This window comes from Nothoprocta perdicaria, unplaced genomic scaffold (assembly GCF_003342845.1).
Source record: "Nothoprocta perdicaria isolate Ctin4 unplaced genomic scaffold, notPer1 scaffold_2, whole genome shotgun sequence".
Classification (NCBI taxonomy): domain Eukaryota; kingdom Metazoa; phylum Chordata; class Aves; order Tinamiformes; family Tinamidae; genus Nothoprocta; species Nothoprocta perdicaria.
In genome coordinates, this window is record NW_020455204.1 from 4,656,957 (window position 1) to 4,728,545 (window position 71,589).

Here is a 71,589-nt window from a genome sequence, read left to right on the forward strand (position 1 = left end):
GTATGTCAACTTGAAAATATGCATTCTTCATGTGATGACTGGAGATAGTTTATCACTTTATGAGTGACACTTCCATTTATAAATATTTATTCTCTTCAGTGGTACTGATAAATCTTTTGAGCCTATAAGCCCATTGATACATACACAGTAATATCATTTGTCTTTCCAATGCATTTTATTTATTATTGACTAATTGCCTGCCAGATTGTAAATATGATAGGGGTGGCATTGTGCTTTGATTAACTGTATGTTAAAGTACCCAGAGGAATTTAGATCTAGCTCTGAGCAAAGACATCCAAGGCAATAAATTGTGTATTTTGAAATCAGCTATGCAGTATGGAGCTGCAGCGCTAGTTAAACAAGCTGAGCAGAGGCATTTTCCAGAGCAGTTTATTTTGATTAATGGGTTCCCAAAAGCCTCTTGCTGCTGTTTACAATGCATTTGCTGTAATATTTACAATAAACTGGGGTTAGTCGAGAGAGTTTTGATGTACTTCAACAGGTTACTTGCACTTTACAAACCAGGGGCAAGAGTGGGGGGTAGCATCAGGCCAGTAAATGTTTTGTCCTGCCTCGGAGGGTTTTTTGACATGCACGTCTCTCTAGTCTTTCTTGGTCTCCCCTCTCAGGCATTTTCTTAAGCAAATGTTTAGAACTGGCTTAACACATCTTGAACCATCTATTGATGGCTGGAGATAATTTATCACATTAGAGCTGACAGACCATTTATAAATATTTATTCTCCTCGGTGGCACTGACAAATTGGCGGAGCGCACGGGGCGGCTGGCGGAGGCCGGCGCGACGCTCCGGCTGCCCCGGCCTCCCGGCGCACGCCTGATCCCGCCGGCGCCCAGGCAGCTGCCGGCGCCTTCAGAGCACCCGTGGCTGTTGATTAACTCTATCAAAACACTCCAAATTAGGACGTGCAAGACCTTGTTAACCGTCTCTTCTGGAGCAGCGTGAGCAAGGTGAGTCCGTGTTTTCTATGGCATGAGAGCTGGAGGAGCAGGAGACTTGCAAGTTGTGCAGGGCTCGGCAGCCACCATGAATACAACCTTGCACAAGTCTCATTTTCATGTCTGAAGAGGCCAGATATTGTTGTCCTGCCATGGGTTTGCTCCTGRAGCTTCTTGGTAGTGCACCAAGTGTTGGTGGCTCCTGCTCCAACTGCTCTAACCCACCTAAGAGGGAGAGGGATTGGGCGAGTGTCCTTGCAGAGCCCGTGGAGAGCAGCCCCTTCCTCTCCTGCTCCGGTGCCCTTCGTGGAGGGGAGCATCTGCCCACTGCCCTCCCCCAGCAGCTCACGTAGCAGCCGGCCCCTGCGCACCCCTCTGTTTCTGAAAARTTGACCCAATTTTGTCAGGCTCTATTTATGCCAAGTGCAATTGGACAGGAATGCTATTGTAATTAGCACCCGCTAATCACTGTACGCAGTGTTATTTAGCTAATTGTRTCTTAGGCATTAAAAAATAAAGCAAAACCAAACCTAATACTTGCTCTTAGGGAAACAGATGAAATAGCATTTTCTCCAGAGAGATTTGACTCGGGAGATGTCCCAGGTTGGTGCCCTCCTCCTCTGAGACATGCCCAAATACCTCCCTTGGGGGATCTTCTGCACCTCTTCTACAGGTCTCATAACCTGAACTCATGGGATGGTGTTGGATGAAGGTGGCAGTCCCTTTGTAAGAAGCAGGAGGAGAAACTTTGTAGAAGGACTGGTGCAAAAACACCCTTTGACTGGAGAGTTCGGGACAAAACTGGATGTAGGTAAATATTGCCCCACAGAATGGGCCAAGTCAAGGAAGCACGCTGCATTTCTGCTTGGATGTTGCTTTTTTTCTCTTTATTTTTTTTTCTCTCTGAACACTGATTTATTTACACTAAAAAGAAATGACTTTCCATCCTTCAGAGTAGTTGTAACAGCTTTTCCTTCATGGATGCAGAACGATCTAGCTCTCTTTGATTTCCATTAGGCTTTCCAGTGGATCTGAGATGTAATTAATTAATTGATTTTTGCTGCCAGTACCCTAATTAACACTAAATAAAAATTCATGCCAGGGTTAATAGCTTTAAAGGTTGGAGGCAAGAGCTTCTGCTGTTGAGATCYGTTGTCCGTTCTGCAGTTGGGTACAGCACAGTTGGGTTATATTCCCTGTCATGCTTTTTCTAAGCATGATTGATTGATTCCTAATCAATTGAAAGTTAATTTCATTCTTAGCTGAAAGGGGGCCAGAAACTAGTTACTGTTATGAAACTGTTCTTATTTGGGGACTTTTACTTAAAGGTCTTTTCATAGCAAAGTTTACAACATCACTGGGGCAAACCGATATGGAATAACAGGGACACAAATCTCTTGTCACAGGATCTCCCCAAACAAGGAGATTTGTTCTGTGGATGGGCCCGTGACTGCCTGGGCTTGCTGCAAGTGCCCTGCTCTTTGCTCTTTATTACACCTGACAGTTACCATGCGGACCTGTTACTTGGTATTTGTACGATGCTTCGAGGATGTGAAGTGCTAAGTACTATTATGTGTAGCCTAGTGGAAGTTTACTAACAGATCGGGTCATTTTTATCCATTGTCTCTTCCTAGACGATAAAATTCTATCAGACCAGACAGAATTATTGAAAATATTGCTTTATGTGTTGGTAAAATGAATTATCTGAACAATCTCACTGCCTTATGAGAGCATGAATGTTAAAATGCCCCTGAGACCTAGTCCGAGGCTCGCTGGAGACAGCCAGCCCACACAGTGCTAATTAGGCTTCCTGGCTTTGGGGAGGCTATTAAGCCCTTGAAAATGCCCCTGTGAAATTGATCTGAAAAATTAAAAACATTCTCTAGTTGTCTTAAAATAAAAAGGAAGAAAAGATAAGGAAGTATAAAAGAGATTCTCTTTCATTTTTTTCTGACTGCTGCTTTCACTTCTATGTCCTGGTGACTTTGAGGCTCTACAATTTTCCTTTCCCTGGCTATAACGTGGGGGAATCACTGAAGGCTCTTTCTAAAACATCTCAAGACTCTATTCAGAACTAACAACATAAACAGTGGAATGTGGCTGTATTTGATAAAAGGAGATTTGATCAAGTTGTCTGCCTATGTGACAGTCTATGCATCATTTTGAACTGTGAGGAATTTGGTTTGTAAGGTGGGAAGTGCGGGATCGAAGTAGTTTGAATTTTAGTGAGTGTCTCCAAGGCAAAGATCCTGTAATTCAAACCAAAGTTCACTGTGGTTTGGCCAAAGACRTGGAAATTCAAGTCTGAAGGGATTTTGCATTTTCCTAGTTGTTGTTAAGAGATATTCTTTCTGAAATGTGGATGCCTTAATCACCATAGATTTGTCCATTTGCCACTGTCTGCTTTGCATTCTCGTTTGCACTTGTACCACAACAGTGTTAGCAGCTCTGCTTGCAGCGCGGYGCATCCTCGGAGCCGGGCTCTGATCTTTGGCACGTTGCTGAGCAATGGGCAAGTCGAATGAATCTCTGTGCCTGGCTCCTCTTGCTTTCGGTGCCTGGGCATTTGTGTCTAGGCACTCAGCAATCTGGAGAGAGACAGGGGGGAAAAAATACTTGCAGATAAATGAGTAAAATATATTTTGTCCATGTTAAAAAAAAAAACCAAAAACTCTTGGGGTTTTTTAAGCTGCTGGGTGCTATGAGCTGCAAGGTGTTTGGTTTCTGCTTCTGTACCCCTCAAGGGTCTAGCATACCCTCAGTTGGGATCTTTATAGCTAATCCCCAAATGATCAACTCTATTTATTTTTACCAACTTTAGTCTGTGTTTCAATTGGGTTGTCAGTTCCGTGCTCTTACTTTAATGTTTTGCAGCTTGTTTGCTTCCCTGGGCAAATATTGTGCTCGGGATGCTGCCAGCCTTTAGCCTTGACCATACTAATACATAATGCAGATGATAAAAGCCAGTGTAACAGAAAAGAGGTCCCAGGGAGAATACAAACCATGACAAAATAAGAAGGAAGCAGATGGTTAGGTATTAAACTGCAGTAATAAAATAACATCTGGCAGAATATCACACACACGCACTGATGCCCATCTGAAGAGTGCACTGATTTAAGTAATATGCTTCTCATTTTGGTGCAATTAACACCAAAATTTGCATAGCAAACAGTGGCAGAGCACACAGAAGCTTCTTYTGCAAAATGCAATCCAAATATAAGTCTTTTCTACGAGGAGATTGGCTGTAGCTGACACTGATGGCTTTCTATACTGTGGTGTAAAGCAATTAATGAGTCATACCTTCCTGCTGGCCAGAGAACCCATTATTCTATTTACATACAGCCTGGCAGCTGTACTTGTTTGCAGGGCTGGAAATTAAAAGATAAAAGGGGGATAGCGCCTGGTCAGGCGGAACGTCGCTGCCCCCCGTGCCCTGGAGAAGGGGGCAGTGCGGATCAGGGTGTCTGTGAGAAGGGGGCAGTGCGGATCAGGGTGTTTGTGGGAGCCCCGCAGGCAGAGCCACTGCCTCCCAGCCAGCTGCCTTAAACCGCACTCGAGGGAAGGCGAGGGAAGAGGAGCCTTGGGACAAGGCTTTGCAAAGGGAGCTGGAGGGAAGATGACACCCTCGCCTAGCCTAACAAGCCGTGGCCTAGCACCCACCAGCCTGCACTAGGTAGGTCGTGTTTTTGCTGAGCCCTTATGTGCCCCTAAACCAAGCCCCAGGCCTAACCTGCGCCTAAATCCACCTTGCTGGAGGTGCGGAGGGCTGCGCTGGGGCAGGTGCCCTGCACAGGGATCTGCGGAGGCTCCCATGGGAGCTCCATTTCTTGGCACTACTCCACAGTGCCACCTTTGGGGAAAGCCTCCAGCTGTCCTCCAAGTGCATCCCTCCTTCCTGAGCAGCGCTGCAGCTGGGGTAGRAGCCGGAGCATGCCCGGGTCTCCTGGATAGCGGGATGCTGCTCCCTCCGCAGGGAGGCTGCCGCCCCTTCACTCCTGCACGGCTCCCRCAGCAGCCTCTATTACTCGTCTGGGCGAAGCAAGGAGCTGATAAAGCACACAGTGATTCAGTCATCAGGAGCCCATAAAAATAATAGCAGGTGGCAGGTATAAGATTACCAATGTGATGTCCTTTGTGAAACAGAAGATGCCCCCGCGCTCGGCTGGAATGACAGGGCCATATTTCGAGCTGCCGAGGGCCAGCCTGCCCTGGAGACGGGCGRTTCTGCTTCAAGATAAATGTCGTTTCCGTTCAGGGACTGCAGTTCCATTCTCACTTGGAATAAAAGCAATTTTGTTTTGAAACTCCCTGGGAAATGGAGTTTAAAAGAAAAAAGAAAAAGAAAAAGAAAAAACAAGCCTGGAAAGGGCTGTTGCTCCACATACCTGCTTATCCCTAAGAATGCAGGAGAGGCAAATYGGAAACATGTGTCCCAAGCTCTGCTTTTGCAGGAGGGGAGGATGCTCAGTGGTGCAGGGGGAAGAGCAGGAGCACCAGCAGGATGGGTAAGGGCTCCGTCAATAAACCAGGGAAGTGCTGTTTGCCGCAGTGGGATGGGATGCGTGGAGAGCCAGCCGTGCTATTTTGTGACCGCTGAATTTTCTTAGTGCAATTGRTCTTTGTGGTGGGGTCCTAATGTGAGGCAGATGGGAAGTGTTTTGCTTGCCTTGTGCAGAGTGGTTAGGCAGGAAAGCAGCGTGCAGTGCTCAGGGAGAGCAAAGTGTGTTCCTTTCTGTTTTGCTGTGTTCTGTGAAAGGCCTCATCTTGCTGCCTTTGAAAATTATGACAATAGTCCCATTGATTTCTTTAGAAGAAAGGAGTGGGAACACGGCTAAAGTTCCTTTTCTCTTTCAGCACACCTTTATTCTCTCTCCTTRCACTTTTTGTAGAGGGGCTATCTGCTGGAAGTCTCCACAGCACCATGCACAGAGAGATCCAGCTTTTGACGGGAGCCCCTGAATGCCGTCGTGTTTCGAGTGAGCCCCTAGCACTTCCATCAGGGAAGGCTTAAAAGCCAGGTGGTATCTGCTTTCCTGTGACAATCTTGACAGGTGGGAATAATAAGGATGTTTTTCTTCTATGTGTTTTACTTAGATCGGTAGCAGATTTAGGACATTAGCAGATCTGGGGATGTATGAAAAGTAGAAGAGTATTTACGTGTTGAAAGAGTCTTATTATTTGTATTTACAGAAATGCTCACTAGTGCGTATCTCCAGCAAATAATAACAGGTAGAGTTTTGCAGCGCTGGGGACTGTGATGCAAACAACAATCTCTTTGCAATAGTTAATTGTCTTGAACTTCAATTTCAAGAGGTAGCAGCCTTAATTTGGTTTGTTCTTTGCTTGGGATCCGCTGGGATTACGGACGGCAGTCTCCAATAAATCAGGAAAGCAACATGCGTTTTGGGCTGAGTCTCAGGCATGCTGAGAATCTCTCTGTTCCCTTCTGTGGGCTTTGGATGAAACCTCTGGCTGTAAAGTGGATATTATTTGAGTAGCCATAATTCTGATTTCTGTAGATCAAGATGGACTTGCATTTAAGGCAGTACAGCTGCCAAAAGCTCAGCTGTACCCAGCGCCGGTCCTGCAGCCTGCGGCCGCTGCCCGCAGGTCACCTCCTCCCGCTGCCGAGCCGCAGTCCCCGGGGTTTGACAACTCCAGCCTCTGTGGACTGACTCGCATGGTTGAGGGTAGCGCGGTCCAGCGGATCCCCGTGGCTGCACAATCCCAGCCATTGGAGTAAAGTGAGACCCTTCCTAATCCATACGAGCGTATCGCTGACCCGGTGAGCGCTTCTGGCTGCAAAACTGCACGCTGAACGTTTAACCTTTGCCTTTGCTGGATTTCTGCCAGGTTTAAACACTCCATTTCAATGCAAAATGCAGCTCTGACTGTAACTGAGGAAAGGATGATGGGATGAGTGTGGAAACCTTTGAAGAAAAAAAATTCAGCTAGCAATACTTTGGTTTTATGTTTCCCTGAGTTAGTTTCTGAAGATGGCTTAATTTCCTATAGGCTGCTGGTATTTTGCTTATATTTCTCCTCCTCAATCTCCCTCAATGATATCCTAGTGCTTGCCTTYCCAGTAGTAATAATAATAGCTGCAATATATTTAATCGCTACCCACCGCCAGCCTCTCTCAGCCTTCTCAAAGGATTCCCTAAGGTACTGGATGCATAATGCATTTCCCAGCTAGAAATCAGACCTTGCTAGGATCTTCTGTCTTGAAAAAGCTCCTTTTTGGCAGCCTCCTGGGTCTGTGTGAATTTGTGGAGTGTGCAGAGACACCAAGAAATGTGGTTTCCTTCCTCTTTGTGGGTGTGAAGCAGAAGGCTTGAAGCTAGATCAGCTGCTACAAACAAACAAAACAGCCTTTGCTGCCCCAAAGCAGCACCAAAATTGCCTGTCTTGTCTGCAGAGACACTGGGTGGGTGTTTTGTCGTGTACCTAACCATCCAAGCCCATGAGGAGCTGGTGCACAGAGRTGGAGCTGGATGGTACAAGGGAGGTTTTTGATGTGAGAGGCTGGAACGCACAGAAACCCAAGCAGTGAGAACCTGTCCAAAGGAAATCTCCTGCTAACTCTTACGGTGGATTTAACCCAACTAATCCAGGCTGACTGAAGTACTTCTCTCTGTGTGGCTAGCCTGACCTTTAAAAGGTCCCACTCTGACCAGTGTCCCAAGCTACCTATGGACATGAGGGACATGGAACTTCCCTGATGAACAGGAGAATGAATAGGAGAAAGAGGCAGGAAATGGATGCAATGAATAGGAGAAGGAGGCAGGAGAAAATACGTGCATCCGAAGTGGGGAAAGAGCGGTTGATTGGAAAGATGCTAGGGCCAGGAATAAGGGAAAAGCAGTTCTCATGTGTGGTGTGAACAGCAAATGACTTTAAGATGCTTTTCAGCACATAGCAGCATCTCCTAGCATTGAGTGCAGGAAGGGGTGGCCACCAGGGGCCATCGCCAGCACAGCCGCTCTGCTGAGGTCTGCAGGAAGCTCCTGCCTCTCCAAGATCAGAAGTCCTCCAAAGGCTTCCCGGAGCTCCCATCTGCCGGGAGAAGGCAGGCATGGATATGTTAGCATCGCTCAGCAAAACGCTCTAGGCTCTGCTGCCAGATGCCTTGGGACTGCACAGAAATGAGTCTTCTGGCAAAAGAACTCTGTGGTTTTGAATATTGTTCTGCAATTTGGCTGTTCTTGTTCAAGCTGAGCAAGCTGAGAGTGAGTAATTCATTTGTTGATGACCTAAGTTAACTATTGTGAGAAGATTCCCTAAATGGCACAGTTTAACCTGAGATTATAATCGCTTTAGGAAGAAGTAACTCATTTCATTATTCATTTATTTGGCTTTATATGCAAAGAAAGAAAGATTTAAAGCAACTTGCTTATATGAATTTCTGCAGCTTCTGGCATCCAGAAAGATAGGATAGTTTTGCAGATGAGAAACTCATCCAATGACTCGTTAAAGGTTTAATATGAAATAAAGAAGAAAAAGTCTGTGGTAAAGTTGGGAAATGAACCCAGGAATGTTGACTTTGAACTACATGAAACCAGTTGCACTACAGCAGCGTGCTTAGTGCTTTTGCTTGCTTTTCAGCCACAGCTTTAAAGTTCAGCCAAGAGAGTTAAGAAGGCAGGAGGGGGGGCAATTTTTATTCTTCTGATGAGGAGATGGAGAAATCTAAAAGCMCAGTGCTCACAGTAACTTATTATTGCTCTTCATTTGATGGAGTGACTCATATAGCACATGGCTTCAGGAGCAGGTTTGGGGAAACTATAGCTGAAAACACAGCTAGCTGTAAAAAGCTAGCCATTTCCTACACAGTATCTACTTCAAAAGAATAAAATAGATGTCTCCTTTGTTTTTTCTAGGCGAAAAGTCACTGCAGAAGCAGCTTTCTGTTGTTATCTCCCTATAAACGTGTCGCTCTAATAGTGGAATTTACTGCTGGGGGTGTGTGTGTTTCTCATGACTGCTTCCCTTTGCAAAGAACCTAATCCATCTTCTGGGAGAAGGCGAGCGGTGCACYGGTTCCCGAATCCGCAGTGAGGCCGGCTCCAGGTGAACGTGCCGCTCTGTGGGAGCAAAGGGAGCTCAAGGGCACAAGGCTGAAGAAAACGTGGGGCTTGCAGAGGCCCTGCCTGGGCAAACCGCCGTGGTGGCTCCGTCACGTCGGCACATCGCTCCGTGCCAGCGGCCGCTCCATGCCAGCGGCTCTGGCGTCTCTGTGCCATCGGCTGCAGCCTCTCCAGGACATCGGCTGTGTCTACTCCGTGCCATCGTCCACTCCATGCCATCAGCTGCTCTGCACTATTGACTGCGGTCTCTCCATGCCGTCATCTGCTCCGTGCCATCGGCACGCTGGCTGAGGCAGGGCCGGAGGAGCCAGGCATGCGGCAGGTTGGGACGATGATGAGCGTTGGCGCGGCCAAGCATGGAAAGTTTGTGGAGCGCCGCCTGAACTAGTTTAACTTCCAGCGTATGAGGGTCCTTGACATTCATTAAGGCTAAATTCATTCTCACATTTTTAATCAATGAAATGGAAAAACAAAACAGGAATGCACTTTTTTTTTTTAATTTTATTATTAGTCTATAACAAGTTTGGGATAACAACTTGTCTGCGTGCCGGATTTGCCCAGGCAATTATCACAAATGCAAATTGAATAATTATGCATGCAAAGAGCAGTCTGCTACCTGCCACACGCAATGACTCAATTTGGGTGCAGGTGCATGTGTTTGCATTCCACCTAACACACAACACACAGTGAGCTCACCCCCAAAAGGGACTGCGAGAGCTCGGTAACCAGGACCTGTYCCACCACGAGGGGGTTGCAGAGGGGTGGTCATGGCCATGGCTCTGAGCTGCTGGTTGCCTTCAGTGTCGCACATGGGACGGTGATGGATCCATCACCTCGGTGCTGGTCGGGAGATGCCRGGCTGTGCACAAGAACCGCCTGCTACCCCAGGCAGTCTCCAGGTTGGAATTCCCTGCCACGAGCGCTCCCGCTCCCTTCCTTCCCTGTCTGGAAGGAGCTTTGCAGATTCTCTGACTCTTCTCACCAGCCTCTGCTGCTCCCTGCTTTCCGCTGAGCAAATTTAAGCAAGGCAGCATCTGAAACAGGCTGAAATCCCATGCTGCACTTTTCTCTATTATGTGCCTCTTTGCAGTATTCCTTTCTGAAGGAATTAAACCCACACTAAGCATCATCTCTTTCCTCTCAATAGCTCCTTGCAGCCCCATGGCTCTGTTGGCTGGCACGCTGTCTTTTACTTAGTACCAGCACAGTATGACTTGGGTTATATATTACGCTCTCAGTGCAATACAAGAAAATAAAAATGAGTAACAACTTGTTTCCCAGCCCTGGATGGAGCAAAAATTTTGATGAATGGACAGACCAGTTACATGAAAAAAGAGCATGAATAATTTTCAATGAATAATACTCAAGTGTTTCCTTTTTTTTTTTTTCCACTCATAAATTGCTGGCAAACTTTTGTTCCCCCCGAGCTGTTAGTCACAAGAGCACACACAAAGCAGCTTCTCAGGAGCATTTGTTTTCTGATCCTCTGAGCTGTGCTTAGACAAGCTGGTCACTCAGATTGATGGAGAAACTCGTGCTAGCAAGTTTCTTTGCTCGACACCTCCAGGCTCCTGGCGCTTTGCATATATTTCATTCAGAAGCCATGGCAGGTTCTGAAGAGTTGGTTGGTCTGCTACTGTTCATAATTTGTAAGTTATTGCTTCTACAAGCCTCAACCAACACTGGAGCTTGACAGAGACCCAGGTTAAAAAATGAAATATTTTATGAAAAAGGCACATAGGTCTTTATACAGTTAGTGAATTGCAGTTTACTATTTCTCTCCTGTTTCTCTGGAATTTTACTCTTTAAGAAGACACGGTGATCTCTGTGGAAAGGCTGGGTCCTCRCTTTCACTGATGGCATCGAGATTCTAGGTGGCCTGAATCAAGGGGTGGTTGTGCATTGTGTGTAACCCGGCTCTACCTTTACCCAGCTTTCCTGGGAGAGCAGAAGCCCCAAGGGGATGGGAGATGTACCAGTGGTCACCACACACAGGCTTATGGAGTCGGCAGGTTCTCCCGCTCTGTATCCTGGGCACTGGCTCCAAGAGAGATTTCTCCTATTTTTTTTTTGTTTTTTTTTTGTTTTTTATATTTTTTTTTGTCCATTGACCTGTCTAATTTGCCAAGATACATTCTCTTTTGCTTTTTTTGCTTGAAGTCAAAGCTGTATGAAGGAATAACCGCTCTTTCTCATACTCATGAGTGCATTTTAAACTTCAATCACTTCCATACCGTTTCCTCAGAGGTGCTCTGCTCAGCTGAAGCTCTGTCCATTGCACTCACATTTAGGGAGCAGCTAGAATACGATGGGAAAGTACAGTCTCCATGTCACATTTTCTTCTGCATGAGAGAGAGATGCTTCAAATTGAAGYTGTTCTGCTTCCTAAAATGAACATATGTGAGGTTGAGGTTCATCTCATGCAGCATTTATTGGCATTGTACAACTGTAAAGAAATTTGTTTTACTTATGAAAAATTGACTGTAGTGTAGCTAATGCTAATCAAGAGATCTTAATAACATGCAGTGATTTCTTAAGAGATGCTAATAAAATAGGGTTAAGGGGGAGAAAGTGAAACACACCYACAGAACTCGCCTTTGCTCTGTCCCAATCCCTCTTCTGAAGTGCAGAGGAATGTTTGATTTCTGGGTGTGTGTATCTTCAGGGTTGGCAACAGAAACCAAAGCAATCAAGACTAGAACAACTTTGCTTATCCTAAACTGAATACGTTTTTTTTGGAATGTTACAAGTTTAATGACTTATTTCCTCTTGGCATAACTTTGAACAACTATGGCCTCTCTCACAGTGATGGGAGGCAGCTTGGAAATGCAARGAATAGTCTGGGAAAAGTGATTTGTTACCATAGATCCCGGAAAGGAGAGGTTAAAACCCCTATTACTTCCTGATGGTGAGATATGTGAATTATTAGCTCTTGGGTGGATAGCTCTGTTACCAACTTTGATGTTATGAACTTTGATGTGACAGTAGCTGTTCAAAAGAAGGGAAAGTGTATGTAAAGGCTTGAAAAAAAAAAAGTGTATGTAAAGGCTTGAAAAGTCTGAGCAATCAGAAAGAATAAGGGCTTTTAGCTCAGAGTCTGCCTTCCTCTGTCTTGGTGGAGGTGTCTCTTCCCTGAGGCAATTAAATAGATCTAGAGTGGGGAAGAGGTGAAGTTCTTTGGATCTCTTGCTGGAATAACCTAAATTGAAAAGTTAAGAAAGAGATTTGAAGTGCAAGGGATAAGCTTTGAATGCTGTTTTTGAACAGTCTTTGGAGCTGGGAGGAAGCAAGAAAACATCTCACCAAAACATAACAAGTCACTGCATAAAGCAATTGCCCTTTTCCACAGTTTGTTTTTATTCATACTAACAATGTTGTGGTGAAAACTCATCTGTAACTGGAARACTCTGTGTTGGATGATCCTTGCCATACTGAACCTGTGTTTCCTAGATTCACAGTCCAGCTCCTGAGTTTTGGCCCATCTTGGATAGTGTCAGGAAGGCCTGGCCTGGCAATTCCATGTGGAATAACCCCTCCATTCTAGCTGATTTAGACCAGCCCCACTGGGAACGAAGCCTGCTGTGATCCCAGCTGGGCCAGTGGGAGACCTTCTGCCAAAGGAGCAGGATAATGATGCTCGGCAGGTGGGGATGCCTGAGGACTTCRTATCCGTCCGAGGCATTGTAGTGATCACAGGCTCTCAGCAGCTTCCTCTGTTTTCCAGCCAGGCTGGGAGGAGTCTGAAGGGCTTTGCACTTGGCTGTTGAGCAGAAGGCGAGAGCTGAGGTTGGAATCCAGCTTGTGGTGGATAAAATCCTGGCAAGGTGGGCTGGTCCCCACAAAAMCCTCCAGACCACCTCTAAGCAGCAGCTGGCTTCGTTTACAGCCCCAGATGAGATGAATGTCGTTCCAGCGTTAACCAGCAGCCCACCACCACTTCTCCTTTACAACTCCTGTCTAATTGCACCAAGTGGTTTAGTCTCCTGTGTTTGCTTTTTGGTGCAACTCCAGCAGCCAAGGCGCGTTGCAGCAGGGAAAGGAGGATGTTCTCAGCAGCTGGAGCCAAACCTTCCATCCTGAAAGTGCTGCCGAGGGGTAGCGGCAGCAAACGGTCCCTCTGTGACCTCTCCTGCCTCCTCTGTGAGATTTTGGATGGAATATTAATGAATACAAAATTCATTCCCGCCCACGAGGGAGGATGCCGTGGTAGCACCGAGCATACATCTGCAGCTCAAAAGGAGCTGGTTATATAAAATTCAAAGAGATGATATGTGTGAGACAGATTTCAAATGAGAACTGAGAAATATGCCTGGTTGGTTGGATTCCTGAAAATTATTTTGTTTACYGTAAGCTTTCAACACCGATTTTCTGTAATTTTAAAATACCTTTACTCTAGCTATCAAAATATATCACAGTAGTTATATCTCTTTAGGATTTAAATGAGGTGACATTTCTCTGGCATGTCACAGACTGGGTCAGCCCTGCAGATGGGACAGAGCTTGCAGAAATATTCGCATGTCTTCCCCTTTGGGATGCTCATGTTTAGCCCAGGTGGGTCTTTATTGTGTGTGTGTTTTTAAGTAAGAACAGGCATTTAGAAGAAAACATCTGCCCTGAATTAGCCCAAATGGGCCAGTGTTAGTCAATCTCTAGGCTAAATTATTCTCAAAGCCCTGATCCCTCAGGCCAGTCTGCTTTGCACCCAGACCTTTTCTGATGGACATCTGTCTTTCAGGATACTAAACGGCACCTAGATTGGAGAATTCCTTTACCTGCCACGGCTATCTTCCTGTCAATCCTCCAGGTACAGACTAAAAAACAACTGCAGAGGCAGCTTTAACCTAACTAGCTCATGTTCTGGACACCCTAAGCCCTTCTATTCCCTCTCTGAAGTTCCAGGACAATCTTTTGGTAAGAGATAGATGATTGTGTATGCCTAGTTTCTCCACATGCTACTTTTAAATATCTAATATGTTTTTTCTTCCTTTGCAGATTGGAAGATGGAAGAGCTGAGTCATCCCTTGAGAAGGAATTTCTCACCCCAGATGACATTGTGCAATCCAGCTCTCTTTTATGGTTGCTGCTGAAGGAACTACTGTGTCACTGAAAGACCTGCATGAAGATGACATTGTCCCATTTCTTTCGTTACTAAAGCAAAGCTAAACTCCTTGCTTATTGCTCACTGCAGAACAAGTAAGTATCAGTAAATACTTACATACTTTCTATTTGGAAGCATCTCTGTCTGTATTGATACTTTCCCTTTGAGGAAATATCTTGCTACATATTGCAGTTATTTTTTTTACATATGCTATTTGGAAGTTTCTTTTTTTCCTCTCTCTCTCTCTCTCTCTCTCTCTCTCTCTCTCTCTCTCTCTCTCTCTCTCTGCCTCTGCAGGAAGGTCACCCTGGCACTGTGAGTAGAAGTAAGATATCTATATAATAGAAGTAGTGAGTGAATCTTTAAGAAATGTGAATTCAGTTCCTGTTTCTGTTCTATATTCCCTGTAATTTAAATCAAGTCACCTAATTGACTTGTTCCTCATATGTAATATATTACTGCATTTTTCMTTGCCATTGTCTGTCTACTTTTTAGAGATCATGTGCTGGTCCAGGCAAGGGCTGTCTTTGATGCAGGTGTCTCAGCAGATTGTTTTAAGCCAATACAGTACTTGGAGTGGTTGATTTTTGGATTTGAAACTGCCAGTATTTGTTTTCTGCAGTTCTCTGCTAACCAAGATAAACTCAGGAAAGTTTACCTACTGTGTTTAAATCATAGTATCTTGAAGTAACTGATGATACAAGAACTGTATCTTCTAGATTTTGTTTGGATTTTCATTTTGTCTTTTAAAGTATATCACCAGCACCYGTACAAAATGATCTTGAAAGCATTCAGAGCCAGAAGGTGACTCCTTGTGCCCAGATGGCTGGACTATATTACTGCTTCAAACATACAGATCTTTATGTCAGTCTTATGGCTTCCACCATGCTCAGGTCATCACGTCTTGTGCTGAGGGTTGGAACCAGACAGAACTAGTGCTGGAACCAGGAGAAAGTTACTTTTGAAATGTATGTGCCCATATGACACAGTGCAGAGGCAAAACAGCAATCAGCTGATTMGCCAGCAAAAGCTGAGGCCCATCAAATGCCCTGGAGAATGTACAGAGGGTAGACGTTCTGCATTGAGCCTCAAGTGACTCAGGGCTCATATGTCCTTGAGACTAACACTACTGCTCTAAAAAAGTGTGTCCTATGTTTCTTTTTTTTTTGTTATTGTTGTCTTTGTCTACTAATTTGTTTACTTGATGACACAATGCCTATATTGGGTGCTAACAAGTGGCATCTGGAAAAGCAATATATATATTTAACAAGAGTATTCTAGAGTCTGAATAAATTAAGTCTCTGCTTTCAGGTTTCCCTTTGAAACAGCTGTAGGAGTTAAAGTAATGTTTATATGCTGTCCTATATTAAAGGAGCTACATTCATATCTTTCATTCTCAGCCTCTGCCTCCTCCTATTCAATTTACAGTCTAGACTGTTTAAAAATATCTTGTTACTACCTTTTTGTTTGGGGAAAGGGCACTTGTGAGACAATGTGCTCAACTGGAGATTACAGATTTGCTGCATGTTGGTGTGYGATAGCATGACAGATTCCACCAAAAGCTCCAATATATAATAAACTGTGAAGGCATAAATTGCATATGATTAAACCTTTGATGGTGGGCTGCTAGGAATTCCCAGCACAGTATGCCAYGCCACCTTTTACATTAAACCTAATAATGGCAGCGCCAGACTCATTGGCTCCAAGGGGTTAATTATACATTATGGCTGAAAACAACATGCGYATGTTTGTTCATACCCAAATCATGGCATGGTAACCCTGGGTGACTCCCTTGCTGCTGCTGCCAATTTGCAACGCTCACCTGGGGCAAGATAGGAAAAGGCTTGTCGTTCCTCTCCCCCGCTTGCTTCAGTCCCCCTTGCCTGTTTGCAACGTCAATTTGCGTGTACAGGTGGATGACAGGTGAAAAGCCTACCTGATTATTGTAATTGTAAGGTCAAAAGAAATTTAATCCATCTGCTGTGGAAGCAATTCCCAGGGAATGCTATTCCAGGGCATGCACACATCAGGGAAAGGTGAAGCCCAGAAGCTCCTGTAAGTCTCTGCATATGAGATCAAGCAGAGGATGTTAAAAAGGGGCAGTTGGGTGGGCAAGAGAGCTGGAGCTTGTGCTAGCCCCTGGGCTAGTGCTGTGGCTTGGTTGTGAAGTAAGGAGCTTGGAGCCTTGGACCTCAGKGTCTGGTTCAGTCCCAGCCTCGCCTGGAAGAGCTCTTTGTTTAGTCCCTGAGGAGACAGAGCGCTGCATATTCATCACTGGGTTGATGATGTGCCAACCCTGGGTAAAAGAAGAGCATTCCTCTACGTTTTCCTTGGAAGCCCCTCTGTGCTCGGGGCAGGGATGGGAGATGGGAGATAGGCCAGAGCCCAGGCAAGACTGGAGTGAAGCTGGTGCATTTGAGCTGCATTGCTYGAGGAGGCCGGGAGCGGGAGTCACCTGCCTTGCCGTGATCCTCCAGGGCCCCACAGCGCTCATCAGGGCAAGGCCTCGAGGGGAAGATGGATGATGTCCCCTGATGTGGTGACGAGGAGCTGGCATTGTTCCCTACCTCACACCCCCTGCGCTTCTGGAGCCCAAGAGAGAAGTCTCAAATGCAAAGGTGAGCTGAGGAAGCGTGTCTGAGTGCTTAAAAACTGAATGGAGGTGTCTCCTCACAGGGAGAATGTGTGTAACTTCTCTAAATGSTCTTTGGCAAAAGAATATATTTACCATCTATAAACCTAGGATGAAATTGTGGACTCTGTACTTCATTCTCCTATAAATATAGGAGTCAAATAGTGGGGCTTTAATGCAAAAAAGCTCTAATGCATGGAGCAAACAAAGATAGCAACTGTTGCACTTAAGGAAGAGAGCAAGAATAAAAMCTTTAGAAATCTCCTGATAACACAGAAATCTCATGGTGTCTCATGCAAGCCCATGGGTACAGCCAATCTCCGTGGATATAAATTTCATAATAACCCCATTAAACACAAGGGTCTCCTGCTTCCCGATGCTACTGAAGTGAAGGAGTAAAGCAGAAGGTGAACTGCTCAGCCTGACCAGCTGATGTTCGTGTGCTGCTTCAGGGAGAGTGAGCCGGGGCCYGGGAAGCACAAYGCTGCTCTGGGAGCTGGGATGGCTYGTTGGGAAGCAGAGCTCTTGTGGCTAATTAAGCTTGACGTGCTCCTAGTGTGTGTCCTATGTCCGTGTCCCCRTGTAGCACCTACCCTCTGCGCGGGTGTGGGCCGAGGCTTTCCTGCAGTCCCCTTGCAGACCTGGGGAAGGCCTAATGGTTTAGCGGGGACCCTGAAGGAAAAACAAGCTCATAGTAAATAAGGCTCTGACCTTATCTGAGAAAGGACTGTGTGCTGAACCTAGCCAAGGACTCCTGAATAAAACAAACTTGAAGTTTCTAGGCCACGTAGCTTTTGAGATATGGCTCTACAAGATATTGTTAGAGGAATATCTCAAAGCCTGAATTGTACCTCATTTTTCAAAATCCCTTATCTTGTGAACACCTTATCTGATCTGCCACAAATTTCTGTCAATAAATTATCCCCCTGGCTACTGATCACATACGCAAAGTTTTCAGCAGCAACAACAAAATCCTTGCGCAAACCTTCATCCTTCCCTTGCCTCCGGGTGCAGGAGGAGAGGGGGAAAGGTGAGAGGGTCTGAAGCACAAACAAGARCTGAGGTTGAGAAGGCCAAGCAGGGAATCCCTGTTCCTCTTTGCCAGCATCTGTAGTTATTAAGAGGAATAATTAATCCCAAGGCRCTGTGGCTCTCTGGCAAATAGATTCCTAGAAGAGCTTGATTAAATCATGTTTTGRAGATGTGGATAATCACACTTTTCCCCACCAGCTGTGTGTCTCTGCACTTGGAAAGTCCCCTCTCCAGTTTCTGCATTCGAGTTCATGGAAGAGTTATTAATGGAATGGTAATGCTCTCCAGGAACAACAGGACAAGGACCAGCTCCTCCTGGTAACTGGAAGTTACCTCCTGGTAAGTGAAATAATCATTTAGTAATAGACTAAGGGAATGATTTTGCATTGCATGTTGATATACATCTTTTTTATATTATATTTATATTTATATATATATATACACACATGTTGCAAAAGTATTTCAAAGTCAACATTCCTAAAGAGCAGGACTATAACTGACCTAGGGAAGTGTTTTCATCTGCTTTCAATTATGTCAACAGTCAGGTTAACTCATGAATTGAAATCCTATCCATCCTCATTACACAGATATAATCAATAACAGTGATTTAGAAAGTGGGGAATATCTTTATTTGTATCCGCRGTTCAGGGTGGTTTTAAATGTCTTTGGTTTAGTAAGCAATTATTATTTTGTTGTAGTATGGGACTTAAAAGTCATTTTTCCAAACTCTGATATGCCTTGCTCACCAATACCAAGCTAATAATCAGCTAAGAAATCGCTAAATAAACAGTTGCTACTTAAAATGCTTTTTTTCAGCAGTTGCTCCTTTTCTTCAAGCTGCTGCCTAATAGCAGCACTTCTGAGCAGCACCGTTGCTCTGCATTTATTAAAATGTGGCTGTTCTCAGTGTGTTTCCACCRGGCTAGTGGTCTCATCTTAGTGCTGTTGAGCTTCGTGGCCAGGCAGTGCTCCAGGTGTGAGCTGGGACCCACTGGTGGCAAATGGCCCTGGTTGGAGTGCAGCAGTTGGAGCAGATCCAGGACACCAAGCTGGGAGAAATGGCCCTACAGGCTGGCTATACRTGAGAGCTAGAGCAGAGACCTTGCTGTTGGCAGGGCAAATGGGAAATTGCCTTATACGGTCTATATGATTCAGGAAAAGCCCTTAATGCAGCGAGCACGCGGTTGTTCGGCAAAGCTCTGAGTGACAGGGATGCCGCTGGCAGCCTGTCCAAGGCGATCATGGCTCTTATCTCAGGAATATATGGAGGACTCCACGTTTGAAAGGCTCCAGGTGCCTCTCCACACTCTGCTGTGTGTGTCGGAGCAGCTTGGCTCAGGCCTGGTGTCTGGGCTTGCTGGTGGCATGTGAAATGGTATCTTTCAGGAAACTTCAGAAATACTTTATGAAGTGTGGCAATAAAAATCCATGTGGTGTGGCCTGTACAATATAACACATTTGGTCAGGAAAGTCTTGCAGATGGGTTCCATCTCCTTGGAATCAGATATCCATTGCACAACCCCACATAATTTTTCGAGAACTGTTGGAACTGTTGTAGCAGTAGCTCCCTGTGACAGACATTTTCTGCTTGGGTCACGGTCTGGCTCTGCCAAGTTGGATCTCTGTGTCCTGGTCTGGTTCAAGCGCAGACCCCAGCAGGCATGTAAAACCAGTGGCCTCATCCCTTGGTAAGTAAACCCAGTAAGGGCTGGTGCTCCAGATGGGAAGTGCAGGGTTAAGGATGTGGGGCACTGCTTGGGGATGGCGGGAGCCATCCAGGAAAGCTTTGGATTTCTGGGATGCCTCTGCCGCAGGAAGGATATGGCCATCTTTGAAGAGCAAAGAAGTGTTAGAATAATATTAACACATATATTAATGCATAGATCTCAGATATGTATTTTGCATTGTAGCTCCTGCTGTTTCGCTCTGAAAGGCATTTGCTACCTGCTTGTTAAGGTACTTGCAGCCACAGGAGGGTTCTTGCTTTTCAACCGGTGTTTCAAAGTTTGTGGATATTTAAGGTTTGACAGAACACGAGCAAGGCTAGTATGCCCAAAGGACAAACCAGGCAATTCTTCAGGGTTGGCATTCCTAGATCTGATGAGGGACCACATGCAAATAACCCCTAATGAATGTTAATTACTGGGAGAGTCTTTTGCTTGATTCCTTTCTGGCAACTTGTGCAACTGTGTTTCTGTGTGACTGGAACTTGAAACTTTTGATTTTAGAAGAGGGGAAAAAAAAAAAAAAAGCCAAAAACCACTTTTGTAATTACAGTTGCCTTATCTTGCCTTATTAAAGGTTGCAGGGCTTGTATGATCTCTTATGAATTCCTCTATCTAGAGAATGATCTCCTGGCTCTTTCCCCAAAAGAACAGCACAGGGTTTGCTCACCAGTTATGCATGTTTATTTGCCAGCCTTTCCCAGCTTGGATCCTGTGATTTCTAGTAAATGGAAAAGATAAGGACTATATATTTTGCCTAAGATGTCTGTGGGTGGAAACCCAACTGCCAGCTCAGCTTAGTCCTGATGATGGACTTTGAAGGGAGCTTTGTGCTGTACAGCTCAACTTCCCAGGATTTTGGTTAACAATCAGCTTGGACATCAAAACTCAAATGGAGTCCTGGCCACAGCGTGCCCTTAGGGGTAGACACAGTAAGGCCTCAGGGCCAGGTGCTCTGAGCMTGAGCACCAGGGAGGGCTCTGAGCCTGAGCTCTGCCTGGACCCTGTGCTCCTCACCCTGCTTCCATAGGCTTTGTGTGGAGGTCTAGACCATGGTTCTGCTAAAAGACCCCATATAACTCTGAAACTTGCTGCTTCGGACAAGAAGTTCTGTGATTAAAAAGTGCTTTAGTACCCAGCCTCAAGAGGACTGGAAAGCTCAATGTAACATTGAGGTACCATTTGGGGACTGTTGTTTTATATCCCCATCTTAACCCTTGCAGGTGGCTGCAAGGAGAGCAGCTGTGCACTAGAAAGCGACAGCCTGRGATTAGTGTCAGAGCCAGGGCCAGGTCATCCTGCTGCCCAGCCTSTCAGTGAGACCATGTAGAAAAAACTGCCCCCAAGGTCTCTCCTCTGTGTGACGTGTGCTCTTCTCGACGCTTTGGGGTTTAGTTGCGTGACCTTCAAGAAACCCAGCTGTGCTTGCTGGCTGTGGCTTGCTCCTGTGGTTTCTTTGAGCACTTGCATTTCTTTTTCGTAACTCACTGGAGGAAGTTCTTGCTTGCCCAGGTTCTTCATGGCAAGCGTGTCTAGAGCAGCCCTGCAGCAGGACACACGCACCACGCTGGGCAGCGCTGGTGGTGATGAACACCCGTAGAAACAGTTCAGAGCCCTGCACCCCTTCCCGGTGAAGTTACAAGTACTGGCTCAGTGACAGAAGTTTCCTGCCCTGACTCACAGTTGCTGAGTCATTTTTAATTTTATCTCCCTTTGAAAGGAAATGGTATTTAGTCTTGGTTTTCTTTTGTTATTATTTTTAACGTAACACAATGTTTAATAAGTTTTGGTTCACACTTGTTATTTTTGTTATTAGCACACTCGCAGTTTCAGGCTGACTGCTGCAAAGGTTTAATTGTATGTTAGACTCTGAGTTGGAATAACTATGGGAGTGATTCAGTTCTGCAATTCCCATCCTTCTTTCCCTGTTTCTGGCCAATGATATATGATCTGGGGGGAGATGTAAAACCCACACGATGGACTCATCCAAAATGTGCACTCTTGGGAAGTTTATTCCCAAAGGAGGAGGTTATATATCCTTTATACACTCATGCTTGTTACTCACTCTGCTGATTTGGGGATTTTAGCAGCGTTCAAACCTTACATAACTCTGGTCTTAAATGCGTTATGCAGCTCACACACGTGCTCTTCTGTGTGCTTTGATTTGCAATACTAATGATGAATACGCTTTTGTGTTGATAAGTAGGTGGGAGAAGGCAGTAAAAGCCTATTCAGATGAGCCCTGCGTGGTGATTTGGGACACTGAATTTCCATGACGTTGTGCTGCTGCCAGAGGATATGGTGCCAGGGCTCAGTGAAGTGAGTGGAAAGACTTTCTTGGTTCAGTGAACTTTGCATCAGAGGCATAAAGTTAAGCCACTTCTGGAAGACACTGTAGAATGTTCCTCTGTAGCTCAACAARGTTTATTTTTCAAATCACAGATTTTTTTTCTTTTTTGGTAGCATTTCAGGCACAAGGTACAGAAATCCAACTCCCGTTAGGCTTGTAGCTAAGATAGGGGGTATGTTTCACTGTTGCTCTCAGACAGTAGGTAAACCACTTGAGATGTGTAAATTGCGTATATGCTATTTGGGAGTGAATTGCTCTGAGCCCAAGGGAAGGTGCTCAGGAAATGGAATAATTCACAGTGTCTCAGCCAGGGGCTGAACTCTGCCCCAGCTTTAAAGTATTGCTGTCCAGGGGAAAATGGCAAAGAATGGTACAAAAAGCGAGTGGGAGTGAAGTGAGACAGTGTCGGCCAAAAAGAGGGCACTTGGAGATGAAGAGCAGAACCTGGCTCAAGCTCAAGGGACTTAGGTGCCTCCCAGGCYGTGCTAATTTGCTAAAAGCCTGCCTTTGCTGCCAGCTTAGACCAGTCCTAACTCCGGAGCGGGTGGCATGCGCCAGAGCCCGAGCGCTGCAAGGGGGAGCAGGATGGGACCCTCTCCTCTGCGCCACGTCTCCTGCTGCTGGTGGCTAATGAAAGCCCAGCACCCTCCCCATGAGCCGCGATTTTAATGGCTTTGGAAGAGCCGTTTCCGTGGCCTGTATAGCGCAGCACAGTTGCACCGTGAGTAATGCTCGCCGCGCTGCGCTGATATGGAAATACTCAGACAGCGCCTGGCTACCTGCCAAGAGCAGCAGCAGCAGCAGCTTTTCTTTCCTGGCTAATCGCTGATAAAACAGGAAGACCTTGATCATCCCTTTTGACATGAATAACGATGTTATCTCCTGTGATGTATGACCCAGAGCCAGATAATGTCCTCTGGCAGGCCTTTTTTCTCATGAGATGTAAAATACAATGATTATGTTACAAGGGGGAGATAAAGTGGCACAATCTTCACTAGTTCAAATAACTAATTGAAGCAGGAACTAGTGGAAATGGCTTCCTTTGTTCCCTARCCATTGTTGATATAACAGTGCTTATAATGAAAGCCGAAACTGTTGCCCTCTTTCTTTTCTTTTTATTTTTTTTCCCCTGTCTATTTTTTTTTTTCCTTTTTAAGCACAAGTGGCTTCGCTTCTGCTCCCCATCCCTATTTCCCTGGGGGAGCTGAGGACAGTACAAGCGGGCCTGCTTTCCAGCAAGTCTTGTGTGTGATCATCACAAGGATGAAATCAATAAGTAGCTCTCATTCCTTGTTTCCCCAGAGGACTTTTGAGAATGGAAAATTTGAGACTAGTGCTCTCCAAACCATAATTACGCATTTATTTTATTTTATTTTATTTATTTTTTTCTTTTTGGGTGTGTGTGAAAGCAACTAACCTAATTACCTGGCAGGAATGGTCACCAGGGGTATATTGATATTTCAGTGAGTGTGTGGTTCTTTTCACAGTTGAGATGAAATATTTAAAAAGTAAAAAGGAAAAAAAAAAAAGTGGGAGGGGAAGCTGAATAGCTGAAATAGGCTGGTGGAGGATGCAGGAGAGGTAACAGCACAGCTTTACCCAAGGAGTGATGCTGCAAAAGGGTTTGCCCATCACATTAGAGATTCCTCATAGCCTGTTCTTGTCATTAGGAAGGATGCTGTGATGCTGCCGCCTTCCTCCCACGTGGAACAAATGAGTCTTTTTGGGCCAAGACTGGCTTCAAATATGAAACAAGGATTCCTTCCTTTAAAAGACTTTGTTTAGTAATGCCTTAGCATGTGTACACTTATATAATGACTGGACTGCCCTAAAAGAGGAGATTCTTGTTACAGACTCTCTGCTATATAATTTATCATTGTGCTAGGTGTTGTACTGCAGAGGAACAGGCTGCTCTCTGATGACTTGATATCTTGGACAGCTAAAGCGGATAGAGACGTRTTCTATTGTATGGCTGAGATGCAAGAAGAATTTAAGAGACTTGTTCATAATCATCTAGGAATATAATAACAGCATAATGAGATTAAACTTCAGGTCTCATGTTCCCAGGCTGTTGATGCTGTGCTATCTGATGTCTATCAGACTCGCAAAACTTTAATCTTATCTGGATTAATTTTATGGTGCTTCAGAGAGAGAGAGAGAGAGAGAGAGGAAGAATAAAGTCTGACTTGAGTAATGTGGAGGTGTAGATTTGTAGATCTACCTAGTCTTTTGTCAAGGAAATATTTGTAGCCTCTGCAAAGCCAGGAGTCTGCAGTTGGTTCTCCCTTCTTTCCTAGGGCAAAGTCCTGTAAAACTCAACCTTCATCAACTCCAAGGAAATATTGCCTTGGACTCCAATAAATGAAGAAATGCTGACCCTCAGCTAGCCCAAACTCTTTATCTGAGTCCCAGGCTTTCACCAGACACTTAAATGACCCAAGTTCATATTTATTGAGGAACAATAGCAATGTAAAAGGCTTTCAGATTAATAATATGCCCTGGAGCTTTTGCTTTGAAATGACAAGCAGGTTAGTGGCCTCTTTGGGAAGAGATTTTGCCAAAGTTGAGCAGGATGCTTACGATCCTAGGTGCCTCCTCACCTCCTTTGCCTTCAGAAACTCCTCTTCCCTGCACCTTTCTCCAACTTCTGCAGCTGGGATCTAGTGGGGACTCTTCCTAGTGAGCAGCAGCCACCAACGAGCGGCACTGATGAGGAGTGGGTGAAACAGATGCAGGACCGATCAGGCCAGACACTGAGTGGGTTCAAAATCTCTTTGAAGATGAAGTCAGGTTTCCAGCACACCATCAAAGCAGTGTGAGAAAGCTTAGAGTTTGGCTAGAGCGGGACATTTGGGTGCTATTTATGAGTCTGCTACTGTGTGACCTTGACCAGCTCACTTCACCTCTGAGTCATAGCTCTGCTTCCCTCCCTGGGAAATGAGTGTTGCAGCAACACCTACTTCATTCACAAGGGCATCATGTGGTGCAGTTTTGTAATTAATTGAATGTAGGAAAATRTTTTCTGTGGTGTAAAAAGTGCAATGCAATGGTCTGAGCCTACTCTTGCCTGCAGTTTGGGATTGTGACTGACTTGGAGGCTTCCAGAGCCTCCTGTTTGTTTTGTTCCCTGTAAGCACAAGCAGAAGTATTTGCAGAACTGGGACCCCATTACAAAGTTTTATGAGTTACCACATGGCCACTGTGCAAATCAATTACTGTAGTAGATCTGTAATGAGAAATGACTTGCAAAGCAGTTACTGATTCTACAGCAACTTGAGCATATGCCAAAAAATGTGGCCAATAATTAGTGACTGCCTTATGGATCTAGGGTTTCGCAGTGGCATTTCCTCAGCGCAGGGTTCACAATGCAGTTGTTTCTGGAGAGGGTCCCACTAGTGAGGTCCGATTAGCTGGGGTTTTATTTATTTTATTATTATTTTATTTTTTATTTTTATATTTATTTCATGTCAGTCTCTGTTAGAATCCCAGTTTAAAACCTTTCAGGTGTAAGTATAAAGCTTAAAAGCTTTTCCACAGCTCCACCCTTAAGAATGGGTTTAATCCTTTTAACAAAGCTCTGATCTGACAGTTTATTTCGCTCTAGGCTTTAGCTTCAGTGGTTGCAGCCAAAACCTGACAAGTTCTTCTTGTTAATTCTGAATGTATTATCCAGTGACAAATGTATCTCCCACTTATATGTGACACTGAGAATGAAATGCATATGATCAAATTTCTTATAGCTGGAGTGGGGCTGGTTGTTAAGAACATCTCCATATCTTTGCAGTATGACAGTCAATCCAAACCCATTCTTTTTCAGGAGCTTATCTCAGCCTAGTTTGGGACACTCATGATGGGTTGCAATCTGCTGCCGTACTCTGCAAAGATTAAAGAAAGGCTAAAAATAAACCTGTCACTTTCCCTGGACATTTTCTTGTGAAATGCAGAGAGATACGTCACTGGAATGCAAAATAAATTCATATGGATTTTTTTTTGTCTTTTTTATGGACAGATGGAGTCACTGTCATTTCTAGTTTCTCATTTTTAAATGCAGTGGTGTTATGTACAGCCTTCCACCTGAAAGCTTGTCTTAGAAGCCAAAGGAAAAAAAATGTCAATTTTTACATTAAAGCCAAAAAAGTTCTTAATTTTTACAAGTTTGCCAATGTACAGGAAGCAGATAATGTATTTGATGAACTCAGCCCCTCTCTCTGCTCATAAAATATTGCTGTGCCTATGAAATTTATTTCCTGGAATATATTTTGTGTCATGAGGTTGAGTTGTTCCATTTTTATTTTCTCTTTTTATGTTTTTAAATTTTTGTGGGATCAATTGCTGGTGATAGAGTAGCAACTTGAGGAGACCAAGGCCCTGATTGAACGCAACGGATAGAGAGCCAGGATTTCTTTGCCACAGCCCTCAGTGTGACCCTGTTACTCACCTGATCCCTCTGAAGCTGATCCCTTCTTGCTGTCTCGGTAGCGTCTGCYGTGGCTGCCAACTCGCCGGCCCTCAGGTGAGCACCAGGCCATGAATTACCTCCCCCCTCATCATTCCTGTGCTTTTGGCTGCCCACGTCATGCTCTCTGAAAGCCTGTGATAAAAGGAGGCACAACAGGTTAGCCCCTGTGGGGAACCTYTGTCCTTCGGATTTGGTTCGGAGGCCTTTCAAGTGCTCATACCCCTCCCAGAGGAGATGCACGTGGTGCCGGCCGCCCTGCTTTGCTCAGGAGGTGGTTAGCACACCTCTGTGCAGAGAGGCTTTTCAGTTCGGAGTTCACAAGCCAYGGTAGCCTTCTCCTCAAAGCAGCGGCATCTCTGTCGTGGCCRTTCGCAGACCTTCTCCCTTTGCCCRTTCCCCAACYGGCTCAAGGAAGCGCAGGGCTCCTGCAGATACATGAGGAGAAATGTTAACGCRTCCACAGGATGTCTCTTGCCRGCCTGGCCTGTGTCACTGGAGTCAGAGACAAGAAGGTGATGGAGAAAGTCAATTTCCTGTTAAATTAGCCTGKCTGTTTTTCTGTGGAAGGTGGAATTTTAATGAAAGTGCTTATTAATGGAGGAGCCCAGAGGGAAGTGGATTTGTGGTGAGGCCAGGACTTTATAAGGAAAGCTTTACCTCATAAAAGGCCGCAAAAGATGCTTACAGGACTAAACTCAGTCTATTGAGGAATCAGCGTCTTCTGCAGAGGGACAGTCTTCCTTTTCTCATAAAACGTGCATTAAGGGTGTCTAATAAGTTGATTCTTTTTTATATCAGTCACAAAAACAGTGGGAGGTTTAGTTCCTGTCAGGCTTTACGGGCCATTTACAAGGAGGCCTTCCCCAAAGTTTTTCACTGGCCAAATAAAAATAAATGTCACTAAAAAATTTTATGACGCAATGCCCAAAGTGTGGTGGTGGTGGTGGGAAAACGTGCTGKAGACCTTTCCTCCCTCCCCACCGCGGAAGAACTGAGGTGGGATTTTAGCTGCTATAACTTTCACAGGGTTTTCTGTCTTCAAGGATTAATGTGATCTCGCTAGTACCTCGGRAGGGAGGAAGATCCTGTGAAACTTTTGTATTGGGATGCAGCTCTGCATCTCATGGTCACGGCTACATGGAGTTGGGAAGAGGTAGGTTTATGTGCAGGCAGAGGAGTCAGCTGAAGCATTTTTGGTAGCCATAACTTTATGCCGTGCTGAACTCGGGCTRTCTGTTTGGTCCTCTCGTTATTTTGAAGCAGATCTTGACATTGGGAGTCTGACAGCTGAGTTCTTGAGCCTTTCTAGGTCTGAGTTATGCAGTGAAAACAAACTCGGAGTGCCTGGGTCTCTGCTGTGCACCAGGAGGCAAACGMGCGAGAAGCCTCCTTGCTCTCTGCTCTGCCTGCAAGTGTTTCAGAGCAAGAAAGGATATTTATTTTGCTGTGTGTCTGRTAGTGCCTAGTGGGCTGGGCTGAGCTCTCAGGACATTCTTGTAGGATATTTTGTTGGTGTTGACAAAGATTGGAGAAAAGGCAAGGTGCTTGTCACCGCCAGAAACCCTAATGCACCTCTGAGGATCTGTCCTTTAAGAGGAGAAATTCTGGATTGTGCTGGGATTTCAACAGGGTCAAGAAGGTGGCCGTGATGGACGGAGAGATGCAGATATGTGCGTGCACCTGCAATTTGAATGTGTAAATCTCGCTTCTGTAGAAACTCCCAGAAACTTGGGTGCTCTGAGGTTGGGCTTAAGCGCATCTGACCATGAAGCTGTTGAAAGGCACTGGCTGCTTTTCACTTCACAACTTAACATTAGAAGAGGGTGGKTTTTGAAGTGTTTTTGAGGGAAATTACTTCATTTTTTTTTCATTCAGAATGGGAGGACAAAAGGAAGGACCCAATATCAACCATCACTAGGACAAGATGAAACACTGTGAGAGGAACTGAGTGGTTCAACTTACAGTAAGAAGTCTTTTAACAGGAATAGCTACATTTCCCTCCTTAGAAGTTTCATCCTTTGCTCTGAGCTGTGGGGAAGAAAACACTTCTGTGTCACAAGAAAAGCAGTAACTAAATAAATGCTTGGAGAGGGAGCAGCACTTGTGCATATTTTTAATAGCAATGGATTGAGCAGTCGCTTCTGCAGCAGAGCTGTCTCTGCTGACGGGTGCACTTCACAGCTCCCTCCGTGAACTGTTGCACTGTTGAACTCTCCGTATCTTGGTGCTGGATTTACCATACCAACAGCTTTGTCGGAGGAGTGAAACAACAGCTTGCTTCTGCGAGAAGGGAGAGGAACAACCTACCCCCCAGCAACCAAATGGACAACAAGCAAAGATGTTCTCCAAGTAGTTTCTTGCCCTCTCATATATATGCTCTTGGGGACCCTGCTCAGCAGAGGTCAAGGAATTCGAACAGTTCTGTAAGTTACACCATCACTTCTCCCTGTTGCACATTTGATAAAAATTAACGATGAATTTCTTTCCTAACCTAAGATTAGAATTGCTACTATATTATTAATTTTTCCCCATGAGAGTGATTGAATGTTGGAAGCAGCAGGTTCGGGAGTATTTTGATCTTCGCCCTTGGAGCTCTCCAAAATTCACCTGCACTCAGTTTGAAACAGCCTGATAAAATCAGCTTGCTCCAAGTGGGGTTTGCACAAGTGACTTCCAGCACCTCCCTCTCAGCTTGTGCCATGTTCTGGTTCTGTAAAGGAGACTATTCCCTGCTACAGGAAATTGCTAAGACGAGATTTGCAGCATCTTGGATGACTTTGGTCATGCAATCTTGCTGTCAGAGGAGGTGTCCCAGCAAGGGCAGATTGCATCTCTCTGCCCCAGTGAAGACGCTGGCTCTTCCTGCGAGGCACGTGCTACCCTCCATGGCCAGCAACAAGATCTGAGATTAGATGGACKTGGGGATCTGATTTAATCTGACAGTAAATACGTTCCTCTGACTTAGGGCAAGTCGGTAAGGTCTGGCTGCAGGCACTAATCTCTTGATGAAGAGAGTCTTGAAATGGATCAAGTCCATAAAGTTGTTTTTTTTTCTAAGCATAAAATGAGATTAAAAGAATTGTCTTAGGATGCAGTTGCTTTGTAACTGTGACAGTGAAGTGCTAAGGCAATGCAGGCAGGTGGGGTAATACCAGGAACATCTCCAAAGACAAGAAAAAAAATTCTGTATACAAAGGAAAAAAAAGAACGTCAAGCAAACAAAGGCAAGCAGGGTTTGTTTGTTTGCTTTTGACTTATTTTCATATCCTCTCTCCTTTCTATGTTTTTCAGCACTTTGCATCCGTGAGATCTTCTAAAAAWTGTTAATTTTTAAAGCACCTATTAATCTGGCGTTCTGTTTTAGTGACATATCGGAGTGGTTTGCCTAATGCTGACAGGCTTAGTTTGTGTTTGCTGTGATGCTTTATCAATTCTGGTTCAAAGTCAAGCTATCAGACAGCAGGACATGGCTTTGAAATAAGCCTCTGGGATAAACAGAGCTGTAAACCGGCAATCTCAACAATTTTACATAATAATGTAGACTGGGGAGACATTATCCCCCCTCCTCATACCTGTAACATTATGGTTTTGATCCAAACTTTAAGACAAGGAAACAATAACACAGAAGATCAGAATGCCTTAAAACATACAAATGTCTGGTTGCTTTCTAATTTGGGTGACGAGCTACAAGGGAAAAAACAAGGCTAGTAATGTAACACAAAAGGCATTGTACTTGAAGTGACTAACTAGTCCAATATAGTCCAGTCAAAAACTGCTGCTTTTTCATAGGAATTATTTTAAGCTACACTTTCAGTATTTGCTAGAATATCCCACAGAAAATACTTACTTTTGAACAAATTGATCGTTTTATTTACAATTTTAAGTGAAAACATATTTTTTATCGAAGATTTTTATCTTTGGTTTTAATTTTTTTAATCACAAACACTTGTGCAGTTTGTCAGTTTTTGATTACTCAGAATGCTTTACAGACTTCAGGACTACTTGTGCGAATAAAGGTCACAAGATCAGTCCTTACTAAGTGACTTCTCTTTCCTGTCCAAAAGAAACAATATCCTAAGAGTCCTGCCTGACTAGGCAGGATCTGAGTACTATTATTTATTTATGCTGCTGCCAAGAAATTATGGAAATTAATTTAAATTAATAAAATCTCAATAACCATTGGGTTTATTGCCCAAGAGAACTAAGAGCTTTCAAGCTCTTCATTTTGCCAAAAGCTGAGATCATAGTTTCTAAACTTTGTTGCTTTATCCCAATATGCAGGTGCTAATCATTTCCATACTCCTGAGCTGTAATTTTCTGGCCTCCTCTATAAAACACGCTACCTTGTCACAGTGCCTTCTTCTATATGCTACTTTACAAGGAAACCATAACTAACAATTAAACCAGCATGTAATGCACTGCTTTCTTAGTTTATAGGAGATTGTTTTATTGGGCAGCATATTAACAAGTGATGCCTAGAGTTATAGGGTTAGGTTTATCCTGCCCTTCAGTGTGCTTCACATGTATGCTTCAATATAAGCATATGATGCTCATCAGTAATCAGATCAGTGGTTCTGCAGAGTAATTCCAGCATTAGACTTCTCCAACTGAAACTTCAAAGTAATTTCTGATTTTTATAATTATAGAGTGAGTAGACTGTAATAACTTTAAAATGTTTGGAGGTAAAATGTTTGAGTTAAAGTCTGCCAGGGAAATCTTCCCTGAYGGATCAGAGAAGCATGCAGATCTGGATAAAATGACACCCTCAAACCACGTGGAGAACAGGAAGGAATGATAGAAAGTCATTACCAAACTGCTGTTACTAGAAACATTTTAATGACTATTTTCATACAGGCTTTAATAGAAAAATATATCTTTTTTTTTCTTATTTTTAAGCATAAAAACTTCCAGCAGCTCTAATACTCTTAATATACCACAATAGATGCTTTTTGAAGAGGCCATTTCACTGATTAGAACCATCTTCGCCTTTAGGCAGTTTAGATGGCGTGTGGTACTTCTGTTCTCCATGTGTAAAAGAGAGTTTGCGGGAGTAATTTGCAAAAGCAGTGCAGTGCTTAAAACGGAGATGAGCATCCTGACTGGAGTTTCAAAAGCACCTGAGCAGACCAATGCATTAGTTGGTTTTTGGCATTGGTGCGCAAAGTATCTGGGCCTAAGTGCCCCTAAAAATTGGGCCCAGGAGGTCCCAGGCAATGGCTGTCCTGCCAGGTAGGTCATCCTCCTGAGCTGCTCTGGCAACTGGTGTTTTTCTCAGCATAGCTGTGGCTTCCCAGGCAGCCTTATTGCTTCTCCTTTGGACCATAGACTCTTCTCTAAGGTGAGTAAGGGCTTGGTAACGCAGTGGGTTCTTGGCTAGCAATGGGGCATCAGCCTTTGAAAACTCTGAGGTTTCTCAAAAACGCAGGAGTAAGAAATGCAGCTTTACTTGCGAGGGTCAGATAAGAGAAAAGAGCAGAGGAGGAAGAGCCCATGCTTTCAGCTGATGGTRCAGAGGTGGTCAATGCTTTGATGGTCACAGATCTATCCCAAAAGTCTGGTTACTTGTGGCTTTTGCCTCATTTTTTGAGAATCAAGTGTGAGGGGCCTTTGCCTCTCTTTCTCAAAGCCTTGCAGGAGCCTTTTTTTCTGCCTGACTTCTAGACGGGTACTCGACGATATCACCTCACCTCTTTGTGAGTATTTTCTATGTGAAAAATCATTTTTATTGTAAGCAGGAGTCCTATTTAAAAGAAGAAAAAGCAACGGATTTTTATTATTTCATGAAGTTGATCCAAACCTTCAAAGTGTTTTGGTAATTGTGTTTATTACAAAAAGATTGATTATTAGAGTCTGTGTTAGAGTACAGTTTTTAGAATGAAGTAATGGCTCATTACAAATCAGCTCAGGAATGCTTTTGAGGGTCTTTTTTTTTTTTTTTTTTTTAGGCTGGATGAGGAGGAAAGAGTGTAAAGCACTAAGTTTAGCATTTCAAAACATCTGGATCTGCCCTACGGTTTATTTTTTAATGTGTTTTCCATGACTCTATTTAAACAGCCACATGGTTTGATGGCAAAATGAATGCAAATGCAGTGTTTGGAAGGGACCCTGGATAAACGTTTGGCTTCAAGTGACACGCTTTTACTTCAGGTTAGGCTGTGGGGATTCACGGAAAGGGCCCATCTTGGCTGCTGCTGGTCCTTTTCTCTGCCAAACACTGCTAAACGTAAAGCAGGCGAAGGAAGTACTAAATTACAGAACACCTAATCTCTAGCCCTTTGTTTAATCTCAAATGAGTCTCCCAGATCTCATAAACTGAAAAGGAGAGCAGCACAGAATGTGAACCACACAGTGTCAATGGCTCTGTTGATCTGGGTGTAATTTTTTGCCCAAGACTGGAAGGAAATGGAAGAATGAAAAAATCCCTTTGGTGCTGCTGTAGTTGAATTTCCTTGTTTGGGGGCATTTCAGTTTGACCCCCTGAAGGAGAGAGGGAAGATGGGTTAATCATTGGCTTTGGAGATTTACTAGTCTCATTTTCGTAAGCAGGAGAGGAGAGGCCAATTCATTTGTGCTTCAGCCCATTCCCCTTCCATTGCTCCTCAAGAAGGGCGGCAGCAGCGTGGGACCAGCATGTGGCCCATGCAAGCGGGTAGTGGATGGCAACAACGAGGGATCTAGTGCCAAGACTGGCACTGCCCTCGGCAGGCAGCCTGTTGCAGCCTCAGGAAAGGCTTTGGCAGGCGAGAAGCTCCAAAACGCTTCTCCCTGGGCTTTTGTGTGCGCGCACATGTGTGTATGTGCGTGTGTGTGTGTGTATGCAAAGCTTGCTGACAGCATCAAGCTGGGATCTGGGAAGTCTTATGCTAAGGGGAAAAATATTGCAGTGACTTTAATTTTTAGTGTCAAGTTTAATAGATGATACTCCCCCTCATTCCTCTGAGCTGAAAAAATCCAGGTCTCCCTTGGAAAGTGAAGCTAAAATTAAGGCCATGTCTCCTGTTTGTTTTGTGGCAGAGGCATTCAAACTGCTTTATTATTTAATAATAACAGATGAAAATGGTTGGCTCCCTCTCTGTGTGTTTGTGTGCTCTGTGGCGGTTTGTGTTTGTTCCCCTTGTGAGGAAGGGCAGGGAAGTGGCACTGGTGTTTGTGCTTCCTTGGAGCCAGCCAGGACGAGAGAATCTGGATCATGGGGCTGGTGCCCTGGGGGGCTGATGAGCCCTGGTGGAGCTGAGGATGCTGATGGGCTGCAGGGTGAGGAAGGGGCTCGTGGGTGCCAGCAGCCTTTGCAAGGTCAGAGTGGAGCCCTGGCATCGTGGGTGAGCAGGGTGGCTGGAGAAGTTTAGGGCTACATCCAAGCGGGTTCAGCAATGGGGTTGATCCATGGAGGAGAAGACACATGTATAGATATTTGTTTTCCCTAACCAGGAGCGTGGCAAGAACTGGATGGCCAGCATGGTACCCAGAGGGTAAAAAACAAACAAGAGACTGTGTGGGCACCAATCCTGCAGAGCCCGATGTGCTTGGAGGAGCCAGGAGCAGTTGTTGACCCTCTTCTCCCAACCTCAAATCCCAGGAATAACCTGACCCCCACACCGCAGCTAAAAGAAACACTCTGTCCCTAGAGCAAATATAAATAACTGGCCCTTCCAAAGACCAACCTTGCATCTCCAAGGCTGTTCCGTTCAAGCTATCTGCCGAACTCCCTTATTCATACTTGTACCAACTTCACACCTAAGCAGGATATTTCTGTCAACCTCATCCCCCAGGCTAGCTGTTTGTTTCTGGGCAGCTTGACAGTGAACTGTCCTTTTTTTTCTTACAACATATTAAGTCAAAATCCAGGCTAACCACAGCTAAGTGACCATGATAAGCCTTGAATTTAATCCTATGCCCCAATCCGTTGAGCTGCTAGCSCTTGCTATAGCTTCTTAGCTCTGTAGCTTTCACCTGGCTCTTCTGTTTTCCCARGTTTCTGTACCCTAATCCAAACCCTTGATCTAGCTGCCTGTCTCATGGTTGGTACTCACACCAAAATAGATCCAAAAAGAGATGTTTTCCCCATGTCAACTCTCACGATAAACTTCCAAGAATCTCAAGAACCAGAAGTAAATCTGCCTCTTCCACCTTTCTTTTCCCTAACTTTCTCCTGCTCTGAAGTGAAGTATAAGATGACTTGTAACAGCATCCTACAGTTCTGGACTGTGAATGCAGCAGTTAATTAGTGGTTTTCTCATGCCCTAAACCTAGATTCCTAGATCTAAACCTAGAACATTAACCTTGTCTGAATCATAGCCCGATGACCTCTCTCTGCACCGAAAAATAAAGTCCWTCAGTTTCATATACAAACATTTCATATGACTCAGGTGTAAAGTTAACTCATAAATGCTATATGCACTTATATTAGGGTCAGTGTGAAATCTGGCTGTGTTCACTCATAACATTGGTGAGTCAGCTCCTCTGGTGACGCTGTGACTCAGATATTGTTGGGAAGTAGAATCCATTTTGGGGTTTCTGCTCTGTTAGAGCAGGCTGCCTAAGCCCTGCAGGTGCTGGGGGTAAATTCCCATTCAGTCTCCATTTCTCCCAGCCACCACTGAGACAACCAGTGTGAAATAGTGAGTCAAAGCTCATGGAGTTTCCACTGTGTTGCTTGGGAAAATCCCCTAGAAAGGGGATATTTTTTAGTCTTAGTGTGCGAGTGCTTTCACTTAAGTACAGAACCATAAGGATACCAGAAATGAATAAATCTTTGCTCTGAGTTCAGTTTGGAGCCACACAACTTGATTATTTTTACAGCAAAGCTCTAAAGAGATCGATTCTGTGTGCTTTTGCCTGGGAGGATTTGGAAATGAATAACGTTCCGATGAGGCAGCCCCATGGTTGTGTGGGATGGTCAAGGTTTCCTCATTTCCATAGACAAGTCAGATTTTTTTTCTTTCTTGTGAGAGTGACTGCTTCTCCAGGAGGCTGATAGATCTTGTGGATGGTGAGGGGTTACGGTTGTGGAAGTCGTTACAGGGACAATTGAGGACCCACTGATTCTAAAAAATAACGAGTGTTTCCACCAAACTGAGCAAGCTTCCACCAAACTGAGCAAGCAAACTGAGGTAGCTTTTGGGATAGGCTCAGCTGTCTTGGATGAGTAGCTGGTAGAGTGAGAATGTGACAAAAATAAACAGGATGTTATCTGGAGAGCTGGTTAAGCAGTAGGAAGGTGAACTACCCCCAATTTGTCTGCTGTATTTTTGACAGGTGAGCAAAATTCTCTAGGGAAAGAGCTTGAGGTCAGTCTTTTCTGGATGGAGAGACTAACTTGGAAACCTACACCTTKCATGGAAAGCAGTCAAACTGCTTTTCACCAAACATTTGGATGTCAATATGAGCAGCTTGAGCCTGTGTAAGATTATAGACTTTTTCATGTGTCAGTCAAAATATCCTGGGGAGAAAAATGTCACATTCCTCCTCTGTGTTACTGGCACTCGTGTTTTGTTAAACACATAGCTTTTTATTTAAAATAGATCCGATATAAAAGCTGAACRCAAAATATCAGAAAGTTGGCTGGTCTTTCAAAGGGATGCCCACTGAGAATGTAAAATTAATTTGTTGCATGTGAAAATGCTAGCTGTGGGGACAGATGATAGGGAAGGTATCGGAAAGAAAATAGCATGGTTGTGTTTCCTCTGTCTGGCTTGGCAAAGTAGTCCATTCTTGCTCAGAAAGGGCTATTTCTACTAAGCTAGTACTCTACTCTTTATTCCTTTCATAATTGCTTTCTCCTTTTCTAGTCCCTCTCTTCCAATGCAAAACACTTTTTCTTATGTAAGGCTTGCAAATAGGTGGAGGGACCTAGTCTTTGCCAATGATAGTTGCCTCATTTTCTTGGCGGATGATACTGTTTTTTTTCTGCAAAATGCTCAGGTCTTTGAGTAACATGTTGGTCCAATTTTCTCCCCTTATGGCAGAGCTGTACTGTCAAGTCTTGGCTTCATAGATCTAGCTTCTCAGACACTCAGAAAATCATATTCTCTGGGTTTTTTACTAGTTCCCCAATGCATTAACGCAGCCATCAGTGGCCATTTATTTTTTGTTTTTGTTGTTTTTAAAGCTGTGCAACTCCTAACATAAGTGACTACTTCTCTCTCAGGATGAGATGTTGACAGTTGCCTCCATCACATCTCCTCTGTTTCTCTGGCACCTGCCTATATTTCCAAGGCAAGAAGGATTCTCTTTGTAGCAGGTACAAGCTTCTGCCCAGGGCACAGATTGACTCTTTTCTATAGCCTTGAGCATAAGAAAGGAAAACTATTACTCTCTAAACTTTCAGCTGAATTTCACCTCTGGCTCGGAGAAGTCACAGTTCTCCTGGTCTGCACCTAGATTATGCTTGCCCAGAAAGTGCAGCCAAATGGGCGCTTAGCTGTCAGATTAAGACAATGCCAAGACTAACAGGAAACTGTAGGATATTTTTATTTGCGGAAGAAAATTTGAGGTGCACACTTCAATCTACTTCCATCTTCATGTCTTCAARGTCCATGTCTTCAAGGTCCAGACTGAAGACAGGGAACCAAGATTCAAATAGTGGTTTCATGATCCTAAAGGTTTCTTGGTAGAGCTGAACATTGCCTCAAATTGATTGTTAAATCAGAGAGCATGGGTGTAGCTCATTCCATTATAATCCCCACAAATTGCTTTGTAATCGAAAGCTTTTGTTCCAGTGTCAAGTGGTTAAGCACCAAGTAAGAAGATCTATTTTACAAGAGCAGACAAGATCTGACAGACAGTGGAAACTTAACTTTCAACAAATATAACAATCAACATGAGAGAACCAAAAGGTCCTCATTAAGCACTGCTGTTTTTAATTAATTGGTCCTTCAGATTTACTTCTTTAAAGCTGCTAACAGCCTTAAGCCTTTCCTAGATTAATTACAAAAGACGAGCAAATCACAATAATTAGTTTAGCCTCAGGCTTTTGCTAGGCCTCTGACCTACGTGTGTAGGTTTGCTCCGTGCAGCGTAGACAGGGGGAAGCAATTTGCCTTCTTGTCGTGTTTCTGATTCAGAATTTCTGGCAGGAAATGTTTTTTTTTTTCTTCTTCTTCAGTTGTTGAAAAGTGTAATTTTCCTTCCTCTAATATATTCTTGTCGCTTAGTTTAAAATGATCCCTCTGCTGTAACGACTCCCACTTGGGCTGGAAACCCTCCTTCACCAACAACAGCTCAGTCGGTGGTGATGACTTTCAAGGCCTGTAATTCTTGGCTTATRGGGCCCACAGACTCAGGGAAGTTTCATTAAAGATGAATCATGCTGCTCTCCCGGGGATGTGCTTCCTTCCCGGGATGCGCATTAACGTGAATCCGTCACCCCTCCCGTGCCGCAGAGGGCYGGGAAGTCAGCAGTGCATTGTAAGAATGAATTCCTTGGAGCAGAGCAATGTATATACGTACCTGTTCATAAAAGGTGTGCAAGAGTGTCTCTGTACGTGTATGTGAGCATAGACCTGTTGCTGCAATTCACTGCTCGTGTTCTTTGAACTGTTCCTGCCTTGTCCCTGTTTCTATGTGTAGCTTCATGCTGATCTTTGGGTCTAGACTTTCATGAAACAAATCCTTCCATTTCAAGACTCATCTCATTATTTTGAGGCCATTTATAGCGTAAAGGGAAGGCATACAGGCCTTTTTTGCAAAGCTGCTTGCCTCAGTTTACCCCCATGTAAAATGGGCAGAGCACCATCCCTTGGAGAGCAGTTACAGGTCTTAACTTACTCATTCTGTAAATTGCTTTGAGATCCTAGGCTGATGGGGAGATAAGGGAAAATAATTGCTGTTTGTGCTGTTGATTAGACAATCATCTGCTTAATTTCCTGTGAGTTCAATGAGAGTTACCAAAGCCCCTCAGAATTATGCTAAACTGTGGTTGAAGAAGTGACATCATCGCRGTGCTGTCTGAAAAAGGCAAGTGTAGCTGTGGGTAACCACTAAAACATGTTGTTCTAGAACATCTGCTGCATCCACTACCTGTGCCCCACCGTGGGGCTTTCCCTGGGGGGGAATTTGGGTGGAATGTCCCCGGGCAGGACCAGGGGGGATTCCTGTTCCCTGAACTGCTGGCAGCATTCCTGTGCCCTGCAGAGAAGATCCCCAAGTCCTTCCAAAACTTGTTAGCCCAGGAGCAAGATACAAACCTGCTGCCAAGAGAACAGAATCAGCTGGAAAGGTATTTTCTAAGCACAACATACTGTTGTATTAACACATTATACAGATGTATTTTACTCCCCTGGAAGGCAAAAGGAGGTTCAGCTTCTTTATCACAGCTACTCTTATTCTCCTTCTACTTACCTGTCTTTGAATGGCAACTGGTGACTGCGAGTTAAAAACATGCATTTTTATTTTTCATTTTAGTGCTCTTGAGGTGTCTTCTCTCAGGCCTGAGTAAACAAGCTTCAACTCCTGTATCCCGAATTGCTGGACAGTACTTTTTTTTACTATCTGAAAGTCAGAATGGCATCGGTTCAGTGTCCCAGCTAAAAAAAAACTCTGCTATTTCTTGATGCCAAATTTCCCATTGTAGTTAGGCAAAAGAGATACTAACCAGGATTTTTTTTTCACCTGAAATTAGGGGAAGCTGCATTAGGAGGGATCACAATTTTGGAAAAGGGATTTGCTCACCTGTAGTCAAGCTGTTAATGTTAGTGCTGCAGTGGTAGCCAGACACCAGTAGCAAAACRAGAGCCAGACTTGAGGAGAGTCAGATGGCCCAAGTTCTTTGCTTCCTCTTGCCTCAGGATGCACGACAAAAAAATCTGGCCAGTGCAGCTAATCCACTTCCCTTTTAAAACTCTGAGAAGAATAAAATGATCCTTATATCTCTACACTGGAAGTATAGCAGGAAGCAAACAGGGCCATTCCTCTTCCTTCTGGTCATCATTTATTTGACCCTCTAAAATTCTCCCAGTCTCTGGGCCGTAACCTTCCTCTGCAAAGGCAGAGCAGGGCAGGGTGATAAGMACTCTCCGAAACCACTGGTATTGAAGCAATTATTCAGCAGCCACAGCCCTTTGCAGCTGAGCAGAGATTACCATCTCTATCCCTGGGAAAACTCCCTTCATGCCTTCTTAATGCATCCTGGCCCGTGGACCTTATTTATGGCACCTTCTGGCTGAATTACCAAGCTGRCACAGCCCCAGGATCTTTACCGCTCTTTCTTTAGACTCTGCCCTGAGAAAGATGATCTTTTTCTTTTTTATCTTTTTTTTTTCATGTCTAAAGCAGCATACGATTAATGCTGTTCATGGGAGAGCAACACTCCTGCTCACTTCAAAGAGCTGGTCCTGTGTATTTACAGTCCTTAGGGAATATATGCAATGTGACAGCGACAGATATTAATAATGCCAATAGATGTTCTGCTGCATGTATGCTAATATTGCTTTAGTTAATAGATCATGTTTATAGCTGATTTGAATGCAGTTGGGAAAATATTGTCAGTAAATATCTTCATGGGTTTTCAAATGGATTTGCCTATAGTTTCTAGGCAGTAATAGTTGTGGAAAGTAGATTTTAAGCTTCATCTCATGATCTTTGGAATTAGCTAGCCAGGAAGTGTGATCACTCCCTGAGCTATAGAGTGCAACCTCAAATATTTGTATTCTCTATTGGTTATACGCTGAAAAAGTGTGTAAGTATCATGAAAGTGCCACTGATTTGAAGCACTGAGGTCGGGGAATTTTTACTGCATGGTCAAGAGCTTAAAAGCAGAAGCAAAGCTCATCTTTTCGGATATATTTTCAGTATTTATTTACTGGCATTATCTCAATGCCTGTGTCTCAGTATTTTGTATCATGGGCATGGTTAGRCAAGAAATAAGAGAACTCAAAATAGGTCTTTTCACTGCTTCAATGATTTGGCTCTCTGTTATGTGGCATGTGAAACTAGTGCTCGAATACAGCAGATTGCTGCTCTGTCCAGCCCTCCCTTCCATGACCGCATGGCTCCATAAAGCTCTTACCTCCTCATGTTTTATAGCTTTTGTTTTCTGTTGCAGTTTTTATTATCAAGCTGTTGGAATGGGAAGGAGGATGATGACAAACATGAGCAGGCTGCAAGACGCAAGTCATCCCTCCACAACTTCCTAGGCAAGAACTTTCTCTACTTGAGGAGATAGAAGCCAGAGAGCCTTATTTTAGAAACGATTAAAAAAAATTAAAAAAAAAAAAAAACCCCAAAAACTAATTCAGCATAGAGTTAAAACGCAAAAAGAAAAAGATGTTAAAACAAAGATCCCAAATGGTAACCATGGTAGCGATGCTGGAAAGATGCAGTTGACACAGAGGGAAAATGTTTTAGCATTTTTCAAAAAAAGCAGCAGTACAGAACCTACAATCAGCAATCGAGTTGCTTTCATGGACATGTGGATGAGTGCAGACCTGCAAACCTCCCAGTGCGGTTACTGCAGACATACCTGTGAGCAGGAATGTAAAGGCCAGGTAAGAAGCTTGCACTTGGGCAAGAAAAATGGGAACATCACATCTTTTTTTTCTGAGTTATGGATTTAGCAATAAATTACAGCAATTTCCCCTTTGTATAAGAAACAGTAGAGAGAGAGAAAAAAAAAAAGGAAAAAAAGAAAAAAAAAAAACCTCTGCTTCATTTCCTGTTGTGTTTTGAGGTTTCTTACCAACACTGAAAACCACAGTCCATTACGGGAAGTTTTAGTGGTCTGTATCTGTCAGTGTTTTAAATCTGTATCTGGCATCAGCGGATGAGACGCTTTTCCCTTGAAGTAGGAGGGGGAATTTCACCCTTTGGGGTGTATTTGGTTTGAGAAATTATATATTGGCATTTCTTGTCAAGTTTCTCATTTATAAGCATTGTGAAAAGCTATAATAACAAAACCAAGAAAGTTTTGAACTGTTTTCAGTTCTTTAATGACTTCACACAGAATGAAGGGCCCACTTCTTTAACCTAGCTGCATGTTAAGGGTTTAGGAGAATAGCAGTCTGTTGTTAGCCCTATTTTATATTGTGCATTCTTTGTAGAGACATTATTTTTCAGCTGTGATTGCTGTGAAGAGAGTTATGACTTTGATACACCAACAAAKTTTTATGAAGCTCTTGAGTTTGCGTTTTAATACCATCTAAGAGCTTAGTGCGCAAGGTGCTGTACAGATACATGGGTAGCAACAGTGATTGCCCAAAATACGTTGTAGCCTAGAAGATCTGTCAGGTAAATGAGACAAAAAATTTGTTTGGGCGAGTCAAATTTTTTTAATAATTGATGGTGTTTGCTTTCCCAGACAATTAAGCGCGGGTTATCATTTACCTTTAGTAATACAGAGCTAGCTTTAGCTGCTGTATTACAGTGTTCCTGCACGTTTTGAAAAAAATGTATTTATATTGGCAGGCCATAACTAGGGCTGTATGGGCAAGAGGAGGTGCTAGCTCTGCTGCCTGAATGTTGAGTCCTGCCTTTTTCACTGCTTCAGTCTGTGGCTTGAATGAATTGGTTTAGKTTTTCTTCCTCAGCTGCCGCTCTTCATAAGCAATAGGATTTGTGGTATTAAGCTGATTTTATGAAGTGCTCTGAGATTCTTGGAGCTCGAGGGTAATAAGTAAACCATGCTGGAGAATGAGCACCACCAAGGCAGCGATTCTTGGAGCTTCAGCGRCGGCTGTCCCTGTTGTTGGTGCCCGCGTTGCTCCTGGGCAGCCAGTCCCCCCTCAAGCAGAGCTGCTCTCGGAGGCCCTGAGGCAGCTTGGCACTGTGAGAAAACCTCTGTCTACAACGTTAGCCATGAGAACTGCCCCTCTCTCAGCACACAGGCTGRCAAAAGCCATGCAGCACCAACACCAGCTGGATCTGGGAGGGTTGGCAACCCTCTTGTGATATGTTGATGGTGCAAGGAGAGGATTGCTGGAAAGGCTGGCCCTTTTGGTTAATTTTGTGCATGGGCCATGCAGATGTAGAGGTGACCACCATTTGTTCATCCCTCACTTGCTTTTATTTCCTCCTTCATGGAGTTTCTCAGCTCTGTTGACCAGAATTGGTGGTTGGGGTGAACTGCCATTCAGTTTGCTCATGGTGTGAACTGTGGGCTGGAAGGCCAGCTCCACGTACCTAATTCGTCTGACAAGATGCGAATTTCTGACCGCTCCATGGGACATGCCYCATGGGACATGCAAAAGGAGAGCTGTTTCAAGGTGGAGGAAATGGAAATTGGTAACAGGCCAAGGGGGTCTTGACAAATCAGCTCTTGCTCCAGCTGCCCTGTCCTCAGTTCCCATAGCATGACATTACCAGCAGAGAGTTCAGGCGAGGAAATGGGAACAGAGGGAAAAACAAGGAAGGCAGAACATRTCTTGGAGCTTGACAGCTTCAACACCTCTCCTGTCATGCACACATACRCTTCTGTTTTTCCCCAAATCCTCCTGCAGAAGCAGGAGTGGTTGGTCTCTATAGAAATCACAAAAAATAGTGTCAGCTCTGTTTAGTGCCACTGGATCTGCTGGACGTGCACCCACTTAAAATAAGGATTCATTTGTTCTATTTTCATTCATTACATAGAGACAGCAGAGCTAAGCCAACATACATAAATTATATCTCTTCCCAGCCTGAGGTGAACAGAAGTGTGAGTGCAGCTTTATAATATATTATGGATAAACCTATGTTTTAGAGAAAAAACGTTCCTCATTACAGCCACATTTAGCATTTAAGTGTTTAAGCAGAGAAGGTTATTATGGCAGCTTAAGCTTGCCTGGCCTTCTTTGTTTCCAAATAATATGTTCTAATTTGCCTGCCACAACTGGAGGCATAGGAATTTGCAAGACTTTCAGCTAATTTCTTTACAGGAATAAGGAGCATCCCTGGTTCTCCACCACGCAGCTGTGGGGCTCAGTAGTTCTGAACATTTTTGACTAGCGGATGCAGTAGTCATCAATATAGAACTGAGTTCTTTAGTTCTTTGCAGCTCTACTGTCTTACTTCTCATTTCCAGTACAGCATGGGATAGAAACTGTCCCTGGGTCAAAGCCTGCAGAAATAGAGAACTCCTCGACGTTTTCCATAGATCATGGAAGTGAATGTTATCTCTGAATGTTCTCCCCACTTTTTTAGTGCACTTGKGATCCAACCTTGTGCAAATAATAGTGACATTAAGGAGTTGTTATACCTCTGTTTTGCTCTTCTGATTTTTTTACCAGTGATGCTCCCCAGGAAATTATGTGGGGAGAGCTGAGTCTGYACCTGAACCCAGTGCCCACAGAAGCCTTTGGCTTGCAGGTGCAGCGGGTCATGGAGCACGATGGCTTCRCTGCCATCTCTCCCTTCTCTATGGAAACCAGGCACGTGCCCTTGGGAATGTGCCCGGCTCTGCAGGCCTGAGCCTTGGGTTAAGTGCTTTAAAATAAGGGAGGCATAAAACAAAYGGTCTGAGTGTTTCAATGCACCACTGAGAGCCATTAATTTGGTAGCRCAGAGAGCTGCACTTCAGCATCCTCACACCTCTACCAGCCACTTGCAGAAGGGATTATCAAAGGATTTCTTTGGCAAGCGTTGTGATTACTTTTTCTTTAGTTTTTCCAGTTGTCCTGTGGATGTTCAGACCTCCTCACCGTGGCCCAGGGAAAGCCAGACTGAGCCCTATTTAACCTCAGCACATGAATATGTGAGTTAATGGTCAAACAACTCTGCCCTACTAAAATGGATGTGTCCATCAGTAGAGAGAAGACGACAAGCTTTAGGAGGGAGAAGGATAAGGTCACACTTTGGACTTAATGTTGCCCGTGATACTTTGCTTTGCCTTAAAAGGGAATAATGCAAAATCATTAAGTTTTATGCCCCCCTGGAAAATGCAACGAACTGAAGGAGCCCTGCAAGTTTTTCATTTGAAACTTAGAGTGTCCTTGGGTTTYATGCCAGATAACATGTTGCTATGCCACTCTCTGCCAAGGAATCTAAGTACTTGGAGTGCAGGGACACTAAAGATGCCACACAGAAGGCTCTGCATGCTTGCTGTGTTTTTCCATAGCAACAAATACGCCTGATTACAGCACATTCATATGCTCTATATAATGAGTATCCCATAGGAAATTTATAACCATGCATCCTGCATCATAATTAGAAATCAGACCCGGGCAACTGAAATGAATTCCCTCRGCGTAGGATGTCAGATGCATTCTGTGATGAGAGGGTGGTGGGGAGCAGGGGGAGGAGAGGAGAGGGGACAACAACCAGGCAGCTCCACTAAACATGCTGATTAGAAGATGAGGGTGCGTTTGTTTCTGAACTTTGCAGCTGATTCTGAAATATTTGGGCTGTCCCTCTTGGCAGTGTTTGTACGTGCGTGTGGCTGGGAAGAGGTGGTTTTGAGGGTTTTTTTCTTTCCTTTTTTTTTTTTTTTTTTTTTTTTTAAATACTTTTTGCTTTTTTAATTTCTCTTCTGCTCCCCTCTGGTGGGGAGAAATTGAAACCAGCAGCATTGAGACCTCAGTTTCATAGGCAAAGCATATTTTCCTCTGGGGTTTCTGCTGCGGCTTGGTCCAATTGTTACTGATGTATCACTTATGATATTCTTAACTACTTCAGACAAATTCAGCAGCTCTCTAATGAAAAACTAAAATACATGGGTATACATTCAGCCAGGCAAATTTAATAAAGAATTTTATTCACCTGACAAATCTAATCAATTTTCACCAAATAAGGCACCATTCAGCCTCAAGGCTAGGTGTTCACTTTGTGTGCAGTCTACACATCTTTCCAGGTTCAAAAGACTTAGGTTTTGTGCCAGTTGCTGAGCTCAAAATGAAATGCTATGGACAGGTCAAAAGCTGTTCATAGCCTAGCAAATGTGTTTAGATATTCCTATGGTTCATTCAGCAATGATCTCTACTAGGGTATCTCCTTATATTTGCCATCAGCAACCAATCAAAGTTGTTTCTTATAGGAAGAGATCTTTCCAGATTCAGGTAATGAAATTATCTTTCTTTACAATCAATCTGTGTGCCTTTAGTTTATAGACAAATGCTACCCTTGGCTGCAGTCTCATTTGAGTGAGCAGGTTATCACTGTGTCTCTGAGGACAGAATTTGATCCCTTTTGTTAAGCAGARCCTCAAAGGTGAGACACAAGTTTACACTATATCTATACGGCATGTATATGTGTTAGTTTAGTGTATATTACGCCTTTCTACTCATATAATTTGGCATGGCACTAAGAAGAAATATTTTGAGTCCTTGACAATTTCCCAGTCAGAGGTGGCCATGGAATCATGCAGAGGAGTTTCCACCCTGAGGTTTATCATGTTACATCACCTGCTATTGCAAGGCTATGTGGGAGTGAATCAGGTGCCCAAACGTGGGTGTCTAGTGACATTTTAGATGCCTTGGCGTATCTGAGATGTTGACAGAGTTGGCATCAAGGGCACAGGAGACTCATGYCCTCCTGCAGCTGGTATGCCAAGATGTCAAAATGGCAGTAGATGCTTGCCAGGTGCTCTAAATGTTCCCTTCTATACGGTAGTAACTGTACCTGTTCAGCAAATGGGCCAATTTAATTTCTGTGAGATTAAGAACTTCAGGCATAGTAATTTCTATTTCAGTGAAATTATTTAGGATGGACTTACAAAAGCTCAYAAGGCTTCTAGTTCTGCCTTTCTGTTAAAAAAATAAAAAGTCCAACTCCTTGCTGCCAAACTGCACTGCATTATCTCTGTGTAATGACTGAGTGATACTGTTATAGCGTTGTAGAATGGCAATATTTYACATCATTCCTGTTGAACAGTGCACAGCATTTTTGTGCACCTACAAAGAAATTGCTGAAACTTGCTTCATCTGATTTATTTTTTCCACTCAGGTACAAACCAAGTTTGGATTTGGGGCATGCAGAGGGCAGCCTTAATATAACCTTTGAAATGACAGACAGACAACTGTGGCCCCTTCCCTTATTTCATGGTGCTTGAGAGCACATGCAGCTCACTTGCATGTTGCTGTCAACTGCCTGGAGGTCTCAGAGCTGGAGATAAGAAAGGAATATTTAGCCTTAGCGTGGCCCTCAAGTTGGTTAGCATCTTAGGAATGACTGGTTCCCACGGCTGGGTAAAGTAAAAGAAAGAAATATCGGATTTCCAGGCCTGATATCACAAACGGTGTGGTAAATTAATAGTACATTTTATTTACTATCTACTGTGCCTTTTAACACAATCACTTTGCTCTTGAACCAGTCCTTTCACAATACACACGCCACTGCATGTGATCAGCAAAAAATAAAGCTTGCTTTTCTTTGTCTTCTCCTTTCCAGGCCCCAGTGCCATCAATTCTGCCAGCCCCACGGTTTTGCTACCTTAATGGAAAATGTCTATGATACTGTATGGATTAAGGAGCCAAAATTCTCTGTTGCARCCTTTCCATTAAGTGCTGCTCATAAAATCTCCAAGGTAGGAGAGCTGGGCGTTAGTCAAATGAGTCACMTCAAAATCACTATGGTCACTTAGTGAGCACCAAACAGCAGTAGGACTCTGAGTCCAAACTTTCCAGCTGAAGAATTCCCTGTTTTTCCAAGAATGCTCCTGCTTTATCTTTCTGCTCTGAAGAATTATGACTATGTCACTGGAGCAGTTCCTCTGTCATTTCTTCCAGACACTTCTCTGCTGCCCCCCAAAAGTGGCCAAATGAGGTAGAAGTAAGTTTCCATCTGGAGTAGACATTACAGAGATCACTGTTGTCTTATTTGACAAAAGGTTTAAAAGGATGATTTTTGACTTTTTTTTAATGTTTCTATTTGCTTGGAGATTCTCAGGGCAAGGGACAGGTTTGTAAATAGCTGTCATGTGGAGGGGAAGAGTAATTTTCACTCTCAGCTTTCTTGCTGCATGGGGCCAATAGGCTCCCTACTGCTTGACATTGAATCTTGCTGTGATTTATTGCAGCAAAGAAAGCTCTGAAAGTTCCTATAGTCCTATGAGACTGCGTGAGAGTTCATTCATTTTCAGGATATTTTCTTGATCATGGACAATGAAAAGGCCATTCCTTTCAGCTGGCACTTCCTGATGTTGTCCAGGCGGTGCCTGGGATGGGTCCCCAGGGGCTTTTCCACGTTTGTGCTGCAATGYGATCTGCTGCTGAACTTGAAGTGACCCAGGGATTATCGTTCTAAGCATTCCCCGGGCTAAGTTTTCCTTCAGGAGTCAGGTGTTCTTCTTAATAAAGCATGGAGAAGGAAGAGTGTTAAAATGGCATCCCGAGTTAGTTTAAGGCTACTGGATTGACAGGCCCTATTCTCCCATCCCTACTGCGATGCTTATTGGGCAGCAGATTTTTAAACCATCTACACATGAAACAAATTTGATGTAGCCAGAATAGATCAGAGTAAGGAAAGAGAAATGAGTAAGGAGGAGGGGACGGCAAAGAGATTGATGTATCTTTGGAGGGAGGAAAAAGAATGTGTAAAACAGACACAGGAGCAGTAGATCAAAGTAGCCCAGCAGGAAGAGGAGAAAGAGCAAACTAGTTATTGCATGAACAGAAATATCATCGTGGATGAGACATGAAGGGAATGACAGGAGGAAAGGAACAGAGATGGAGAGTAAAGAGAAACATTTTCCTCTCAGAACAGAATAAAAAAACAGTAATAAAGGATAGACGTGGGAGGTAAAAGGGAATTAGATGAAGAGAAGGAAGGTTAAAAATAAAGACATACTAAAATGGTGTCTGTCTGACCCTAGGGGAAGAGCAGCAGCTAGGAGATGTGTCTTGAAATTCACTTTGGGTAGCACATCGTGAGGCTCAGCTCAGACAGCAGCTTTTTTTTTTCTGCAGGGGAAAAAGTATCCGTTTCTGAATTAAGGGAAGGGTGATGTTTATGCAGGCAGGGGCTGTAGGAGTGAGGATGTGGCTGGAGTCCTGGAAGAGGGAACTAAGACTTAGTAGAGAGAGAGAGTCTACAGAAGCACGACCAAGCTGCTGTGGTTCAGTGAGCCAGGCCATGCGTGATGACATTTCCCTTAAATCCCTGCCTTGTGATTAGTTTGCTCTGAAGGAAGCCTAAACTGTTGGTAGCTCGCTCTGGAGCACTGGCTGGCTGCACAACATCCCTCCCGGGCTGCACCTGGAGAGCCCAGGTGTCTGCCCTTTTGGAGACAGGATGATGGGCATCAGAGCAATTGAGATGTGAAAAACAGCACTGGAAGAATACCGGGTAAGGAGAGTAAATGAACCCACTTTTCCACTCCTCTTCCCACTCTTACTCAAGGAGGAAAAACTCTGTTTTGAGGGATCTGTTACAGTGCTTAGCTGCCAAGCTCTTTCTAGCGTGGGCAAGCAGCTCCCCAGAGAATCCTTGAAGAGGAGGCCAAAGGCAGATGGGCCCTGCAGTGACAGGACAGAGGAGCATGCAAATGAAGAAAGAAGCATAAGTTTGCATGGTGACTCTCCCTTCACAAGGCACGTTCAGTCCTTCTCAGTGTGCTTCATCCTGTTGGGAGGCTTGGTGCGTGTTTGTGCAAAGCCCTTTCAACCTTCCATTCATTGAGGACCTGGTGGTTCCTGCGTTTCACTGCAGAAACTTCTTGGGGGGAAAGGGAACCAGTCTGCATCTCCCCAGCTGCCAGAGACTCACGTCTGCATTTACCATCTCCAGCACACTCGCTGTTTGGGACCAGCATGAGGAGCTCAGGGACTGCAGATCCAGCCGCCCTCCTCTGCTCACCACTCAGGACAGAGGGAGATGTGTCTGGCATGCTGCCRTTGTTCACTGAGCAAATGTCACTCATTACAAGATCACCGCTGATGAAGCTTATTGAAAGACAATCTACCAGTATTCAGTTTTCACCGAACACATATTTTTGACACCCTGGCTTTGTTTTTTGATTTTACCTATCTGCTGATTGAGTTTCCCAAAACAGGAAAAAAAAAAGTTACACTGTGTTTGCCTGGGCTATGAGATTTTTTGCWTCTTCTTTGAAGCTTCCCCCAACCATTACTTGTTTGCATTGCTTGTGCCCTGGTGGTAGTCATGTCCACTGGACACCTGTTCACCAAGCACGAAGATGAGTATAACATTTTCAACACTGGTAACATGGTTTTCCAGGTGTCTGTAGCAGTGTCCCTCTCCTATGATCTCAATAAGTCTTTGACTACTGTAGTCTCATTTTGGTCACAGATCTCATTCTACAGTGAACGAAGGAAGGAAGGAAGGAGGGAGGGAGGGAGGAAGGAAGGAAGGAAGGAAGGAAGAAAGGAAGGATGGATTTTGGGGGAACTGATCACAAATATGAATATATCATTCCAGTATGAAGCTGTATCTGCCACTAAGCTGCCTGGAGCTGTAGCAGCTTGAAAGTTGTGAGACTGGTGTTCATATTGTGACATCCTCACATTTAACAGTGTCTGAGCCAAGGCAGACGACTGAGCTGAAAAGCACAGTTTGCCTGTGGCCAGGACTTCGATGTGTGCAACAGATACTGGTTTAGCATGAGCAAAAGCTTACATGGATTGTCTGATAAGGATAGGCCTGAGGAGCCTTCACTGAAGTTTTCGTGAATACTCCATTCTTGTTGATCCCTGCCTGGCTTTCCCTGCCTCTGGTGACATGTTCAGGGTGTCCCAAACCCGTGCTTTCAGCAGCTGGAGTGACTCTTCACGTTGCCTGTCTCTTGTGGGCTCATGGGGTAGATGTGTCCCTCATTCATTATCCGTGGTCCCCATTGCTCTGTGAAATCGCTTGCTTCCTCCCCATTTGGAATCACCATTGTTAGTTCTTTGGCTCTAATAATGTTCATTTGAAGCTCTAATGGATATCCACACAGATAACATATTAATTTATTAGTTCGGCTCAACTGGGCCGCAGGATGAAAAATGATTGCGGAAGACTTTTAATAAAATTCAAAGGGATTTTATAGGTCTCAAGCCACTTTTAAAATGCAAAAGAAAACCAAGTGTATTACTTTGTTAACCCACATAATTCTCTCCTGCCTAATGAGGTCTGGAGCTAATCTTCAGCACTCTGCCCTGGGATCAGAATTATTGGAGCAGGTAAACACTACTAAGTACTGCACTGCATCTTTGAGTTTTGGTTGCTTTGTCACTATGACTTTCTGTTCCTTCCCTCTCATGCGCTTTTCATAAAGCTCAGAATAAAGATTRTAATGTAGAAATAAAGAGTTGGCTTCATGTAGCAACTTGCATGCCTCTCTCCTCTCTGCTCCTATTGCTCAGACAGTCAAGGAAAACATGATATATTGGCTAAGGGGAAGGTTGCGCTTGGTCCTTTGCAGATTACTTCTCCTAAGGCATGTAGAGAGATGAACCTTTCAGGGCACACCAGCTGTGACACTTGGACTATAGGCTCAGTTTAAACAGAGTATTTCTTTTACACACCAACTTAATATCTCTCACTTATTTTTCAAGAATTTGTTTTCTTCAGGGTTAGTTTTGGCCTGAAAGGGCATTCAAAAATAGGAAAGATATAARCTGCTTAATCCAGTTTAGGAGAGAGCAAGATCTTCTAACCTAAATGTGGAAAGAAAGTTTATTTTTGTCTACTATTTTTTTTGCCGGTACGTAGACAATCAATGCAGCTTGACATTGTCTGTGCCAAAGAAGACAGAAAATACAGACTACAACTACAAATTATYGCAAACTGGTAACCCCAATTGATTCGGTGGAGTTATGTTAATCTGTACCATCTTAAAACCTGTTTCCTATTTGAAAAGCCAGCATAAACTTTGTTCCTTTCAGTATTATTTCAACACAGTTCTTGCCATTAAAAACAAACAAAGCATTAAAAATGTCAGTCTTGCTAATGGTTTCTCTAGCTGCTCTTGGAATTCTCCCCTCCCCGTCTAGGTTACGCTGAAGCTCATTTTGGACTGAGTTAAAAACAATGTGATTGAACCTCAGTTCTTAGAATGACCGGGAGAAATTTATCTTTGTTTCCAGAAAATTATACGGTTTCACAGTAGACTTCACTTTGCTAGTTTCACAATGTGTATGCACGATAACCATCAAGAAAGCAAAACCCGATGAGTTTAGATTTCATTACTAGGCTTACTAATTTAATACAGTAGTATATACGTGTCCTGGTTTCAGGGCAAGTTTTGCTAAGATTTTTAAGAACGATGACAATATTAGCTTTTTTTCCAACCGTGTAAGCAGTGGTTGTCACAGTCAACAGCAAAGCACAGTAACRTGTGTCCTTTGGATGCCAAAGAGAGTTTCGTTTAACCAACTGGTCTAGCAATACACTTTTGTCCAATTATTTAATGATTATAGTGAGATCTGGGGAATATGAGCTGTAGCCAAAGCGGAAGAGGTGGAGGTGACCACTTACCAGGAAAATGGAGCTTTCAGGGTGTATGTAATCTGTTTACAAGCATTTAATTGCAGTAAATGAGCCAGGCAGAAGGTGAAGAAGATCTGAAGCACAGCGGAATAATAAGTTGACATGTGTTTATTTAAGCATTTATATCTTCTGAAGATGGACTATTTAAGCATTTATATCTTCTGAAGATGGACTAAATCTGTGGAAACATGGAGTTTAAGACATATTTACAAAGGTTATTGTTTTTTTCTGCACCCAACTTTTTCCTTATACTTTAATGCCAAATCCCACCTCCCACCTCTGGTGTGTTCTATGGCACTTCTACACTGTTTTATTTGCTTTTCTTCTTTGATCTGTGCTGTACAGTTTTCCCTTCCTTCCTTCTTTCTTCTTCCTTATGTCTCAGTGAGATCCACTTTAAGCTGACTTTCCTGCACCCACCTTTCTTTGAATTTGAGTGTAGAATTTCTGAATAGCTGAATGTGTAAATTGGAATATATTACTTAGATCAATTGAAAACAGCGTTTCCCAGGAGGGTCCAATTGCTTAAAAAAATTCAAATTAATTTTGAGTAAAGATGAGACTACCTTCTTGACATAAAATTGATTATTTTGATGAGTTTTTCAGTTGGTAATTCCACATTTAACATTAAGCTGCATTCTAAACTCTTTTTTTGCTTACARAATGTCAACATTTTCATTTTGAAAAATGTTGAAACTAAATGTTCTGACATTTTAGATAATCCACCTCCTCCCATACCAACTTTTGTTCCCAAAACCTATCATTAATTTGTTATTTCTAAAAAATAACCTCAGTGGCAGTCTYAAGCCTGTTTCTTGTTTCCCAGCCTGTTGTGGAGTGGCTGCTCATCTCCTCCTTTGGTTAGATTGATTATGTTATTACAAGTCCACTAGTGCCTTAAAATTGCAGCTTAAACTAGAAGTGAATTAGGTGCTTCAGGAACATGGCAACTGGGGTAGCACACACTCAGGTCTTGTGTGCAGTAACTGCTTTGGGCTCAGTCGAGCCTTGTCTGATGGGGTTGGCTTCCCTGCAATTATTCCAGATAACTGTAGAAACATGTTAATTGTAGCTTAGCGCATATTTGACATACAGGTTGCACGTAAGTCAGGTAAATGCCTGGGCTTTGAGAGTGTTGATAGATCTTAATGGTCCTGACCAGTCCCACCTGGGACCCCAAYCCCGCCCAGGCCCCAGAGCCCATTTCAGCCCAGCCTGGGGCACTTGCGCTTTTCCTGAGCTCTGTTCCAGCTCTGCATAGTTCCTCTAATGCTCAATATAGTAAGATGTTCAGGAAAACAAGGCTATAGAGCCCTATTTGTTTGCAAGGCCACATTTCAGAATCATGGAATCTAATATTGAGCGTCCTTTCTCAGTGCATTGGTCTTTATTTCCCTGACTCAATGCTCAAATCTCAGAATATAATGGTGCTCATGGCCCTGCTCAACTGAAGACTGTAGAACTGAAGAATGCGGAATTGGGACTTATCTGTGAGGTAAGACAATCCTGTGGTGGTGGTGTTTAGTTGTTTAGAGAAAGGAAGATGATTTCTCTGATTTTAGAGGGTGCTTTCATTTTTATGAATTATTATGGTTCTTATTTTCTGGTTATGGCCAGAAGTGTTKCCGCTGCGAGTCCCGGTGCTCCCGGTGTGCAGCCCAGCCGAGGCCGCTCTGCGTCGCGCTCTCCTCCCTGCTCCGCCCTGGTCGCTCCGCCGCTGGCCGCGGGCGAGCAGGCTGCCCCGCTCTGCGCTCGCTGCCGCGCCGGGAAGGCAAGAAGTGGTGCAGCTGTCGAACACGTGACGGAGCAAGATGGAGAGCCAGACATTTTCATCTTTTTTCACGTTACTCTACAAGAAACGTATTTGCTGCCCAGTAAAACCCAGTAGTGCTTCTGAGGATGCAGTAAAGCATTGCGGGCTGCTGTTACAGCTCGGAGTCTCCTTTTCCACCCTTTGTGCGAGACAAAAGAGGGGAGAGAGCAGAGAAGGAGCTGTCATGCACATTAGTTATGAGTCTGTCAGCCCCATTTACGATCTCATGACTCAAGTGTCTGGCTTGGAGAGCGGCACTGCTCACGTGCTTATTTGGTTAAAAAGCTTATGGAGCATGTCTGCCCGAGACACCCACTGGCTCCCGTGTCACCCTGGAGAGGAGAAATCCTCGCAGAAACAGTAGTTGAGGGAGCTGAGCAAGGTGACCCCCGAGGTGTCTGGCTCCCGTGATTTATGCTGAGATCCAGGTAGACTTTCTCCCTTGACATTGTCTCCTATAGTTTATACCGTCTCTGCAGCCAGGGATGGAGCTTTGAAGAGCACGCAGTCACGAGGAGATTTCCTAATTCCTCCTGATGCGGAGCCCTTGGCTCATCGGAATGCACGAGGTTAACGGGCTGCAGCGTGTGGGTGGTCTGCACGTCGGTGCCTTTTGAGCAAACTGACGGGTACCGGCATGCTGGCATTGTGGCTCCCATAAAAGATGCATTGCACATATGGCCAGTGCAAACACACCCTCCTTTGTATTCATTTATCGATCATCCTTGAGGGGCGGCCGCAATAATTAACCGTAACAAACCTATAGGAGAACCAGGTCCATCAGATAGAGTTTTTGCTGCCCACAGCCAAGGCTGGCTGCAAGTGACGGGCTGTCACCAGAGCCAGGAATGTCAGTCTCCAGGGATGTGAAGGGTGTGGATCCCTATGGCCTGTTACTGATGTCTGACTTCCCAAGTATTTGCCACTTCTGTCTCTAGCTGGGGATCGTTCCAACTTCTCAAGTTGATCTGAGGTTTCATTCAGTTCCTGTTAAAACTCATGAAAAGATTCCCATAGGTTTCTGTTTTAACTGGACTTCCTAGTTTGCTTTTCATTGCCTGAAGAACAGATTAATCACATGGGATTTGCAGTGGAAAACTAATCTATGCCAAAAAATGTAGACAGCTTTGCAAGAGCAGACATTGYAGACTGCTGGACTGAAAACTATTCAGAGCAACTTGCAGAGCCATCTGAAATAGATTTTTTTTTTTCTCATTTTAAAGCCTTTTTTTTTTCTTTTTTCCCAAGTTTGTCAGTAAATAAGAAAAAAATCGCCTAGTGTTTTAAAAAGAATATATTTGGCTTGGGTTGTAATTCACAGTCTTGTCTTACTCTTCGAAGAGGGCCTGAGCAGCCCAACCTAGGCATAAAGCTGGACCCAAGGTCTGAGATATGCAGGGCTGGCAGGAAGCAGGAGAAATCCAGGTGGCATCCAGTCTGCCAAGTGTCTTATTAGCATCTAGCACAGGAAGTGATTCTTAAGACTTTAGTCTATAATGTCAAAAAGTAGAGCAGAAAAGTGAGATGAGAAAAAAAGAAGCTGAGGGAGTATTTTAAAAAAATAGGTGGTTCCCTCATGTTGCAAGAGATGATGACTGGACTCGGTCAGCGGCCAGCTCTGATTTTCCTGAATCCAGGGCATGACTGCTTTCAGTTCCTTCTGAATGTTCAAGAAGAGGGAAGCCAGAGCAAGGGCTGCACCAAGCTTCATTCATTTGCAAGAACAACAGTTTGGCAGTAAACTAGTAACTAGTTATTCTGTTTTACATACCTTCTTGGCTCCACAGGAAGCAGAAACCTTTTCAATTTGCAGACAGGTAATATAAATCCAGCAAAAGATGCTGAAGAAATCTGTGTCAAAGCCAGGATATAATTTCCCATCACTTTGCAGGTGTGGGGCTGTGCAGAGCTTCCAGAGCTGCTCTCTTAGGCTTAGTGAAGGTTATCTGAAATTTGATGATTTGTCGGTGTGTGTGTGTTTTCTCTTCTCCCTTCTTGCAAGTGATCCAAAGACCCACAGTGTGCGTAGAGAAACTTGGGCTGTGCTCTTGGGCTGTGCGGATCGTGTCTGTGACTTGTTTTTTCCGTTTATAAAATAAGGCGAAGGATACTGACTTTCACTGTGATGATAAGRTCTGTGAAGGAAAACTGAATAAAACTCGTTCTGTTTAAAAAATATATATATGTATCTAAAAAAGCAGTGTTCCCTCTGGATGAAGTATTTGTGGGTAGAGCTGGATTCTGTCATGCCTACCTGAAACAGATAGGGTCCTGTTTTGTCTCTTTGGATATCTCTGCAGAAAAGGAGTAGGAGTAGCTCAAGGAGCAAGGACGTAATTTAGAGGTATCATCTCTCTAAGCAACTGTTCAGCTTGCCTTAAAATATTTCCCCTCGCATTTACATGAAGCTTTAAAAAAAAAAAAAAAATTATTGCCTGCCTAATGGTTTCAGCCTTATCACAAAATGTGATAGCAGCATATCATTGAAGTATAGCTTGCAGACTGCTATTGCAGTCAAAAACAAGTAGTAAATAGCCCATTCAGGAAAAAATAAATGTGACTTTTATCAGTGTGTCCATAGCACCCATATGTGCCATTTGGGATGCTCACTCATGCTGAAAAGCTAATAATACGAAGTACTTTGCTTTCAGACTCTGAAGGCACAGACGAAGATTTGGTAGGTGATGGGTGACCTAGCAGATATTTTAAAGTTACTGGAATTTTTTCCATGTGATTCATGTGTCGTGGTCAGAACACCCAGCCCTGTGTGAGCTGTTGGCATCTCTGCCAGCACTGCAGTGCCCGTTTCGTGCCTGTAGTGAGGTGCAGGGTTGCTGTATCTAACAGCAGGCATAGACACTGCYATATATGCATGCATGCACGCACATATGTGTATACAATATGATGCCTGGATCTTTGAAACTAGTTCAGAGAAAAGCAATGGCAAAATTAAGAACCCTCAACATTGGCTGTTTTGAGGGAGGCTCTATCCACTGAATAATGAAGCAAGGATTAGGAGGACGTAGGCTCTGTTTCTCCTTTTCAATAGAGAGGAGTAATTTAGACCTCCAAGTGCTTGCTAAACCTCAACGCAAGGAATTGAGGTATATCAACAGCTGTCCAAGTTTACCTGATGTGTTTCTTTGTCATGCAATTCATTTCAACAAAGGTTTTAGAACAGCAGGTTTCTGGAGCTCTGAACTAACATGTGAATATATATATATTATACTGCAGTGATTAAAAGGGGAAAAAAAAAGATGGAAACTCTACAACTCTACTCTCAGCTTTACTAGAAATTATAGTAAATGATATACCTGTATCAGCAGTTTATTTGACAACATAACTACAGATTGGTGACAACTATGGGGAAAAAAAAAAAGAAAAAAGACATTTTGATTACATGTTGGCAACTCCAGGTATTGGAGGGAGTGGCAGGGTCTGGATTTTTGCAAATGCTCTGTAGCAGCTGAGGACTGAAATCTYCTGTTAAGACACCTCAAAGCCAGGATATCATTTTCCTTCTTGTGCCCCAATGCTGAGAATAGGACATTTCAGAGTGACAGTTTATTCACGGCTCTTTAAAGACGGCGTGCCATGGGAGGAGGCACAGAGGCACGGGGTGCATGTTAAAGAAGAACGTAAGTGCTGCTACCAGCTCTATGAAGGTCTCCAGGGCTTTATAATGTGTAGAACAGCCCTCAGGAAAAATACASCTTCTGAATAAATGGCCAGTCTCTTGACTTTGCTATATGCTGTCAAACAGCAGGAAAAATTAAAATAAACATAACAGTGCATGCTGGATTTTTAAATGTAGTGAATTACAAGGGGTTGGCCTGCACTTTTGGAAGGCTCAGTGTACAGTTGCCAAGAGGAAGAGCAGTGTGAATGTTGGGAAACTGTAATGAGCATTACTAAATAGAGCAGTTTTGTAATAAAGGTATGAGGTTTGACTTCTGCAGCAGAGTACTGGGAGAGCATCTAGAATGGGGAGAAAGTTTGTCCAGGATCTAGATCTTTCATGCCTTCCTTCTAGACTTCACAACTACTCTGACCTGCTTGAAGTGATCATTTCAGTTTGGGATGGATGGATGGATGTAGCTTTTTCTCCTGCCGTGAATTAGAGCATCCTTTAGGCTACACTTGGTAGTCGTGACACTCAGTAGGATACAGGTACCCTGACACCTGTAGCTTTCTGTGTTTCTTTGGTGCTAAAGGTCTCTTTGGCTTCAGAAGTAGGTTATTTTTCTGACTCGTTCTTTTTGGATAACTCTTTCCCTATGCAGAAGAACTTGACAGAACCTTACAATAGCATTCAACCAAAATATTTCTGCTGGAATTGAGRAGCAAGTATCTGTCTCTGTACAATGACTTTCCAAAATTGTCTGCAGATTTATCCTCCATTATAAGTGATTCTAGATTTGACAGTCTCATGCAGTATATATGCTGTAAACCCCTTTAAAAAGAAATGGCAGCATGTTAGGACATTTAGACTAATTTTTTGGTTGTGTATTTTTTACTTACAGTGTTTTTCCTAGATGCTGATGGCTTTGTCTTTCAGAAGTGTAAATGGCCTAGATGTACCAAGGAATTGGCTGCCTTTATACTAAATAGAAAGCTAAAATTTAGAAGAAAGATTTATCTTCATGAGCTAAGGGAATTTTTCCTTCTTTATGATGGGCCCAGCCCTTTAAAGCTTCTCTAAGGAAATCAAATATCTTTAATTCCCAGGAGGCATCTCAGAGGATCAGAGCTAAAATGTTACTCTCTTAACTATCAGATACAGAGACCTCCGCATGACCCTCTGCATCTTCGAGTCGAGCCAGCCTGCATGTGGATTTGCCACAAGAARCTATTTCTCCTATAACCAGAGGCTGAATGAGAGTGCATCGTTGCAGAAGTTTAAATAAACCACATAAGGTCAGCTGCTGCTTAAATCCTTAATRTTAGATCTGTAGATATTTTTTGCTTTGTTTCTAAGTGAGCTGAAAGCCCTGGTGCCAAAGGGCAGCATGTAAATTGTGCTGTTTTTTTTTCTTTTTTTCTGAAGCATGCAAGGTAATAAATGGTGCTGTCAATTGTTTTCACTGAAGTGACAGATTTATTCTCTTCAGAATGAATGACCAGGAATGGCCATTATGGCAAAAATTCACTGTGTATCATCTTAGGCCTGTTGTTTAACAAATAATGTTGCAGTCTAATTGCCTTACTCTATGGCYGAGGAGCTATGACTTAATGTGTTTTTTATTGAAGACGTGTAATTTGCCATTGCTTCTGATGTGCCATCAGATTGAATGTCTCCATGAATCGCATTTGCAGTCTAGCTCCATGTGTCCCAAAGGAATACTCCTTATCCTGTTGTTTTCTAGTGATTGGGGTTTTTTAAAAAAATCCTTTTTAACATGAATTTTTAAGCTTCTATTTCTTGATTTCTAGGCTGAAATTCCAGCTTCTGGCAGATGCATTAAAGTTGAGTAAATCGGTTGCATGTGAGAATGTGCTATGGTTCATAGTACTATTAAGGACCAGTTTTAAATCTCAATAGTGCTCTTGMCAGAGTCAACCTAGTATTAACACGGAATTTGATCCTGCAATTCTGCCCAAAGGTCCCCAAAATCTGACTTTTCAATAGTCCTTTTGAATAGTGCCTTGTTTTCCAGCATGAGGTTGCTGCAGTGGGTTAACAAGTCCCCTCCAAATGCAAGCCTCATCACTTGTTTGAGGGTTTCTGATTCAGTAAAGCTCTTTTTCCTGTAAGCCTGTGTTCCATTTTACCAATCAGCATTGCAATCTTTTTAATGTTTTGGTAAACATGTGAGGAGATTAGAAAAGAACATCTAAAACTGAAAGGCTTACATAAAAGCTTTTGCTCCATAGTATATTTTAGAAAGAACTGATTGCAGAGCTGATTGTTGGAATTGAGTTTGGTTTCTTTTTAAAACAACACAGTTGCTGAAAAGAAAGCAATAGACAGCAGAGATTAAAATTGTACTTACAATAGACTTCTTGCTCTTATAGCTACTGAAACCCATTGTGGGAGGAGAATGCAGTGAGTTTACCAGTGCTAAAARGGATGTCAGATATTCAGAGACATGATCATTACCATAGTTTGATCCTTGGTATGTAGTGTGTCATGACTATATTCACTGTAGTTGGTTTTATGCACAGAAAATGTTGGCTAAAGCACATTCCCTGAAGTCTCTCATTGAATCTGAAGCCAGCCCACCTTATGCAATGACTTTGATGGACCAAGAGCATCAGTTCCCATGTCTGAGTTGCTGCCTGGCAATCTGTTGAGCTGCAGCCTTGGATTTTTAGTAGGATGGACCAAATAGCTGTTGCTGGGCTGGTGCATGGGGCAGTGACTGTGGGATGAACTATTTTGGGGGATGAGGACGAGCTTGGCTGTGGGGTAAAGTCTGCCTTAACAGCCACTTGTGCCTCTTCTGAGACAAAGTGGCACCAGAGCGAGCAGAGACCTGCGCCTGCCAGAGGAAGCATTCCTGAGGATGCCACTGAGGATGCTTGCTCAGTGAGAAGTCCCTCTTCAGCTAGAACAACTTGCTAACTGCAGCTCGAGCAGTGGTTGTTTTATTTTAACAGGGTTAAAAAAAAATCCAGGAATTTCAGCTACAAACTTCTCCTATCCCTTGGCTCTTATCTTGCTGCGTTGCAATAGCAATTTGATGACCTCAGTAGGAGCCTTGAATCCAGCCTTCTGTTCTTCAAGTGTGCAACCAGACCTAGTTTTTTTTCCCTAAACAAACAGCTCTGTGTAGCAAGAGGTTGTCTTGACCTTTTATCTGTTTTGACAAACCGAGGGCCTGGCCTTCCTCCTCCTCTGCATGCCCATCTGCTGCTGGAGGTCTGAAGGATGCGGCTCGGCTTGCTGGCCTCCCTGCTTCATGAGGACATCTGATAAAACAACCTGGCCAAGCAAAGGAGTGAACCTGATACCCTTGACCCRAAAGTCACCTAGGGCTGGTTGGTTTTACCTGGGCTACCAGCCGAGCTTAGCTGGCAGCTGGGCACAATGCAGACTCAAGGAGCCCAAAGCGTTTGTCTGCACGCTGTGACTGCGCTTATCTTTTCACTGTGAAATATTATCCCTTCATGGTTAACAACTAGCAGCGAACCTGCTCATTGTGGAAGCTCGTTGGCATAATTAGCCGGTTAAAGAAGTCTGCCTATTGATTAACTGAACTAAATGACCCATAATTAACAGCACAACTGTGGAGCTAATCTGTTTGGTGGTGTTTTCCTTCCCCTTCAAGGTTTGGGCCCTGTAAGCCTGTTCATTACTCGGGGACGGGTTGGTGAGGAGCTGTGCTGTGCTGTAATTGGGTTAGTGTGGCCCTGCGGGGCTCTAAGGCACACGCTGATGCGTTGCCAACAGCCTGCTGGTGCCTTGCTTTAATATCTCGGACCGCAGAGATATYGGGATGAATCCCACCAATTACGGGCATGTTTCTTCTCTTCTTGACAGTGTCTACTGTTCCAGATCCCTTGCATGAGGATGGGCTTTTGTAGCTGTGTTGAGCTTCTCTCAGAGATCCCCAGGTGTTATAGGGGGTTCCTGGCCAAGGTTGGGCCCTGGTTGACAGGAGAGAACTTCTGAAGCTGTGAGGAGGCCACTCATTTAGTGTGCACTGATTAAGTTGTCTGTTTATAGCTGTAATTAATACCAAGCATGATGCACTGCCCCTATAAAAGATACAGACCAGAACCTAACCAGAATAATTGAGAGGAACTCATGTTTAGACCTCAATACCATTGAATCTCTCATTACTATCTTGGTAAAATGCTGCCTGCTTTTCACTCTTTTCTCAGATGTCCCATTAAAAAAAATAGAAAAGGGAAAAAAAAAAAAAAAAAAAAAGTCCAAGTGAATCCATTACTCTACTCTCCTCTGGGTGTAATGCTGTAAAAAGTGAAATTAATGGGTTGCACTAATTGCTCCAGTCAGTGGTGGGGCCACCCAGCCTACACAGCAATAGTTAGTACCACTGCTGTACCAGTCTGTGTTACTGATGGAATGAAGTTACACTTTCAAATAGTCAGAAAGAAAATAATAATAAAAAGTTCTCTGTATTTTCCTTCCTTCCCTTCTCTTGTCTCACCTTCCCCMAAAATTCTGAAGGGGTGGAATTGGAAACCTGATTATATCAGCTCTGAGTTTACAGCTAAATGAGTCCTTAAGTATTAGTCTTTGCTTAGTTAGACCCACTGAAATAATCAGAAATGTTTCCACTGACTTTACCTCCTCCCTTGCACTGTAAAAGCTTTAGGCTGTGTGCTCTCTTGGCCCTGGAAGGGGATTCTTGCTCCATATTAGTTTCCTTAACCTGTAAAATGTCTCGGCTAACCACGAGAAGCAGYGCTGGCATTTCCTCTGCTAGTGATTAACCCCAGGTTAATCTTTTTCCAGGTATTATYTCATGAACACAGAGTTGGATCTCTTCCCTACCTCTGTTATCAAAAAAAGGCTGTTTTTAGAAGAATTATATTCTCTTAACAGTTACCTTTGAATCACAGGTATCTGAGGAAAATATATGTGAGAGAGGTATTCCTGCTCCTACTTCACTGGTGGTCTGAAGCATGGAGAAGTTTTTCCAAGGGAATCTGAACAGCTGGTGGCCCCTGACTCAAGGACCACCCRAGGCCTGGRTTTGGGGCTTTCTTGCCACAAATTYCTGGTGTATTTCCAGTTAAATGAATTGTAAGCTTAGGTGAAAAAGTCCTTCTGCTTTGGAGGACAGGCACTGAGTGACTTGTTGCTTGCAGATTCCAAGGGCAAATCTTGAGCTTGGAAGGTGTTATACATTCTCACGATATATAATTTATACTTTTTTAAAGAGACTATGACTGTATTGGCAGTTACTGCTTAGCAGCTCACTTTATACCTCATGTATCATCGTACAGCAGAGATACACTTGTAAGTGCCTTGCTTGCATAACATAGCTTTAATAGCTGTAACAAGGCAATTAGAACATAATTCCACTTGAACTTTAATGTAGTAATTTGCAGTAAGTAATCCCACTCTGATTCTATGCACAGCCTGTGTTGTGAACAAATATCAGAGTGGCAGAAAAACAAAAATATCACAGCTGCCAACGGGATGGTATTTGGGACAAGGTTCTACCATGTTCAACCTGTGGACACCAGATGTGACACGTGGTTATTGTGAGGGCGCTCGCCAGCTGCAGCATCCCAGCTTCTTGTAACTCGAGGATATCTGGGGGCTGGTGGCAAGGTGCATGTCACTTAGTGCCCAGTTGTCCTCTGTGCCTCTTTCCTTGGAGTCAAGAGGAGGAGGAGTGGATTCCTGCATCAATAGGATGCGGGAGCTGGGCTTTGACTGCTCTCCTGGGTCTCTTTCTGCTAATACTACCCTGAACTGTGTCGTAGTGGAGTCAAAATGCTTCATCTCCTTGTCCATTAGCGTAACCATTACAATAAGACTGTCCCTCATGGGTGTCCTAGCMTGGATGTTCTGCACTGGGTGGTCTGGTCAAGAGACACAGAGCAGATTCTTTTCTTGTAYGTCTTGCCTAGAGAGAGATTGGCTTTGAAAAGGGAGCTTTTGGATAGCAGAGATCCTTTTGGTATCCTTCTGGAGCCTTGGGAGAGACCTGTAAAGCTGAGAGCTGAATAACSGTTGTGTCCTTTGCAGCATGGAGCCCCTAATCTCACACACTTCTCAATTCCCAGGTGAGTTTCCTATCYTCTGCTATAGAGGGGATAGTGGAGAAATACAGGCACTAATGAAGGTTTGTGAGCTGAGATGACATATCTGGATTGTGCCCCAATGCCTCTGTATTGGGGAAAAACCTTTCTGCTTCATGATGGGCCAGGCAAATGATGCTGTTGCTCTCAAGAGCTAAGTAGTGCTGCCCATGCAAGTTCTTGTTGTCTGGAGAAGTCACTGCTCCTATCRGAAAAGCTTCAGGCTGCCCTAAGGATATCACATGGCTCTGCAGAGTAGTAARTGGGGGACAGGGAAAGTTTGAGCCTACGTCCTGCCTGGTGTCTCCTCTCCTGTGATCAGATCCTGTCTCTTACCCCCTCCTTCTGAATATCTTTGATGTTGAAATTTGGACTCTTAGTGTATCTTTGTTAGCAACCATGAGGTCAGTTTGGTAAAATGCATAAGTATAAAATAGTGCTAACCGTGAGAAGCGTATGATCTGGAGAAAACAGGAAATGATATTTTGGGTATCAGTGCTACAGCAGATGTTTTTTCTTGGCCCTGTACTTACTTTTGAACAGAATAGGCTGTAGTGCAGCTAGGACCAGATGTATAGTTAATGATTTTTTTTTTTTTTTTTTTTTTTTTTTTTTTTTTTTTGCAGATTTTTATGACATGGGCATAGTAAAAATACTTTCAGCCAAGGAGGGTAAGGAATATGCTTCTCAAACTTCTGAAGCAATAACAGAGTGCTCAGTGTGATAGTCGTTAGAAAAAAGCTTTGCACAGGATGGTTATTGGATTCATGCATTGMAGTCGTGCTGACAGAAGCCAGAGTCGCGGAGCTGGATTTTGAGCCTGTAGCATGAGAGACACCCTGTCTTGCAAAGCAAGAGCTTGGCAGGTTGCTCTGAGCCCCGGACAGGGGAAGGCAGGGACGTTCGGGTGGAAGGAGCCAAGTTTTCCCCAACACGGGCAGACGTGGATGGAGACAGTGGCTCCAGTGCACAAAGCCTCGGGCAGGTCCCCAATATTGCTGTGTCCCAGCAGTGCTTGAACCTCCACCCTCTCCTCCACGGCTCTGCATGTGCACTACACACATGGCTGCTCCCTGGCGCTGCCGGGGAGCAAACCCTGTAGCTGGCTCCTCCACCAAAGGCCCTGGATGTGCTYGGGCTGGAGTCGTGCCACGCGCCAAGGAGGAGGCCCCAGCAACAATTTTAAGTACCTCCCATCGGAGCATCTCGGGACCTGCTCGCTGCGTATCTGCAAGCCAGCATCAGGTGCAACAGGGAGTAAGGGAATAGGAAGGGAAATGTGTCAAGAGCTGCCGGCACTCCTTTCCTTCAGACCAAATTCCTTCAACAGCTGGATCCCCCCCCGCTCCTGTTCATAAAAAGCAAATGACTTCTCAGATTTATTAGTTACCTCCAGGTGCAATTCATCAATTGCAGGCTTGGCCCTGCCCAGGCAGCTGGGGAGAGGCCTGGGTCTGTGATTAATGTGCTATCCTGCACAATGGTGGCAGATTTCTTACAGGGGTTTAATTCTAACAGATTCTTAAAAATAACAAGAAGCATATTCAGCAAGCTGTTTAAGAGGACACAGAGCTGAAGCACAGTTCATTCTCTAAAGCTTTGAAGTGTTAGCAGGRGAGATTGAAGAAACCTTGTCTGAAGCTGGGGAGGGTAATGGGCGCTCTTGCTGTAACATAAATGCAGGAGAGGGGAAAAAGGGGAACACATAGAGCAACTCCTAATGAAAATGGGAGGCTGAGTCTTCTAAACAGAGTAGAAACAAAAAGAGGTAAGATCTAAATAGGAATAACCAAAAAAAAGGTTAGGGATTTGGTTCTTGGAAAAGGAAGGGCTTCCTCTAAAAGATTCAAATTGTGGTTCTGAAGTTGTAAAAGAGTGAAAGGAAAAGCAATGGAAGCAAGTAAGAAAAAATAGAGGAAAAACAAAAAAAAAGGAGGAGAGAGAAAAATCAAAACTTTGGACTGTAGTCTGGGAAAATACCAAAGCTCCAGGGTAGCTCCTCCCCCTTTTCTAAAGGTGTATCGTCCATAAAGATGAAGGATTGTCAAGAGAATGYTTTTTTTCCATCTTTAGATTCTTGTCCTTTTAATCACGGCAAAAATGGAATATGTTGCATACAGGTATCTTTTGGAGACTGACACAGGATGAATTGTTGTTCTTTTGGCCTTTTTTTTTCACATAGGATTATATTTACTTTTTTTAAACACATGAAAGTAATTTTGTTGTTAAACAGTGTCATTGCAGGAAAGCAATGCATGTCCTTATGAACTTAAGGGTAAAATAATTTACTATTTTCCAGTGGCATTTGGATGTTGGACCATAAATGGTCCTAGGGTGATTTACAAGACTTCCAGTTTTGTCGTCCTGTACCCTTTGCATTGGCTGCTGACTGCTCTCTTAGGTGCTGTAGTTTAGATTTCAGTGTGACAGGGTGTTTTCACACTCTTGTTAAGGAAGAACATCATAACCCAGTTAAAGGGCAATGTACTTCAAGACTTCAATGCATATTTATACTACCTATTTTAGGTATCTACTTCCAGATCTTTCTATCTGGTCAGTSTGAAAAGGATGCATGTCTCTGGAAGGTGACTCACAGCTCCTAAAATAGACTCCTATTCTCAGACATCCTCTCTGCACTAATTATAGAAGGAGGCTAGAGATAGTAAGATCCTAGTTTCAGCACATGAAGGTGGTTGTTTGCATTAATATCCTTTCTGTTTTTCTTGGTACTAGAAGCGAGGTGGCTGGAAGATGGCAAGCTACATGTAACCCAGGTCATATGGATCCATCTCTGCTGCAGTTACTGTGAGCTTCAGCAAAGGGAATTCAAGGCCACACAGGTACTTGGAGGCTTGTTCATTGAGTCAGCTTGTTCTGAAGCTTGCACTGCTGCATCTCCAATGCAGGGCTGCTGGTTTGGCAAAGTAACCGTTCCCCATAGTAGCTACAGCTGTGGTATAGATGTCCTAAGTGTTTTGGGAATGCAAGTTCATGTGCATTCCTATTGCACACTGCCATTTCTGTGAAAAGCTGGAGGAAGTTAGTTGAGATTCCTCTTTCTGCCTTACTGCTGAAATGATTCTGCAGGAGAAATTCACTGTTGTGTCCCCTTGCGTCAAGGCACCATCCTCAGCATCACTCCTTGTGGCAGCAAAGYTGGCTTTGAGAAGGGTGCACTAAAATATTAACACATGGAAGTTAGCCTGAGAGCTGACATTTATTTCTGTGCTTTCTTGGTGGTCAGAAGAACCAAATTCAAATCCACATGGTGTATTTGCAGCTAGGTGACAGGCGTGCGARGCAGGTTGTGGCCCACCACATTTACCCATCGGAGCAGCAATGCAGCAGCTCAAGGTGGCACAGCCTGGAGTTCCTCCCTCACCCCCACTTTGCATTGCTCGTTTGGAGGCACAGTTGAAAATTAACCCAAGAGTTAGCCATTTGTAAACCTAGCTGACAGGAAATTGCTGGCTTTGTGCTGAAGAAGTCATTACCTTAAGCTTTATTGCTGTGTGCAGAGTTTACTTGTGACAAAGTAAATGTGCAGAGATGTCTGTAAATAGGGCTGGGATATTGCTGTGTTAACAGCTCCATGGTAAGCTATCAATCAGCAGAACAGTACGTAAGAAAGCATTAAAAGCCCCTGCTGCAAACGCAGTCGCACACACGTGCACACAGCCCTGCCCRCCGAGGCTGAGTGCAGAGAACTCGCCGGCTTTCGGGGCCGCTCCTGCGGCCAGCCTGGGCAGAAGCACACGTCAGGATGGTGACTGCATCGTTGTGGGAAGTACCTCTGGGAATGCAAGGGAAATCCTACAAGGGATATCCGGACCTAGCGATTTTTGGACTTTGGTCAGGTTCCAGAGGTTTGCAGGCTCCCAGCTAGTCTATATGTCCTTTCACTAAGGCAGTGGCAGAATACTGACTTACGCCAGTCGAGGCTCTCCATTGCTCCCCTTCTAGACTTACACTGGGGTGTCACCTTCACCAAAAATCAATACTTTGCCATTTGACTTGAGTAATTCCTCAGAGGTGTTTAAAAAGAATAAAAAAATCATTGTTTCTCTCCAAATAATCCTGGCATTTTGGACATGACTGTTGTTAATCCTCYATATTCTCTGACTTTCATGTTCCAGTTAATCACTGGGTAAGATTCAAAACCCATGCCAGATATTTGCATTGTAATTAATACAGATTGGTAACAAGCTCAGGATCTTACCACATATATGTATGTATATATTTGTTTTTCTTTTGATATGTACTTGGTAATAATTAGAACCTCTCTATCAAGAAGTGGTAGGACTGCAGTACAACATTAAGATGTATAATCACCTTGCATTGCCAGCTGGTTTTCTGTCTGGAAACTACCTGAATTGTGTATGTTGACCAGGGTATCTCACAGCTCTGACTGTAATTTGAGATTTATGATGGTGTGTGGGAGCAGAGGGGAGCAGTGAGTGCTGGGGTGAGGGCAGCTCTCAAAGCAGGCTGTGCTGAGCGTGGTGTGAGCTTTGGCAGCCCTGCTGCTTTGGATGGAGGAGCGTTACCCACGACCGAGTGTGAGATCTTGGTGTTCTTTGAGCTTTGGGTCCTGTAAACTGCATGAATGAGAAGGGGAATAGGTTTGTTTTTAGAATGCCAGGACTGGTCTCGTTGAAAATAAATGAGCTGACAGGATGTGCTGTTCAAGGTACTTGAGCTGCAGCAGAAGTGGTGCTGTGGGGAGTACTGACAAAGGGCTGATGTCTGTGTTCACGTGCTTGGTATGTGTGTTTAAAAGGCAGACGTGGTGCCCAGAGGAACATCTTCCCACCGCCTGCTACTCCCAAGGCCGCTGGTTAAAAGCGTGTGGCCACCAGGCAGCTCTGGCCACAGAGCTCTTCTCCAGCTCGCAAAGCTCTGGCAGGAGGAGATGTGGCTTTCTGCCTTATCTGTGTTTTCTCAGCCTCCCCCTCCACTGCCTGAGCACTTCAGGATGTCTGGTGTTTTTTATGTGCCGTTTCCCCCAGAGCCAGCCCCTCTCCCGTGCTGCAGTTCTGTGTTTTGCCCAGGCCGTAGCAGCCCGCTGCAAACACCCGCCCGTGGCCCTTCCCGCCTCCAGCGAGCCATAGGGCTGGATGGGGAGCGGGATAAGGTTGGATGGGAAGCGGGATAAGGTTGCATGGGAAGCGGGAGCGCGTCGCTGGGGGCCAGCGGAGGGGCAGCCTGGGGCGCGCTCCCAGGCAGAGGCCGGCCGGGCGCAGGCGGCTTCCCGGGAAGCTGGAGCCCTGCGGATGCRGCTGGAGAGCATCTGCTTCCTCCGGGAGCGCAGATGCCGCCTTTGCGGGAGTCCTGCAGGTGCTGTGGCCACATGKGGAAATGGGAAGCCAAGGGTGGGAGGGTGCCCATAACCCAGGTCCACTTTCCTACCTCCCTCAGCCTGTGTTCTCACAACTTGTGCCAGTCCTGGGCCAAGGTGCTGCAGGTTAATGGGACGATGTAATTGTGTTCCCCCATAAATAAACACTGCTTTAGCCTGCGAGACTCAGTGCAGGTCCTGCCACGTGGGTGAGGAGATGAAGAGGCCTCGCGAGGGCTGAGGCACCCTACCCAGCCCTGGGAACACGTTCCTCATCACTTCTACAATGTCTGGAATGAGCTGAGCCTGGTTAGCTCTGGAGGAGTGTGTCTTAGCTGATGGTGAGTTCAGGAAAACTGTCCCCGGGGCTGGGGTCCAAGTGATCTGTAACAGCTATTCCCCTGTAGATTTTCTGATGTCTGAACAAGGTTGAGCATGCACTTGCACTACTGCCTTTTGCTCAGTTGAGGTTACTCATAGTGTCTCTCTCCCTTACGTGGATGTCTATTTTTACGAACCTTTGAGGAACTGAATTGTCTCGGAGGCTGTTATCTCTCTGTCAAATTTGGCTGAAATTGCTCAATGAGTTCAAAGTTGTTGAGGGAGCCACAGACACACATAGCTGGTGTGAAGACATGAACCACAGGAAATCAGACTGACAGGCTGAAATGAGAAACACTTTAAAATTGTCAAAACAAAAGGCTTTTGAGTAGCCTTTCCTGACTTTTTGTCTAGATTATTGGTTGCTAAATACTCCTGTGATTGTAATGGCTGCCCCAGGCCCATGGGGCTGTCAAGAGCCCCACCTTGCAAAGCACAGCACCTGCTGTGTTGGCAGCCTAAGGGATACTTGAGATGAGCAAAAGACTTGGCACTGGCTTTTCTTTTGGCTTCTCAAGTCTGAGAGCTCAAGTCCACGGCGAGAAGCCCATCCGTGCCATTACCAACCCACTCCCTGAGAGGAGCCCGCATGAGAAACTCGCTTGATTTGTGTTTTCTTTTGTCAGGTGCCTGAGAATGAAAAAGGATCTGACACTAGTTAATTGGACACAGGTGCAGGTTAGAAAAATAGTTACAATAATGAATCTCTTCTTACTGGTTCCTGTTGCTGTTTCAATCCTATCACATCCATTCACACGATAGTTAATCTTTGAGCCAATGTATTGTGCAGTGAGCTAAGCACCATCAAGAAGAACAAATGGCCCTGTTTCTCTTCCCTATCATGACTATCAACCAGAGAACTCTCTGGAATAGCTAGAAGGTAGATTTCTGGTCGAGCATTAGAGCCAAAATTCATTTGTCCGAGTGTGGGCACCTAATTGTGGATGTCTACATTTGAGTTACTCGTCTAGACTCTTGTTTATAGGAAAGAAATGGGCACCCCTAAGACATGAGTCATCCTATGCTGGAGTAAATGTTTAAAATAGGTCAGATGAATCATTCTCTGTGTGCCTCTTTTTCTTCTGTGACTCTAAAGGGAGACCAAAGTCACCAGGCTAGGCAGAAACAGAGAGATATCTTTAAAGTATGRTAAGATGCATCCCGAGTCAATCTGCATATCTTTGTGTGTCTTTGAYATCCACTGTCCTATTCTTTTGCTTTTTCTCTTGTCTGAGACTGAGATAACATTTTGTCCCTCTAGCTGCTACTGCAGTTATTTCAAGGATGAGTCCCAAGTACCTGCCTTTTCTCTCTGCTCAGTGCCATCAGGCAGGACTCAAATTCTTAATTTCTTCCAGACTTCACCCTGGGCCCTTCCTTAATGTCGTGCATATCTGCTTTTCCCTCAGTGGTGAAACCCTGCAAGGAACCTGCTGTTCCTGCAGCCACTCACAAAGCAGGTTTGCTTTGTCTTCTCACATGAGGTGTCTGCAAATGTTTCTGGTTTATTTGTGCTCAGTACGCTTGAACTGCACAATCTCATCTGAATTTCTCAAAATATCCCTAAGCYTCTGGTGAGCAACCAGAGTCCTCGCCTGGGCCTTGCTTATTGCCTTTTCCCATCTCCTTGTTGCATCTGCTAGGGTGGACAGTGGAATCGAACAGGCTGGATCAGCTCACAGCAGCTGAGAGTTACTGCAACTCTGAACCAATGTTTCAAGAAGTCTCAGTAGGGAGGTTAGGTAGGTCTGTTCTGAACCTCCTTACTGATTGACTTGAGTCTTGCTGCTCTTTATTGTACAAAAGCATTTGACTTCCAAGCAACCCAATTCTTGCAAAGTAGGCTTGGAGCCTAGTCCTAGAAATGCAGCATTATTTTAACAAAATCAGAACTGTGCCAATAAATAGGATGGTGGGAGGAGAGAGAGAAACTATTCATAACACATGTTGCAGGAGATGAGGGAAAGAAGAAAAGAAAACTGAAGAGTGCAGATAAGATTTTTGCTGCAGGTGTTTTCTCAAGTTTTGGCTAGCAGATAAAGGAAAACCCACAAAACATCCAGATAAGCCCACTAGTCAGGTTAGTTCAGCCCTGTTTTATTTCTCAGTAGTGTTAATTGTGTCTCTGGTCCCAGAAAAATTCCAGCTTTATTCTTTTCTCAAACAGTATTTTATTTAAAAAGCCTCTATTTTTTTCTTTACCTCATTAGAACCTGGAAATACTTTCAAATGTTAGTAAGGCGTACTGTGGTGAGAATGCAGATAGGATGTGGGTGTTAATGTCCTTCAGCTTGAATCTCTCCCTCAGTGGCATTGAGACTTTAGTTTGATGAAATTAAGCAAGCCTTGGACCAGTCTGTGCAGCTCTGACCTTTGAGATTCAGTTCCTTGCACTCAGAGCTTGTTGGGATTGAGAGGTGTGGGAGCAAAATAAGGTCTGTGTGAGCAGCTTGGGAGGAAGAAAGAAACGGTCGTCTCCCCCCGGAGACCTGAGCAACAAGCTAAGTTGTGGGGCAGCAGCTGCCTTTCTCAGCGTGGGAAAGAGCTGGGGCTGGAAGCCGTTGAATTAGGAGCAACAACCCTTCTGAGCAGTTGGGTTGAGTGCCTGAGTGAGAATCCCARCTGAACTCCCCACCAGAGAAGCTGAATTATGTATTATAATACATA

General features: G+C 44.1%; 1 long non-coding RNA gene across 3 annotated transcripts; it reads left to right on the plus strand.

Moving 5' to 3' along the window:
* Positions 1 to 13,758: 13,758 nt before the first annotated feature.
* Positions 13,759 to 26,383, plus strand: LOC112946063. Of its 3 annotated transcripts, XR_003249134.1 has the most exons (6): positions 13,811 to 13,847; positions 13,937 to 13,954; positions 14,036 to 14,236; positions 16,619 to 16,759; positions 18,004 to 18,144; positions 26,222 to 26,383. It is a non-coding gene; the product is annotated as an uncharacterized LOC112946063 (long non-coding RNA). The 3 variants fall into 3 exon arrangements; XR_003249135.1 differs by lacking the exon at positions 13,937 to 13,954 and having other exon boundaries at positions 13,759 to 13,847; XR_003249133.1 differs by having other exon boundaries at positions 13,834 to 13,954.
* The last annotated feature ends 45,206 nt before the right edge of the window (positions 26,384 to 71,589 follow it).